The 59,039-nt window shown below is 42.2% G+C and overlaps 2 protein-coding genes across 3 annotated transcripts; one reads left to right on the top strand and one right to left on the bottom strand.

Annotated features, from left to right (window-relative positions):
* Positions 1 to 7,440: 7,440 nt before the first annotated feature.
* CUTC (cutC copper transporter) lies at positions 7,441 to 45,073 on the bottom strand. 2 transcript variants are annotated; one of them, XR_009246513.1, is made up of 11 exons: positions 44,770 to 45,073; positions 42,381 to 42,452; positions 37,234 to 37,293; positions 32,834 to 33,043; positions 31,877 to 31,912; positions 29,727 to 29,860; positions 22,624 to 22,651; positions 15,946 to 16,051; positions 14,846 to 15,213; positions 8,924 to 9,064; positions 7,441 to 8,501 (listed from the first exon to the last, which is right to left on the bottom strand). XR_009246513.1 is itself a non-coding variant. In XM_058671612.1 (9 exons), the coding sequence occupies exons 1-9, from the start codon at positions 45,071 to 45,073 to the stop codon at positions 15,099 to 15,101; spliced, it is 1,065 nt and encodes a 354-aa protein (XP_058527595.1). In that variant the 3' UTR covers positions 14,762 to 15,098. The 2 variants fall into 2 exon arrangements, 1 of the variants encoding a protein (XP_058527595.1); XM_058671612.1 differs by lacking the exons at positions 7,441 to 8,501; positions 8,924 to 9,064 and having other exon boundaries at positions 14,762 to 15,213.
* On the top strand, positions 45,031 to 57,285 carry LOC101532752 (cytochrome c oxidase assembly protein COX15 homolog). Its single transcript, XM_004579968.4, has 9 exons — positions 45,031 to 45,161; positions 46,701 to 46,891; positions 50,117 to 50,239; positions 51,103 to 51,289; positions 52,890 to 53,057; positions 53,909 to 53,990; positions 55,404 to 55,558; positions 56,031 to 56,144; positions 56,820 to 57,285. Exons 1-9 carry the CDS (start codon positions 45,072 to 45,074, stop codon positions 56,949 to 56,951), a joined length of 1,242 nt encoding a protein of 413 aa, XP_004580025.2. The 5' UTR covers positions 45,031 to 45,071; the 3' UTR covers positions 56,952 to 57,285.
* The last annotated feature ends 1,754 nt before the right edge of the window (positions 57,286 to 59,039 follow it).

Below are 59,039 nucleotides of genomic sequence, written 5' to 3'. Positions count from 1 at the left end.
GGAACCATAGCATAAACAGGGAGGGGAACCCTAAACATAAACAGAGAGGGGGAATCCTAAACATAAACAGGGAGTGGGCCATGCCATTAGGGGCGGAGGCTAGTTGCAGGTGCCCCTTATCTCTCAGGTCCCCAGGCTCTATCATGAAATGTTTCACTGCCCTTCACTGTCCTTTTACCGCAAGCAGAATACAGAAAGCAAGAAGCAAATTAAATTCTGCTGTCATTTCAATCCTAAATGTCCCTTTTCAAAACAAAAATAAATCTTTTTAAAAAAGACATAAAAATGGCCAACAGGTATGTAAAAAACAAATTATCACAAAGATGAAAAACAAAATAATAATGAGTTAGTATTTTAGTCCAATTAGAATTATCATTTTTAGTATATGTGCTGCCAAAGCGAGCACAGAATTATCATTTTTTTAAAAATGGAGAGATAAAAAGTGTTGCAAATGATGTGGGGGAGAGGGAATCCTGGCACACTATTGATAAGAGTGCAAACTGGTGCTGCAAATATGAAACACAGTATGGAAGTTCCTCAAAAAATAAAAATAGAACTATCAGATGACCCAACAATTCTATATCAGAAATCAGAATCTAAGAGATAGCTGTATTACATTCATAGCGTCATTTTTTAAACAATAGCTTATATATGGAAACAACTCAACACTCCTGAAAATGATTGGATATGGGCTGGTGCTGTGGTAAAGCAGACTTCTGCTTATGGCACCAGAATCCCATATCAGTGCTGGTTTGAGACCCGGTTGCCCACTCTCCAATTCAGCTTCCTGTTTATGGCCTGGAAAATCAGCAGAGGATGTCTCCTCAACTCTCTTGGCCCTTGCACCCATGTGCAAGAACCAGAGGAAGTCCTGGCTCCCGGCTTGGATTGGCCTAGATACAATCATTGTGGCCATTTGGGCAGTAAACCAGTGGATGGAAGATCTTTCTCTCCCTCTGTATCTCTCTATGTCTCTCCTTCTCTCTATGACTTTGCCTTTCAAATAAAAATAAAATAGAACTTTAAAAAAAAGAAAGATGGGGTGCCGGAGTCCAGCTCCAGCCTGGGTTTCGGAACTCGGGAAGGGTGCGTGGATGAGGCGCAGAAAGAAAGAGACTGACCACTAGGATTCCATGATGATAGTGCACACGGCAATAAAGCTGTCCGCTTTATTTATACAGAATCAGTTAAACTCTGGCTCAGACTTTCCATGTCATGGTCAAGTGGGTGTTTCTAAGGACAACCATGCCATCTGCTTTATCCAAAAACAATAGAAATTCCTGCTACAATTCTTATCCTACAACCTAATCTTGTATCACAAAGAAAAGGAGAACCTAAAGATTAAGGAAAAGGGGCCCGGCGGCGTGGCTTAGCGGCTAAAGTCCTCACCTTGAACGCCCCGGGATCCCATATGGGCGCCGGTTCTAATCCCGGCAGCTCCACTTCCCATCCAGCTCCAGGTTCCCGGCTTCGGATCGGCGCGCATCGGCCCGTTGCGGCTCACTTGGGGAGTGAAACATCGGACGGAAGATCTTCCTCTCTGTCTCTCCTCCTCTGTGTATATCTGGCTGTAATAAAAAAATGAATAAATCTTTAAAAAAAAAAAAAGATTAAGGAAAGGATGAAACCTTTAACACATGATTAGCCTTGATTAGCATAAGGTCAATGGGGACAGCCAGAACAGTAGGAATAATAGAAGGCCCTTTTGTAAGACATTATTATTGACATTAACCTCCAAGCTCACATTGTGTAAAAAGCCAGTCTCACAACAGCGAAAATGCCTGGACAGATTAGAATTCTTCCGCTGAGCTGGCATAGTAGGCGTGGCAAATGTCCAAGCGAAAAGCACCGACACATGGAGACCATGGTGGTGGTAGAAGTGCTGGGAGCTGTCTGCTCCTAAGCCTCCTTGTTACATATTATCTCTTCTTCCCTCCAAGTCCATTAACAGGACAATAGGACGCCAATGAGTCTGCAAAGGCCAGGTGCTACTGCCTTAGGCCTGATTCCTGAGTGCTCAGCTAAAGCAATGTAAATCAGCTCCTCAGCCCACAACAATGGGGCCCAGAGCAGGAGCCTCGTGGCTAAAGTACTTACCTTGCATCTGCTGGGATCCCATATGGGCACCAGTTTGTATTCCAGCTACTCCACTTCCCTTCCAGCTCCCTAACTGTGGCCTGGGAAAACAGCGGAAGACAGCCCAAAGCAGGAGACCCTGCATTCATGTGGGAGACCCAGAAGAAGCTCCTGACTTTGGATTGGTTCAGGTCTGACCATTGTGGCCCCTTGGGGAGTGAATCATCGGATCGCAGATCTTCCTTTCTGTCTCTCCATCTCTGTCAATCTGACCATCCATAATTTTTTTTAAAAAGAAAGAAAAACTATGAATAAATAATGTGGTATTTACATCCAGTGGAATGGTGTTCAGGTTTAATAAAGAAATAATTCTGCCGTTTGTGACAACACAGATAGACCTGATAAGTGAAATCAGCCGGGCACTGAAAGACAAATACTGGCACTCAGATGGGATACCAGTGTTTCAGGTGGTGGCTTAACCTGTTATGCCATAATGCTGGACCTCTATAAATTCTTCTATTTTTGTGTACATAGTTTACATAGTAAAAAAATTTTTTTTAATTTTATAAGATCCTGGGTACAAGTCACTTACTTTGGTTCTCCTCCAACAAATATAATTTAAAAAAAAGTGAAGTAAAATTTTTGTTCCTGGGATTAGGCATGTGAACAGGAACTTCTGCTCCATCGGTTGCTTTTGGCGGGGATGGGGGTGGTTGCGTAGCCTGGCCTGACTGCTTAAAAAGCAGCTGGTGCCAGCTTGGCACAGGCAGCCAGAGCACCTATTGGCACTGGGCTTCACCCACTGGCTGCCCACTGACAAGCTCTGAGGACCTGGGGATGACGAAATAGTGCCCAAGGATATACACCGATAATGCCACCATACTGTGTCGGTGAGAATGAATTCTCAGGGACTCCCAATAATAGGGCCACTGTACTTGCAGGTAAGCGAGGGAACTGAGACCTGGTGGCTTACAGGGGAGATTAGAAGATCTGTATGGGTCAGACTGATTCATCATCACATATATGAGTCCGGAGATAGGCTTGTTGGCACAGAACATCACTGACTATCACATGCCAGCTCATGTGAAAGCTAGGTCTAGATCCCAGTACCCAACTGAGTATCAGAACAGGGGATGGGTCACATCAGGCAGGGCCATGACAATAACCAGCACATGAGACAACCAGGTGGCGGGAATAGACTCTGTGGGGGAAAAGTGGGTCCAACCCTGTGGAAATACAAGTCCCGCTGGTTAGCTTAACAGTTGGGGTGGTGGATGGGCTGAACTAGGTGTGATCATGGAACCCACCAACACTCATGGGTACTGGGGCTGAGAATAGTCTGGGCAGATCCAGGCTGCAGCACCCACATATGCATCCTAAAACAGGTTGTGGGGCTGGCTGAGTCACAACATTCACCAGCTGCCATAATAGCCAAGATGGAGGGGCAGACTATATCAGGTAAGAGCGTTGCACCTACTGGCATATGTGAGATCTAGATCTGGGAGTGGCCTGAGTAGGGGGAAGTTGGAAAACCCTCCTACAGGGTCATAGCTCCCACTGGTGAGCATGTGGTCCAGGCCTGGGGGTTGGGCAAGCTGGGCAAGCTAGCTCCATCCATTGGAAAATGTGTGGGTTAGTTTTGGAAGGGGACAGACCGGACAGGGCAGAGCAAACCATAGCTAACTGGCAAGTGCAGAAACCAACTTGGAACACAGGTCATGCTGGGTTAGGCTGTCACAGCTGCTAGTCTGCATGAGCCAGGGATGGGAAAGACTGAATAGGGCCAGATTCCAGCACCCATCAGCGAGAGTTAGGACTTGGGGCAGGCTGGGGCAGGCCAGGCTACAGCATCCAAAGGCAAAGGCCAAGACAGGTGAGGGACTATGCCAAGCTGGGTCAGAGCAACCACTGGCACAGGCAAGATATGTGGCTGGGAACAAGCCTGGTTGGGGAAGTAAGGGGATTCCCTGGCTGGGTTGTGTTTTCCACTGGGTGAGTGAGAGGGCTGGGGTGGGGGCTACTGTCGGGTCTGGACAAGGCTGTAGTGTCCGTCCACATAAGTGTGGACTGGGTCTGGGATGTGCCAGACTGGGTTAGACACCAGCACCCTTTGGTGATCGTGGGAACCAGGGTGGGTGTAGGATGGGTTGGCAGGTCTCTGCCCCTGCTGAGTCACGTGTGAGCTGTGTCTGGGTTTGGACCAGGCTTGGCTGGGCTGTAACAGCCAATAGTAAGAACCGGAATGGGTGAGGGCTGGTCAGGAAAGGCCACTGTTCCTGCTAGGAGAGGTAGTGAACTAAGTAGGGCTGGCCCAAGGACCCACCAGTGTGCACGTGATCTGGCAGTAGGAGAGGTTCTGATGGAGGAGCTTGGGAAACTCCTCTGTAGGGACACAGCCCCTGCAAGTGAGTATAAGAACCAAGACAGGGAGCAGCCCAGACCAGGCTAGGTAACAGTACCCATCGGCATACACTTGGCTCAGGTCAGGGGTGAGCCAAGCTGGGCCAGTTCATATAACCCACTGGCAAATGTGAGAACCAGAACAGTGCATGGGTCATCCAGGTTGGGCTACAACACAAGCCAGTTCACATTAGGCTGGGATTGGGGGCTTGCTGGGCTGGGTTAGGTCGTAGCCCCCACTAATGTGAGCTGGAATTTGTGGTGGGCCAGGCCCAAACAGGCTACAGCACCCACTGGAAAATGCCAAGGTGAGGTGGGCCATGCTAGACTGGGTTGCAGCACCCAATCAGCACATGTGAGACCTGGGTGGGGGGGAGAGAGAACATGATAGGGGGGCTGTGTGGGGCTCCCCTGCTGGACCACCACTCCCACTGGTGAGCATGAGAGCTGGGATGGGGGCGGACAAGGCCAGGCAGGGCTACAACACCTGTTGGCCTGCATGCGAGCTGGATCAGGGGAAGCCTAGCTGTGCTGACTGTTCCTACTCTTGCATGCATAAGCTAGAGTGGGTACGGGTTGGCTGGACTTTGATGCAGCATCACCTGGCAGAAGCTGGCATGGGTTGTCACTCTGACTGGTGAGCAGGGGAACCAGAGTTGTGGCAGGCAGGGCTGAACTAGGCTTCAGTGCCCATTGACATGTATGAGAGCTGAATGGGATGTAGGACAGACCGAACCAGTCTGCTGTACATACTGGCAAGTACGGGAACCAGGGCAGGGGGCGGGCCTGGTGGGGTTATTGGGGTGTTGCTCCGACTAGGCTGCAGCTCTCACTGGTTTATGTCAAGGCTGAGTGTGCCGTGGGCAGGACTGGGCTGGGCTGCAGCACCCATTGGTTTACATAGAAGAAAGGGTTGGAGACAGAACTGACCTACAAATTGCAACAAGTGCATGCAATATACTGTGCCAAAATCAGTATTGGCAAGCATGCACAAGAACCAGGTCTAGGAATACTTCAGATGACGTTTTTGTGAGGATCCTCCTAACTGAATCACTGTACTCTGAACCCAACCATGGAGAGAATCGCAGGTTCCATGGTCTGACCGTGGAGTACAAGAGTCAGAGCTGGGCCTTCTCAGTGTCTTAGACGGAGCAGTGGACAGAATACCCAGTTGTACATGGAAGATATGACAATACATTAGAGCCTACAGAGAACACCTGGTACTACAACAAAGGACAGATGACAGAAGAAATCAATCAACTACCTCAGCCAAGTGCTGGCAGTGAATATCTGGGCTAACATATGCTAAGGTGAACTACGTCAACCAATGGATTCTGGAAAGATTTCATTGTGCTTGGAGTGGCAAGATCGGCAGTAATTTGGAACTGTTGAACTATCAATACCTCTTGACCAGGATCCTTGGAACTCGCCCCACATCGGGGACCTTGATATGGCATCAGGTGGCTGTCCTCCATCCTAGGATATGGAGGAGGTTGGGAGGCTGGGTGTGGCTTCTCCCCTTGTATCGCCCTTTCCCCCAGATGCAGGAAGTTAAAAAAAGAGAGAGAGAAGTTGAAAATGGTGGTCTCATCCACTTTCCTGTAGCCCTTAGCCCTTTGCACCCTAATCAATTATGTAAAAACATCAGAAATAAAAATTTTTTAAAAAGTGAAATCAAAAGAAAATTCTTTGTTCCCTTTGAGCTGTGAACTAACCACAAAATACTGATAAATTGGGCCAGGTGCAGTGGCCTAGCGGCTCAAGTCATCACATTAAACATGCCGGGATTCTGTATGGGTGCAGGTTTTAATCCTGGCAGCCCCCATTCCCATCCAGCTCCCTGTTTATGGCCTGGGAAAGCAGTCCAGGACGATCCAAAGCCTTAGGATCCTGTACCCGCACGGGAGACCTGGGGGAAGTGCCTGGCTCCTGGCTTTGGATCGGGGCAGCACTGGCTGTTGTAGTCACTTGGAGAGTGAATCACAGGACGGAGGATCTGCTCCTCTGTCTCTCCTCCTCTCTATGTATCTGAGTTTGCGATAAAAATAAAAATAAATCTTTAAAAAAAACCCCAAAATACTGATAAATTAGAGGCTGTGCTTCTTTGGTCATAGTCTCCCCTAGCCAAAAATGATAGTGATGTCCAACAGCTGCAGTTACCTTCACTAAACATTGTGATCTCCCACAACAGAGAAGTGAACTGGTCTCCAGACGGTTACTTCATGGAAGATAAAATAATGCCTTTATGCCTTCAAATGTACCAATACTTATTGGAAGAGTTAGTACCTGCTTGAAAACAATGAGAACTCTAAGAAATATCTGAAACAATGTGTGACAAATTCCTGCTCAACTTTTTTTGCACTCCCTCCCAGCAAGAGGAATTTCCTCACATTTTAAATCTAGACTGGCATAGTAATTTGCTTTTTCCTGAAAAAAATGTGGCAGAAGTGATATTGGAAAGTTATGGTCTAAAGAGGTATTGTAGCTTTCATTTCCATTGCCTTGGAAAGCTTCCAATGTGACATGAAGAAGCCTCACATACCTACCAAAAGATGATAACATGTGTAAAACAGATTACATGCAAAGAGAGTTTAGGTCAGTCATCCCAACTATCCCAGTTGTGGTTGAGGCCATCCAGGACTATCTGAACTTCAGCAGATCCACTGGCTGAATCTAGACACACAGGGTAAGTACAGGTAAGAACAGCAAAGGAAGCATCCGATCAACACACCGAATTATGTAATTGTCAGTTTAGCCACTAAATATTAAGTTAGTGTTTTAATGTAACAATAATAACTGAAACAGAAGAGAAGGGTATTTTAATGTACTAGGTTGAAGTATGAGCTGATGATAGAGGCAGTGGAAATTAGATTATCAGTTAGTGGAGATCCACACCTATGCATAGGCCAGTGAGGCTTAGAGAAACTGAGCTTATATGGGAAGGAGGAACCAGAGGTTCAGTATTTTTCTTGCTCCGTTTCAGTCACATGAAGGACAAGTTTTGTAAGACACATAGGCATTCTAAGAGAGTCCTTGGTTCGGGATTTCAAATATTAAATGCATAAGCCTGTAACAATTCCTTGGTATTACCTGTGAAATAGTCTTTCCCAGAAAAAAGATTGACTGCGATGATGAAAATTCAACTGGCACAGATAGGCATTTTCTTATTAATAGTTTACTTGAGACAGTTCATCTTCCATTTATTGCTAATGGCTGCTGTCAACAATTCCCTTTGTCCAATTCATCATATCCAGCTATCAAGAAAAGACCGCAGTGGTGAATATTGTGCCATAGTGGCTTATGCCACCACTTACAATGCAGTCCTGGCATCATATTCTGCCATCATTTCCAATTTAGCTTCTATGCATATCTGTAAGGCAACATGATGTTCAAATGCTCTGGGTCTCTGTCACTCATTAGATGAAGTTCCTGGTTCCTTGCTTCTAGCTGCCCGGGGTTATTCCAGGCACTGAGGAGTCAACAGGTTAAAAAAAATCTTGATTTTTCTCCCTCCTACCCTTCCTGCATCCTCCCCTCTTTCTCTATCTTCTCCCTCCCCGCTATAGTTTAACTTCTCAAATATATAAATAAACTTCAAAAAGAGAGACAAAAGGTTACAAAGGCACACAGTATACATACTCTCGGAAGATACAGAGTAAGCATTAGACTCACACAAGGCCAGGATGTTGCAATTATCAGAGCAAGAGTTTAAAAGAACTGTAAATAAGGCCCGGTGCAGTAGCCTAGTGGCTAAATTTCTTGCCTTGCACATGCTGGGATCCTTTATGGGTGCCAGTTTGTGTCCTGGCTGCTCCACTTTCCATCCAGCTCCCTGCTTGTGGTCTGGGAAAAGCACCAGAGGATGATCCAAAGCCTTGGGACCCTGCACCTCCATGGGAGACCTGGAAGAGGCTCCAGGCTCCTGGTATGGGATCAGCTCAGCTCCAGCTGTGGCAGCCACTTTGGGAGTGAAGCAGTGGACGGAAGTAAAAAATTTTGAAAAAACCCAGGAGATACTCCATCACCTATAGAGAAGCAAAGATAAGAATTATGGGACTGGCAACATACAATAGTGGGTAAAGTCATCGCCTGTGATGCCAGCATCCAGTTATGGGCATTGGTTCCAGACCTAGCTGCTACACTTACAATTCAGCTCCCTGCTAATGTACCTGGGAAGGCAGCAAAAGATGGCCTGTTTGCATCCCTGAAACCACGCGGTAAACCCAGCAGCAGCTATGGGCTCTGGCTTTGGCCTGGCCCAATCCCAGCTACTGTGGCTATTTGCGATGTGAAGGGGAATCTCTCATTCTCATTCTTTTTCTCTTCCCCTTCCCCCCCCAAATGTATTCTTTCAGGTAAATAATGCACGCTTTAAAAGAATTATACCCAACTTTCCCTCAGAAACCATACAAGAAGAAAATATTGACAGAAAAACACAATCACCAACCTTGACATCTGTACTTTGCAAACTTCAAAATTAAAGGAGAGCAGGTGTTTGGCCTATTGATTATGGCGTCAGTTAGGATGCCTGTGTCCACATCTGAGTACGTGGATTTAAGGGTCATTTCCAGCTGCTTGTTAACAGACACTGCAAAAAGCAGAAGGTAGAAACTTCAAGTAATTGGGACCTTGCTACCCAGTGAGAAACCTGGATTGACTCCTGGCTTTGATCTGGGGAGTAGACTAGAAGATAATTGCTTGTTTCTATTCCTCTGACTCTTACTTAATTTATTTAAGTAAAGGACCAATAAAGAATTTTGCAAACAAGAAATATTGAGGGAATTTGGTGCCATTAGGCCTGTCTTACTAAACATGTTAAAAGTAGTAGTTCGAGGAAAAGGAAAATGATACAGCTCAGGCCAACCTAAAGACACGACAAGTAGTAAAGACATTTTTGAAGGTAAAGATAAAAGTTTTTATTTTTATCCTTCATTGCTTAAAAAAATTATAACTGAAGATTGCTGCTATTTTGAACAGTTTACTTATTTTGAACAAAGTTTAATTATAACTAAATATATATGCTTATGTATGCTTATATAAAATGAATGGTAACAAAGATAAAAGGAATAGGAGGGAGAATCAGGATTTTTGTTATCATAAATATCAATATAGTATTATTTGTATGCAAGATTTGGATATGTTGTAAATATATATCTTAAAAAACTCTAGAACAATCACCAAAAGAAGCACAAAAAAAGCATGATGGATATACTAAAATAAAAAATGTAATCATATAAAATGCTTAATTAAAACCACAAAGAAAGAAATGGAATAGGAACATAGAACAAAGACAACAAATAGAAAATACATACAGAAAATTTTGTAGGAAGAAATGTTTCAGTAAGATGATTCAGAGAAAAAATAATGCTGTGTCATTTCTACTGAACAAGTAAATATCATTCAATGGGTTATTAATTAAGTTATTAGTTATTATTTAAGGTTATTGATTAAATAACTTTTAAAAATTTACAGGAGTTCAACGTTTGAGATAAAGAAAGAGCTGTATGCTTTTGGTTAATGATTAAGAGATAGACTTAAGTAAGGCTGTTTTTCTTGCACAATACTTTAAACTATTAGTTTCAGATTTAAGCAGAAACAGCAAAAAGACTGCTTTTGCCTTCATATTTTTCAATTGAGTCTACTAACTTAAGCTCTGCAGAAAATTTAAAACTATAACCATGAAATAATAGAATCATTCTTAAATACTTCCAACAAAAATAATCTGAACATTCTGGTACTTCTGAATCAAAAATATTTTTTAGGTTACCCAGAGACCAAATAGGATATATGTGGTTAACATTAATTTTAACTATCTTATTATTGAAATGTCATTCCTTTAATTATCAAGACTTAAAATACTGCAACGTTATTCTAGAATGAAAATAATACTCGCAGTAAATTCAAAGCATAAGTTTGGAGAGCAGAACATCAGCATAAAAACAATGTAGTTCTCTACATTATTCACAACATGCTAAATTCTTCATAAATTATAAAATACTGTAAGAAAATAGACTGGCATAAAAAGATATGAATTGTAGTGAAAAAGATATCTCTGAGTCCTGAGAGAAAAAAGGAGGGTAATCCAATAAACAAAGAAATGTTCATGAGAATTTTATAAGAGAAATGTTAAATGAGAATTTTATAAAACAAATGTTAATATAAAAGCAGTCATATAGAAAATACATCTCACATAAATAACATGGACTCAGTAACAGAGTATTTCAAAAAGTTCCTGGGAAGCAGATTTATAGTTGATCTTAGCCAAAAGCCTGGGAAGTGATGGGAAGTAGAATTAAAAGACTATTTTGGTGTGAAAAAATATCTGAAATCCATAGCTTTTTTCATAATCCACATCTTCCATGAACTTTTTAAAGATCTCTTATATAAGCAGTAAATGATCACATGGACAACACAAGTTTTAATAGCAACTAAGTAAAAGTAAATGATTTTAAAATTCTGAAATTTGTCAGAAATTTTGTATAATGATTGCTTTTCAGGAGAACTACAGGAATGAAGAAAATAAAATACATTTTGAATGGTAGAATATTAGCTCCCAAGTATCATCAAGACAATTTATTGATAAAAACAGATTTTTAATATGACAAAACTGAGTTTGTTTTCTTAAGGGAAAGTGCTACTTTTATATATATTATCCTCTTCACTATGAGATTGTTTGAACTCATAATATCTAAATATATTCTTATAGTTCATACTTACAATATTATCATAGACAGTTATATGAGTTGAGAACAAAAAAAATCACCAAATTAGTGGGTCCTAGAAATTTGCTGGGCAAATACCTTTAAGTCTACTGTCACTGTGGAAAATAGGTATTCTTCTGTTTGTTTATATATGTTCATGTATACATGCAAGAATTTTTGGAGGGTGCTTTTATTAACTCTTAGGTTTTTTATTTGTTATTGGGGACATACCTGAGGTATTATCAAGAGGTAATTTGCAAAAGGCATTGGAAGTAAGAGGCTCATGTTTTACTTACAGGGTATCTTAAAATCTTTAATTTCAATCTTTAACCCTTTTATTGCAGAGAATGCATCCATACAGTATCAAGTATAATGAAAGTTATAAGCATATGAGCTTCATAACATATGATATTTTCATATCTATAGCCATGACTGTTTATGCAAAGAGATAACTATGTGGTATCCTTTTTTCTAAGAGGAGATCCTGTTCCTCTTTGATACACAAAGGGAAGAGATATTGCTTGGAATCTTGTTAGTGTAATTCTTGTGAATGAACACAAAGATCTCCAGATAGGATAACTTATTTACAGATGCCTTATGGAGCAATCTCAAGGTATAAAGTGCATTCTCTAAGAAGCTAATTGTACTCTGAGGTTTAAGTAAGCTGTAGGATTCAGAGGTCTTTGAACTCAGCCAAGTCAAGACTTGTTGGGTAAGATCATTTTTCTAAAGACAGGATCTCTGTTGCAACTATCAAAACGTACAAAACTTTGGGATGTTCTTAGCCCTACTGAGGCAGGCTGCTATGAAACCATCACATGAACTGTTGAAAGGAAAGCACACTCACTCTTGAGTTAATTACATTAGGACTCTTAAAAAATTTATACCCAAATCAAAGTGACTTGACTGAAAGTATTAATTCCAATAGCCAAATCACAGGGATAGTGCAGTTGTTTTATTGAGTCTGTTCCACCTATATCTCTCATTCTTCTGGTTTTGTTCTCTTTTGGCATCCGTGTTGTTCTCAGATAGGTAGTTCAGATGGCCACAACAGTTCGAGGACTCACATTTACACACTGAGGGTCCTTTCAGCACATCTTCCAAGATACAGCACTCACCAGCAAAGTTGTGGTATCTCTGTGCCACACATTTCTGAATTAACTCCTTATAAGGACACACATGACACGCATGCCCAAAATGACACACGTAACAAGTGTCCAAAATGACACAAGTGGCGCATGTGTCCAAAGTGGCACATGTATCCAAAATGACGCACGTGACACGTGTGTCCAAAGTGGCACATGTGTCCAAAATGATGTATGTGACACAAGTGTCGAATGTGGCACAAGTGTCCAAAATGATGCACGTGACCCATGACACATGTGACACACATAACACACATGTCCAAAATGACTACACAACCACATAACAACTACTCAACACAACTACACAACTAAACACAACTACACAACTACGTAATTAACTAAACTACTACACAATGAAACTATAAACTACACAAATATACAAAAAAACTACACAATGAAATTATACAACTATAAAACTGAACAGCTATACAATGAAACTACACAACTACACAATGAATTTACAGAACTACACAACAAAACTACACAACTACATAATGAATTTACACTACTCAATCACACAACTACACAACTCACACAACCATACAACTCAACCACACAACTTCATAACAAAACTACACAACTCAATTACACAACTACACAACTCAATTACACAACTTCACAACTCAATCACACACAACTATACAACTCACACAACTACACAACTCAATCACACAACTACACAACTCAATTACACAACTACACAACTTCACAACACAACTATACAACAGAACCACACAACTACACAATGAAACTACACAACTATCCAACTCAATTATACAACAAAACTACACAGCTTCACAACACCACTACGCAACTACACAACAAAACTACACAAACACAACTATACAATTAAACTACACAACTACACAATGAAACTACACAACTATACAACTACACGACGAAACTACACAACTACTACACAACTACACTACACAACTATACGACAAAACTACACAACCACACAATTATACAATGAAACTACACAACTATACATCTTTACAACTACACAATGAAACTATACAACTGCACAATGAAACTACACTTCACAAAACTACACAAGTACACAACGAAACTACACAACTACACAATGAAACTACACAAGCGCACTACACTATACAACTTCACAAAACTACACAACTACACAACTTCACAATAAAACTACACGATTGCACAACAAAACTATACAACTATACAATGAAACTACACAACTACACAATGAAACTACACAACTACACAAGAGGCTCCTGGCTTGGATTGGCTCAGATCCAGCCGTTCACTCATGGGGAGTGGACCATCAGATGGAAGATCTTCCTCTCTGTCTTTTCTCCTCTCTGCATATCTGCCTCTCCAATAAACATAAATAAATCTTAAAAAAGAAAAAAACCTAGCAAAGACTTAATCCCGGAGACCTAATGTGGCTGGTGGCACAGTGGGTTAAGTTGTGCCAGCATCTCCTCTGTGTACTGGTTCGAGTCCTGGCTGCTCTACTTCTGATTCACCTCCCTGCTAATGTGCCTAGGAAAGCAGTGCTTAAGGGTTGGTTGTTTTTCCTGATTTACAAATGAAAAAATTAATTTTTTCATGGTTAGACTGGAAGCCAAAGTATGATCTAGCTATATCAGATTTGCCCACAGGTATTGCTTTTTCGAGTGACACATTTATATACCAGAAGCAACTTTAAACACTTGAAGTTAGGAGTCTAGTGTTCAAGTCTAATAAACATTATTTGCTGCAGCAATTCATACTACCCCTTGTATTCCTAAATAATTTATTTAAATAAAATGGAAATGATAACATGACCTGTTCTTTTCTCTGAGGATCAAATGGTGAAGTTCAAGGATGGAAGAAAGTCAAGGAAAGTCATGCCAAAACATTAAACATTATGACATTTTCAAGTGTATGATACTGAGTTCAGGAACCTATATATCCTGTTGCTTAAGTCTGGGAAATTTCTTTTAAAGTTTTATTTTTTATTGGAAAGTCAGATACACAGAGAGGAGAGACAGAGAGGAAGATCTTCTGTTCACTGATTCACTCCCCAAGTGGTCGCAATGGCCAGGACTGAGCTGATCTGAAGCCAAGAGCCAGCAGCCTTTTCCAGGTCTTCCATGTGGGTGCAGGGTCCCAAGGCATTGGGCCATCCTCGACTGCTTTCCCAAGCCACAAGCAGGGAGCTGGATGTAAGTGTGGCTGTCAGGATTAGAACTGGTGCCCATATGGGATCCCAACATATGCATGGTGAGGGCTTTAGCTACTAGGCTACTATATTGGGCCCAAGTCTGGGAATTTTTTATTCTGTACTACTTTGCCTTGTATCCTTAACATATTGTATAGCAGCAGTACACCATATAAAGAGAAACTGAGGCAAAAAAAAATTTTTCCTTCTTATAGTTGACTATCAAGTGCACTCAGCCAAAGAATAAGAGACTACACAATAAATTGAATGGAAAGCTTTATTTTACAAGTTAAAAAGAATAATATTGCTAATTTTATTGACCCTAAAGTCACATTCTAAATTCATACCTTGTAGATGAACTTTCCCTGTTCATCTCAGAGTAAGTGTCTGTGGAGGAAGCACAGACCAGTTTAACCACGATGACAGCAAAGGTCGGCAAGATTAGGGGAAGTCACTGCATCTCTGCTTCAAGGCATTTTTCTTCTTGGAACATTCTCCAGGGCCATGGGAAGAGGCGCAAGTGAAAGCTGTCTCATAAAGAACTGCAGATTACACTTGTACCTCTATGCAGTGATCTCCAGGTGTCTAAGAGAAATCCGGCTACACCAGGCTGTTCTTTGCAATAGCATTCAAAGTTCTTACTTTGGTCACATCTGTTACCTTTACAGAATATTCTGAGCTGGAAAGTGAAGCACCCATAGCAACAGAGGAATTTCTGCAATAGAAATAAAAAAGGAGAAGATAATTTTGTAAATTCTTATATGATCCCTCATTTAAGAGACTATTTAATGGCTCAAGAACAAGGGTAGGTCAAAGACCCTAGATTAGTATATTTCATAATTTTCTTTATTAATTACTTGAAACTAGTAGCTAAACTCATTAGATAATATATTTGATGTTATATTTGGAAAAATAAGTTCTTCAATTACTTCTTTTAAAGCTGCATTTCCCCCAACTTAGAAACGGAAGCATTCAACTATATTAAAACAGAAATTCTCACAAATACTAAAAGCAAAACAAAAGAACAATTTCAAATCCTTAGTGATATGATTTCAAATAGGTGAAAACGGAGACCAAAGGTGAAGGAAGACCAAGTATCAAAGGAGGAACGGACAAGAATACGATGACTCTTGCAGTCTTACACCAGCTATCTTGCTGAAGGAAGCAAAGGTGAACAGGCACCATGCGTATCTGAGTCACCTGAAGACCAGCTGCTTAGTTTCTTATCAACAGGTCTCAATGCAGCAATCCCTTAAGGCTATAAAGGCTCGCCTAAGTTCAGAAGACCCTGGTTTTCCAAAGCAGGACAACAGCCAATTTAGAAATGATTTCAATCACAAAATGATAACACTGATATAGTAATAACCATATTCCATGCACAAATCCTGACACCAATTAAGAGAAGATAAATCTCATTCCTTCCTCTATTAATCAAATACATTTTTACCGAAACTTCATCCCAGAGTCTCTAGCAGATCGAGCAGAACAGTGAAACTCTGTGGCACCTGACCCCTCGAGGATCCTTTGTAGGTTTCTTTCTGTTATGCCACCCCCTGTTGGGAAGAATAAGTGTCACATTAAATAGAAGATACTTTTTCATGAAATTTAATGAATAAAAATGACTGCTTTCTCTATTTAAAATTCCCATTCTGAAATTTTCCAGTGATTCAAGAATTACTCTCCCCCTACTGAGCTAGAGTAAGATCAGAGTGATCAAGGATGAAGCCTACGTACCCTAGAGAAGAACTGTAAAGGTCACAGAATCCATGACTATATAATTGAATCTTAAGTGGCCAGCAGTCCATATACAGTACTGACCAAATTTAAAAAGATGACTTGAGGACCAGCAAGCTCACTGAACTTCATCTCTACTCTGCCCTCAATGAAAAGAATATAAATGTAAAAGGAAAGATAGGATACATTTGAGAAAGAAGCTGCAGAAGCACAATTTCAAAGATGCATCTGAAAGAGAAAACAAAGGTTCCCTCTCTAGCTGAGAATTCAGACAACTGGAAATGGCAAAAACGCAGGGTGCTGTGCTTCTTTTTTTTTACAATATCAAAATTGGTTTCATTTTATGAAAGAATCTGACTCAATGTTACTTGAAAATATAAAACTACATACTTAATGAGTGATTTAATGGTTATTAAAGCAAAGGTGCATGAAGGGGTGGGCATTTGGCCTCGTTCTTAAGGTGCTGGTTGCGATGCTTGCATCCCACATTTGAGGGCCTGAGTTTGAGTTCCAGCCCTGCTCCTTTTTCTAGCTTCCTTTAAGGAGGACTCTAGGAGCTGGCCGGTGACGGCATGGAGGTTGTGTTCCTGTGGATACAAAGCAAGGGTCACGGCTCTGGCTTTGGCCTAGTCCAGCTGCTGAGCATTTGGACAGCAACCCAATGGATGGGCGCGCTCTTGTTTTGTTTGCCTTTTCCTCTAAATCCATTAGTCAATTAAATTTAGAGAAAAATTCACATCAATGCAGATTATAAAAAACCACAATTTCAAAAATGTTTCAAATCAAAACAAATATAGTTTAACTCCATTAACCATAAATTTTCTGAATTAACTTTGCATTTGGATAAATAAACTTTAAAATATTTGTTTCTAATAAAACATATTATGAATTGGCACTATTGGACTAGATAAGATAAAATTAGTATAACTAGATAAAATACAATTAGATAATATAATTAGATGAAATTATATTCTTATCTCTTAATAGGTAGGATGCATTCAATAAATAGTTTTTAAGGACATCAGACATGCACTTTGCATTCCATGGTCTTTAAGCTGCTGAAATAACTCGCCTTCTGGGATGGGTGGGAGTTGGATGGGGCTTTTCCCTTTGTTTTTTTTCCCTGACCCCAGATACAGGGTAAAATGATATTGATGTGGAAACAATGGTATTACCCACTTTCACCCTGTAGCCCTTGACACTTTGTTCCTTAATCAACAAAGTAAGATTATTAAAAAATAATTCAAAAAAAAAAAAGAGTCATGAAAAAAAAAAAGAAATAACTCACCTTTACAGATTTTGTCAGACTCGCTAAGTTGGCTTCTTTTTTTTCTGGATGGTACAATACCACCACTCTAAGACAAAAGTGAAAAACCCTGGTGCTCTGCTGAGCCACGTGTGAGCTTTGTCTGGGTTTGGACCAGGCTTGGCTGGGCCACAACAGAGTACTGAGGACAGAAGAAATCAATCAACTACCCAGCCAATGTTGGCAGTGAATATCTGGGCAAACGAGACTCTGGTGGACTATGTCAGCCAGTGGAGTCTGGAGAGATTTCATTGTGCTTGGAGTGGCAAGAACAACACCAACTGAGAACTGCTCACCTATCAAAAGCACTTGATCAGCACCCTTGGAGCATGCCCCATCGGGGACATGGGGGACCATGGGATGGTTGGGAGATTGGGTGGGGCTTCTCCCTTTATCTCCCCTCTTCCTCTAGACACAAGAAGGAAAAAGAGAATGTGGAAACAATAGTCTTAACCACTTTCCTGTAGCCCTTGACCCTATTCAATTATGTAGAAATTATATAAAATAAAATTAAAAACAAAAGCACTGGGAGTGACATGTCTCAACTGGTTAATCCTCCACTTTCAAGTGCCTGCACCAATATGGGTGCCAGGTCATGCCCTGGCAGCTCTGCTTCCCATCCAGCTCCCTGTCTGTGGCCTGGGAAAGCAGAGGAGGATGGCCCAAAAGCCTTGGGACCCTGCACTTGCTTGAGACACCCAGAAGAAGCTCCTGACTCCTGGCTTCAGATTGGCTCAGCTCAGGCCATTGTGGCCATTTGGGGAGTGAACCAGTGGATGAAGAGTTTTCTCTATGTAAATCTGCATTTCCAAGAAAATAAATCTTTTAAAAAAAGTGAAAAACTCTGGGACTGAAAAGTTAGGATTAGATTGGAATCCTGACTTAGCAGCTCTTCAAATCTGAGTGATCTTAGAAAAATTATTTAAATCTGTGGACTACCAACCTCCTTATTCATAAACAAGGGATAACTACTTATCTACAAGCTTGCAAAAAGGATTAAGAGACAAAAATGTTATTTCCTTGTAAAGAATAACAAAGTATTTGGCCTTTGAAACATATGTTGCTCACTGATTAGCAAGTTTATTGCTATTCTGCTAAACATAAACAGCTTAATAGGTTAAAAAAAAAGACCTCAGAAAACAACTAGATCAATATTCTCTTTATAGGTGGGAAACTGGAACTTGAACAAGAAGTCATAAGCTTCATTATGAAAGTTCCTCTAGAAGACAACTACTATGTTCTATTTTGTATTTCCCAACCATGAATATTCACAAGAATTCAAAATGACTTTAGAAATTTTAACTGTTATTTAGATGAAATTGTAGTAATTTGTTCATTATATGAACTTATAAGTAGATAGCTTTGGATTCCTTCCTAATTTTGCCATAATTAGTATATTACATATAATTATCTTTGGCATACAACTAGTATCCATGCCATAAAGGCCATCAAATACTTTAATTGCAATATTGCTACATATAACTTCCTCTGACTCAAAAGTATCAGTTTCTTAGGTAAGTAGCAAGTATAATTCTGTGTCCCAAGTAATCCTTGCACAGAGCAATTTAATTACACATTAGGCAAAAGCACTGTAAGCAATAACTACATAATTCTGAATATTAGTTATCAACAGTAAATATATTTGGTTTTAAATGAAAAATTATCAGACTTAGCAGTCTTGTTAACCTTCCTTGACTTAAAAAAAAAGAATGTCCAGAAGATAAGGAACAGAAAACTGAATAAAGAGATGTGTAATAATTAATAATATGTCTATCAAAATGGTTAAAAAATTATTTGACTAGCCTATAAAGGGATTAAATTGGGCAGATAATATGTGCTTTTATTATTATCTTTTAAAGATTTATTTTATTTTTATTACAAAGTCAGATATACCAAGAAGAGGAGAGACAGAGAGAAAGATCTTCCATCTGATGGTTCCCTCCCCGCAAGTGACCCGCAACGGCCGGTGCGCGCCAATCCGAAGCCAGGAGCCAGGAACTTCCTCCAGGTTTCCCACACGGGTGCAGGATCCCAAAGGCTTTGGGCCGTCCTTGACTGTTTTCCCAGGCCACAAGCAGGGAGCTGGATGGGAAGTGGAGCTGCCGGGATTAGAACCAGTGTGCATATGGGATCCCGGGGCGTTCAAGGCGAGGACTTTAGACACTAGGCCACGCTGCTGGGCCCAATAATATGTGCTTTTTATGGGTGCATATCTTAGAGATTTGTTATAGGTCAAAATACTCCTCATATCTGACAATATCCTCTACACAGCTGATGCTGGATGAGGCTAGAGCTAGGAGCAATTCAAGTTTCCCATGTGGCCGGCAAGAGGGAAATCACTGGAGCCACTGTCACTGCTTGCCACAGTGCACACCTGCAATCCAGAGCAGAGCTGGGACCAAAATCCACGGTGCACACCAGAATCCAGAGCAGAGCTGGGACCAAAATCCAGGTGCTTCAACATGGGAGAAAGGCACCTTAACCAGTAAGTCAAGCATTAGCACCAACACAGCTTCTTTTTCAAAACTTTTTATTTTTAAAATATTTAGTATGTATTAAAAAGAGCTACAGAAGGAGAGAAGAGAAAGAGATCTACCTGCTGATTCACTCCCAATGACCGGACCAAACCATGAGAAAGGAACTTCATCTGGGTCTCCTTAGGTGGGTGGCAGAGTCCCAAATACTTAAACTGCCTCCCCATGCTTTTCTAGGTGTGTTAGCAAGGAGTTGGATCAGAAGTCAAAGAACAGAGACACAAACCACATGGGATGCCAGGGCCTCTACACTTCATGTCACAATGCCAGCCTCCTGAAGTTTTTTTTAATGATTAATTTTTCTTCTTATCAGACAGGCAGAGAGAGAGAGAGAGAGAGAGAGAAAGAGAGAGAGAGAGAGAGAGAGAGAGAGAGAGAGAGAAAGGGTGAGACAGAGATCTACTTGCTGACTCTCCGCAAATGCCTATAAGAGCTAGAGTTGGGCTAGGCCAAAATCAAGAAGCAGAAACTCATTCTGAGTCTGCCACATGGTTGGCAGGGACCCAGGTACCTGAGCATTACCTGCTGTCTCTCAGAGTGAGCACCCGCAGTAAAGAGGAACTGGGATTGGAAACTGGCACTCTGATATGGGATGTGGGCATCCTGAGCAATGACTTAACTGCTGAGCCAAACACCTGTCCTAGTGGCCTCTTTCTAAAAGTTGCCTTTTATCTGTCATCATTTTGAATTCTGGTCAGTTTTGGTTTCACTGATAGTTAAGGTAATCAGAGATGGAATGCTTTCTGATGTGGTTTAATATGTGTTACAGAGAATCACCCATTAGTATTCCTACAAAAAATACTCCTCCAGAATCTCATTAAGCTTTATGACTGTCAGCTTACAGGAAGTATACTGACTAGAGTAACATGATAAACAAAATTAACAGAAAACATTTTGATAAAACAGAAAGCAGAACATTCCACACTGTAAGTGGTCCAAACTTCTTAATAAAGCAAGAAAAAGGAAAAACTTCTATATTAAAATATACTAAGAGAGATAACTAAATTGAATGCTTGTTCCTTGAATGGATCCCAGTTCAAACGTAACACTATAAAAGAACATTTTGGGGATAACTGGAGCAAGGTGAAGTACTGAGTGAGTTTTAAATGAAATTCAGGAATTAGGGTTTACTATGATAAAATTTTTAATGGTTTTGTTGTTCATAGTAAGATGTCTTTTTTTATAGAAGCATAAAGATAAAACATCAAGAAACTTGCAACTTTTAAATATCACAAGATTTAAAAAGAATGAGTGGGGCTGAGGTTGTGATGCAGTGAGTAAAGTTACAGCTTATGATGCCAGCATCCCATATGGACGCAGTTAATGTCCCAGTTACTCCACTTCTTACCCAGCTTCCTGCTAATGCCCCAGGAAAAGCAGCTCAAGCACTGAGCCCCTCCCACCCAGGTGGGAGACATTGGTGAAGGTCCTGGTTCCCAGCCTGGCCCAACACGGCTGCTGCAGCCATCTGGGGAAGGGACCAACAGATAGAATATGTCTCTCTTTGTTGTTCCCTCTAAATTTCAAATGAATAAATGTTAAAAAAAAAAAAAAGATTGTTGTAAAACATAGAGAATGGCATATGAGTATTTATGTTATGCTACCTTTAAAACAATGCTTGAGAAACTGTTAAAAAAATTTAGATTGCCTTTTTATTCTTTCAACTGATAATAGGTCACTTTATCTAACTCCCTTTTTTTTTTTTAAGATTTACTTATTTTTACTACAAAGTCAGATACACAGAGAGGAGGAGAGACAGAGAGGAAGATCTTCCATCCAATGATTCACTCCCCAAGTGAGCGCAACAGCCGGTGCTGTGCCAATCCGAAGCCAGGAACCAGGAACCTCTTCCGGGTCTCCCGCGCGAGTGCAGGGTCCCAAAGCTTTGGGCCGTCCTCGACTGCTTTCCCAGGCCACAAGCAGGGAGCTGGATGGGAAGTGGAGCTTCCGGGATTAGAACCAGCGCCCATATGGGATCTCAGGGCATGTTCAAGGCGAGGACTTTAGCCATCAGGCCACACTGCCGGGACCAATTTTATCTAACTCTTTAAAGAATATTCAGCTATTCATTTCTACTTAATTATATTCTGGTTATTATCAGGATTATAGAGTCAAATTATTCTGGGTACAAGAAATTTGGTGGTATTTTCAAGAGCACAGAACACTATGTTGCCCAAGCATTTATAAACACTTATACCTGTTAACAACTAGGATATTTGCCCCTAACACAGCAGCATCAAACTTGGTTCACCTCACCAGAGATGAACACCCAAAGTCATAAAACTTTATATTCTGTGACAGCAAATACGGAGAAACCCCAATCCCATCTACTTCCTTATCTGCTCCTCTCTCAGATAACTGCTGTTAGAATGCTATCCTTATCTAAAGTTTTAAATTCCAATACAGATCTCTGATATAAAATATTTTAATTAAGCTATACATTATTCTCATGGAACACCACGTACTAATACTTTCTCCCACATTTCTGCCTCCTTTTCCCTTCCTTCCCTAAAGAGTTCAGTGTTACACTAGCAAATGGGTAAATAAATACCTGGCATTACCACAATCCTGCCTTTTGCCTGAAAAAAGAAAAAAATAAACAATTTTAATCCTTCTCAAGTGGGACAACATGGCACAGAGAACAGAAACATGTCAAAGTACATTACATTTTAAAAATTATCACAAATTTTTTAATCAAAAAAGTTTTTAAATTTTCATCTTCTCTAGGGACTGTGTTGCATAGCAGACAGTTGCCACTTGCAATGCAGGCTTCCCATATCAGAGTAGAGTTAAGCCCTGGTTGCTCTGCCTCTGACCAGCTCCCTGGGCCAGCAGATCATGGCCAGACACTCAGGCCTCACCATCCATACTGGAGACTGGTATGGAGTTCCTAGCTTCAGTGCAACCCAGCCCCGGTGTTGGAGTCATTTGGAGGAATGCTCAGTGCCTGGAAAATTTTTATCTTAACCTTTCAAAAACAATCACATTTACCTACCTTAAGGAAATAACGGATCTCTTTCTTTGTGATCATGTGCAAGTAAATGTCTAGCAAATTGACTTTGTACTCAGAAACATATTTTATTGCATTGTTTTAAGACATTTATTATTGTGAACAGAAAGAAGAGGATATACATATTGATAATCACATTACCTTAAGAAAAGCCCTGCTGAAAAATAACTCAAAGATCTTAGCATGCAATGGAATGGAAGTGAATTGAATTTAAATAAGATTTCAGTAGAGACTCTGGCGTGGTAGCCTAGCAGCTAAAGTCCTCGCCTTGCATGCGCCGAGATCCCACATGGGCGCCAATTCTAATCCCAGCAGCCCTGCTTCCCATCCAGCTCCCTGCTTGTGGTCTGGGAAAGCAGTCAAGGACAGCCCAAAGCCTTGGGACCCTGCACCCATGTGGGAGACCCAGAAGAAGCTCCTGGCTCCTGGCTTCGTACCGGCTGAGCTCCAACTGTCACAGCCACCTGGGGAGTGAATCAGTGGACAGAAGATCTTCCTTTCTCTCTCTCCCCCTCCTCTCTGTACATCCAACTTCCCAACAAAAATAAATAAATCTTAAAAAAAAATTTCAGTAGAAAAGAAAGAGCACAGTCTAATGTAAATAATTGCAGGAAAAAATATTCAGATTTTGTATCTTTAACTAAATTTCCCATTTATAATGCCAATTAAAAGTCATAGGTTCATTTAACAAGGACCATGTGAATTGATTTAAATTGCAATAATTCTGGAAGTAGGTATTGTAATTGTCATAAAATTACCATATTGTCATATTACATCATTGTCCTAAATGCCCATTTGTCTTTCCAAGAAGACATTCTTTGCTCCATAAATGAAAGTTTCTCTCCCTTCTACTTATTAAAGTGGTATATGAGGAGGCATCACAGAGTTTATGGATGGGGTAGGCATCATGGCTCCAGCTAAATTTCCACCCTACAGCACCAGGATCCCATATATGTGCTGGTTTGTTTCCAGCTCCCTACCTATGACCTGGGAAAGCAGTATAGGATGGTCCAATTCTTTGGGACCCTGCACCTACATGAGAGACCTGGAAGGGGTTCCTGGCTCCTGGCTCCTGGCTCCTGGCTCCTGGCTCCTGGCTTCAAATCAACACACTCTAGCCATGTGGCCATCTGGGGAGTGAACCAGCAGCTGGAAGGCAGATCTTCTATATCTCTTCTCTCTGTAAATCTCCCTTTCAAATAAAAATAAATAAACCTTTAAAATATTAATGAAAAATGTAGACTCTGAAAAAACTACACATGTATTACAAAAATGTTTTTTCTTCAAGATTTAATTATTTTTATTGAAAAGGAAGATATACAGATAGGAGGAGAGATAGAGAGGATGATCTTCCGTCCATTGATTCACACCCCAAGCAGCCACAATGGCTGGAACTGAGCCGATCTGAAGTCAGGAGCTCAGAGACTCTTCTGGGTCTTTCAAACGAGTACAGGGTCCCAAGGTTTTGGATCAAAGCAATAGAGGACGATCCAGTGCCCATATGGGATCTCGGCGCATGCAACGCAAGGACTTTAGTCACTAGGTTACTGCACCGGGCCTGGAACTGAGGCCTTGTAACAGCAATTACATACAATGAAGAAAAACTGAAGCAAAGTTATGAAATACAGAGAGAACAAGAAAGGGAGCTATTTTATGTAACTTAACAAAAGTTAAAATCAAAGAGGACTGTTTCATATTCTCAAATGTATATCTATAAAGCAAAACATTATCTGGAAAGCTGAAATGACTGTAGAAAAGCACGAACAAACTGGCCCTAAAATGTCTGCAAAGCATTCAAGAGAAACATCTGCTGAGGATGATCAGAGGAGTGTCATATACAGAGCTACTCATCTTGCCAATCAGGTCAACTGGACTTAGGTAATGTGCAGCATGTGGTCTGTTTTGGTCTTAGCCATCTGAAATAAGCCTGTGCAACCCTTTGTTCATTACCTATCATAATTTTTTTTACATACATTCTCAGAAATACTCTTCTTAAGAATTAATCAGCAGCCTCACGCTTGGCATATCCTAAACCAATTATGCTCTCAAAATAGAAATCTCCAACCTTAGAGAAGACTGTCCTTGTCTGTCCAAAATTCACCTTTTCAAACCAAACCAAAGTATGTGCACTGTGTGACAAAGGAAAAATTGCTGTAGTGAAATACACGAATTCTGATGAAAATCTGACCATACTGGAACATTATGTAAAAATCTTTTTTAAAAGTTGCAGGGCTTGTTTCCCAGGCCTAGGTTTTTTATATTCTCTCCTAAATTAATCTTTTCTTAATAGTTTAATAAAGTTTGGTTATTTCCCTTGTTTATGCCAAACGAAGCCTTTCCAAAACAAGACAATTTATGTTTTAAAAGAGATTAATTCTATCACTTAAGATGATTTAGAACTGTGTTTTTACCTACGTCTATCAAAGTAGTTTAACAATATAAAGTCCTTACTGTCACACATTGGAGATAATGTTTAGCAAAATCTGTGAAGTGATCCCTCACAGCCATCCTAGGAGGTAGTTGCTATTATTATCCTAACTTTGCAGTTGAGGAAACAGAGATTTAAGACAGTTAGGTCATTTGTCCAAGGCCAAGGTAATAAGGTACAAAGAGGATTTAAATCAGAATTCTAGTCTCTAAGTCTATGCTTCAGCCAGTATGTTATATAGTATTCTGGAAATATCTACTCAGTTCTTCTGTCCATCAATGATTCACATACAAAATACAGATTATTCAACACACACATATCTGAAGTGTAATATATGATTATAACAATTATATTTTATTCTCTACAACTTTTTTTTTCTTTAATATTCATTTATTCATTAATTACATTGTATTACATGACACAATTTCATAGGTACTGGGATTCCCCCCCCTTCACCCCAAACCCTTCCCCCATCATGAATTCCTTCACCTTGATGCATAACCACAGCTCAAGTTCCGTTGAGATTCCCTAATTAAAAGTTTACACCATACAGAGTCCAGCATCCCACTTGTCCAGTTCAAGTTAATGAGTAAACTTTCTAAGATGGAAACCTGACTCATCACCTTTTCTATTTAAAAACGCAACAGGCTTTCTTAATGTACCAAGGATAAAATAAGGTTTTCAAGATTCTGGGTATCATTCTCATATGCAACGTTCTATTCTTTAAAAAAAAATTCTAAACGCTTATTTATTTGTTTATTTGAAAGCCAGAGTTAGAGAGAACACGGTTAGAGACACAGGGACAGAGAGCTCTTCCATCTGTTGGCTTACTCCTCGAATGACCACAATGGCTAGCGCTGGACCTCTTTGAAGCCAGCGGCTCATTCCAGGGCTCCCACATGGGTGCTAGGACCTAAGGACTTGAATCATCCTCCAATGCATTCCTAGGCACATTAGCAGGGAGCTGGACTGGAAGTGGAGCAGCCACTTCACCAGTACATATTTGGGATGCCAGCACTGAAAGTGGAAGCTTTACTCACTATGCCACAGCACGGGCCTCTTAATTATTGTTTAGTCCCTCAAGTTGTACTTGCCTTTTGTTTCTAGATTTTATTTAGATTTTAATTTCATTTTATTTAAAAGAGAGTCAGAAGGAGACAGATAGAAAAAGATCTTCAATCTGTTGGCTTTCTCTCCAAACATCTCAAACAGGCAGGGCAAAGCCAAGTATCCGAAACGCAGACAGGTCTCCCACATGGGTGGCAGGGGCCTGCAGACCTGAGTCATCACCTGATGCCTCCTAGGTGAGCATTAGCAAGAAGCTGGATCAGAAATGGAGTCAGGTCTTAAACTGGCACTCACATGGGATGCAAGCATTCTAAGCGGCACCTTAACCACTGTGGCAAATAAGACTCCAATTCTAGATTTTACACATATATCTGTTCTTTTATCTATTTTCAATTTATACAAAATGATGAGACCACTCCTTTTTCACAATACAGGTTTAGAAGCATAGGGTTCCTCCCTCCCACTCCTACTACTTTCTCCCTAACTCTCCTGTCTTAGGTTTTTTTCCCCCAAATTATTATAATAGCACTTCTCATTAACATGCTTAACTTTACAATATATAAAAGATATCATGACATAGTAAGCAGAGGAAAAAGAAAAAATAATAAACAATAAAACAAACCTATAATAAAATGGAAATCCTACTATTACTCAGGAATACTGATGCACGCTGTATATAGCAGTTAATCTAAGATTAGCAGTATGCTAACTCACAAAGATTATGTTTTGTTGTTGTTGTTCCGTGTATTAGCTGTTTCATTATTGAGGAGAAATTATGATATTTGTCCCTTCGGGAATGGCTTATGTCACAAAGCATAATGGTTTCCAGTTGGCACCACTTTATTACAGTCATATTTCATCAGGTATATGTACCACATTTTCTTTACCAAGTCACTAGTTAATAGGTATCTGGGTTGGTTCCATATCTTAGCTGTTGTGAACTGTGCTGCTAAAACATGGGGTTACAGGTAACTTGGGATGTATTTTCAGGAGTGGGATAGCTAGGTCATTTGGTGGATCAACCTTCAGATAGCAGAGGTATCTCCATACTGCCTCACACTTCGGTTGTACTAGTTTACTTTCCCACCAACAATGATCAGGGTACCTTTTTCTGCACATTCTTGCCAGCACTTACTGTGTTTTGATTTCTGATTCCTGTGTGACGGCCAGTCTCACAGGGATTAGGCGGAACATCACCGCAATTTTTACTTGTATTTCCCTGATAGTTAAACAGCCCAAGTCCCTTCTCCCCACTTTCCACTTGCACATGGATGACTTACATATATAATTTATTTGCAGTTTAACTGTTTTTTTTCTAGGAAGCTTTCTCTAAATGCTGTTAACCCCCATTTCCTAAATCTGGACTTCTTCTCCAATGTTCCCTCTAAGCAAGTCAGATACACAGAGAGGAGGAGAGATAGAAAAGATCCTCCATTTGCTGGTTCACTCCCCAAGCAGCCACATCAGCTGGAGCTGAGCCAATCTGAAGCCAGGAGTCAGGAGCTTCTTCCAGGTCTCCCACGCAGGTGCAGGATCCCAAGGCTTTGGGACGTCCTCAACTGCTGTCCCAGACCACAAGCAGGGAGCTGGATGGGAACTGTGGCTGCCAGGATTAGAACCAGTGCCCATATGGGATCCCAGCTCGTGCAAGGCGAGGACTTTAGCTAACAGGCTACCACGCCAGAGCCTAAGCAACTTTTAAAGAATATTCTGTTAAAATTATCTGCTGTATTAAGAGTACCTTTTGTACACAGATTGTATGAGCAGTGACTACCACTTAGTCACCACCACAGAATAAATATCCTGTTATCTATTACATAACTGCCTCATAAATTTTATAAGGGATTCCATGAGTAAACAAAGGTTAAACACACAAGGAAAAATGCGATTTAAATGACGTATTGCTGGGGTCAGTGTGTTGACTTAATGAGTTGATCCTTGGCCTGCAGTGCTGTCATCCCCTCTGGGCATGGGTTCAAATCCTCCATTTCTGATTCAGCTCCCTGCTTTACTTGGGAAGGCAATGGAGAATGGCCCAGGTCCTTCGGTCACTGCACTCATGGGGGAACCTATGTTTTTGATTCCTGGCTTTGTATTGGCTCAGCTCTGGCCTTTGTGGCAGCTGTTTGGGAAATGAACCAGCAGATGGAAGACTTCTCATACTGTAAAAATCTGCCTTTCAACTAAATATAAATGCATCATAAAAACAACAACAAAACTGAGGCGGTGCTGATGGTAGAGATAGGATAAAATTTGCTGTTGTCATCTAAGCAAGATCAGATTCTTAGGTTCTGTTTATAATTCTATTTTTTTTAAAGATTTATTATTATTGGAAAGTCGGATATACAGAGAGGAGGAGAGACAGAGAGGAAGATCTTCCATCCGATGTTTCACTCCCCAAGTGAGCCGCAACGGGCCAGTGCGCGCCGATCCAAAGCCGGGAACCAGGAACCTCTTCTAGGTCTCCCACAAGGGTGCAGGGCCCCAAAGCTTTGGGCTGTCTTCAACTGCTTTCCCAGACCACAAGCAGGGAGCTGGATGGGAAGCAGGGCTGCTGGGATTAGAACTGGTGACCATATGGGATCCCGGTGCGTTCAAGGCGAGGACATTAGCCGCTAGGCCATGCCGCCGGGCCTATAATTCTATCTTCTTTGGTTACTAAAACCTTCTCATGTGAACAATTACATCAATACATTACTGTTTGCTTGCTTTTTCTGTAAAATATCCACAAAAGCAGTAATAGTTTTTTTTTTTAGATTTATTTTTATTGGAAAGTCAGAATTACAGAGAGGAAAGACAGAAGGAGCTTCTGTCTGCTGGGTCACTGTGTAAGTGACTGCAACAGCCTGAGCTGAGCCAATCTGAAGCTGGCAGCTGGGAGCTTCCTCTGGGTTTCCCATGCAGGAGCAGGATCCCAAGGCTTTGGGCCATCCTCTACTCTTTCCCTAAGCTACAAGCAGAGAGCTGGATGAAAGTACTGCAGCTGGGACAAGAACCAGTGCCCAAATGGGATCCCGTTGGATGCAAGGTGAGGACTTTAGCCACTAGGTTACTATGCCAGGTCTAGTAATATTTATTTTCACAATCCAGCTGAACATAACAACATAATAATAGGGTTTTCAGAGGAAAGAAAAGAAATTGCATGCACCTCATCTGTGAGTCGCTTTATTAGGGGCAGCCCTTCTAATGCTGAACTGTCACATCCACTGGTCAATACTCGTTCAAATCCCAAGGTTAAGAGGGTCTGTAGAGCTTCCATTGGATCATGAACCATGTCAAAGGCTGAAAGAAATAAAACTGACTTGAATTTAGAGTAAATACTTGAAGATACAAGATAACATTTTGATAGACCTAGTTTGTACTGCTTTGCAAGAGCCAACTCGGCAATTTTGCAAGTCAGATTGCTAATCCATTGCAATTTGAAATGTGTCAAACAGAGTAATTAAACTAGAGAAACCATAAAATGCTATAAATCAGGGCTTTTTTTTGCCCCAAGAGCCAATATTCATAGTTTGCAGACAACTGATGTGCATTTTAACAGGCATATCTACTTTAAATGTAGTTTAGAAGTGAAAGCTTCCAATTTTCAGAGGTTAGAAATGTTTCTCCTTAAAATAAATATACTTAATATTTTATTTAAACAAAACTATTAAATTTGTGCAGGCAGCATTCAGGTTATAATGGTGACAATCAAGTGCTTCACATCTGGGTAGTGCTTGAAAGCTTCAGGTAAACTGGGCTGTGTGAATGAAACTGTGTACTCGATGATTCTACAAAGCACCTTGGCTCACATTCTATTCTTCTTATTATTTTATTATTATTCTATTCTATTCCCGGCACGTGGAAGAAGCATTACTACTCCATTTTTCCACAAAGCACAAGCAACACACTATCCAGATTTCCTATCCATCCTACTTCTGAGAGACTTCTCCCTCCTAAGAACCCTCAGAGAGCAAAGCAGCACTAAGAAGCTCGAAACAGAAACAGCCATTTTTGTCTTGGCCCTCAGCATCACTAAGCGATATGGGAATTCTGATTTATGGTGGATTACGTGCCAGCAATCTTCTATGACAGCCCCCTTCTCCATACCCTGCAGTAGCTGCAAGCAGCTAAATCTAACACAGGAATTCCTTTATTGGTGGTAGCATGTTCTTACTCATCATACTAACTCATTTAATTCAGAAGTGAAAAAAGTATGGAATCCAGCACAATGTTAAATTTCTACAAATACTGAAAACATGAAAATATTTGTTAACCTTTTAGAGAAAAAGAAACAAATGTAATTTTCTTAAAGAACAGAAAGAGTAAACACAGCTAGTTTACTTTTTAAATTATATAGCATGTCGAAATTGTTAGATACATGTTCACTAACAACTGCAATTCATGTTTAAATATGGTGTTTGTGGCTAACCTCAAGATGCTAAACAACTTACCACCTTTTAGTGCTAGTTTATAAGAAGCACTGCTAACAGCAAGACAAAGAAAAGTTTTCTGGTAACATCATACATTTCAGCAAGAAATAAGGATAATAATTATTTTATTCCTACAAACAGATGCAGAAGCTGATGTTCACTCTTATTTGAACATTTATTCTGAAGCACAGCAAATCAAAAAGAAAACTGGATCCAAGACATATTTCTTCTCACATGCAATAGTAGTGTCCTCTGAAGGCAAACCTGACCCGAGTTCCTCCATTTTCCAAGGCTTAGCTAAGGAAATTGTAAGCACTTGATTTGCAAATATGAAGAGTTTCTTTACATGAGACAGATAAGCAGCCAACACCACAGTGGACATCTCTGTATTGCCTACCGTCTACTTTCTTCTTTCTCCCTTCGTAACCTGGCCCTTCTGCTGATGTCACCCTCTCTCCGACAGGAAGCACATATGCTGAGAAAGCTATCTCACTCATAGCTCCAGGAATGATTTTGTCTGGCTTAAATCAGGCACTACAATTCATTTCACTAGCCACAATGATTTATTCTTTTTGGAGTTGCAAACACTGAACACAATCTAATTAAAATGATTCCCAGGTTTCTTACTTGGAAAGCTGTGACACATAGACCTGCAGGTATTGCTTATCTTCTGTTACATTCCACAACTCAATTTTAAGAACTTTTAAAACTTGAAATTTCCTAGAAACTATACATCTCTAAATTTACAGCTTCTAATTCCGAAATCTAAGAAACCAACTGGTAACATTATAACACTAGACAATTATGTTCTATATGCTTATGACATTTAAAAACATTTAAAAACATCAGAGGTACTAACAGTGCCTCTAAAATAGAAATGACTCACCTCGGTGGAAAGTGACTGGCAAAGGGCGGCAAAGAGCTATAAAAAGAAAGCCAAACATAACATGAACAAAGAAGCCATCACTGGTTACTATGGTTAGAATTCTCCATTTTTTAAGATTTATTTTTCACTTTTACTGGAAAGTCAGATATACAGAGAGGAAGATCTTCCATCCATTGATTCACTCCCCAAGCGGTTGCAATGGCCAGAGCTGCGTCAATCCAAAACCAGGAGCCCAGAGCCTCTTCTGTGTCCCCCATGCGGGTGCAGGGTCCCAAGGCTTTGGGCTGTCCTTGACTGCTTTCCCAGGCCACAAGCAGGGAGCTGGAATTAGAACCGGTGCCCATATGGGATTCCGGTGCCTGAAAGGCAAGGACTTTGGCCACTAGGCTACCATGCCAGGCCCTAGAATACTTCATGTTAAGGAAATATTTTTGCACTTTCTTCTTGTAAGAAATAAAGACATTAAACTAAAATACTAATAAAGTGATAGTATAACAAAATGCAAGTTCTTATACTAGTCTATGAATTTCATATTAAAAATGGTCATCTACTTCATCACACAAAAAATAAAAATTATATGATCTGGCAAATGTAAGTCAGTATTGCATCTATTATTTGCCCCTCTGAGAATCTTCAAGAAATATTTTGGCCAAATCATACAGGCTTCTGCCCCTCTACTTCTCCATATTCTCACTAATGGCTCTTTTGAATTTCTGGTGCACTGGTAAAGGAACCACGGTAAATTTTCCTTCAACTCCAGAAGAGCAGGAGTAGAATCCAACCTACAGAGACTGAGAGTAAGGAGGGCTTCTCACAGCAGCCCTCTACCACCCGTTAACCAAACCATTTAAAACAGGTTAATACAAGTGCCTGTAGGATGACTGAAAAGTCAGTTCTGTGAGATAATGCTTCTGTTTTAGGAGTGTAAGCACAATCATTAGAGATGTAAATTCTTACCGATAAGGCACATGCACAGCTCTTTGTTAATTTGTCCATCTTCAGTCAATGCCCCAAATACCAAGCCATCAGCACCATAAAGCTTGGCAAGCTGAATGTCAGCCTTCATCACTTCAATTTCACGATCTGAATATAAAAAATCACCTCCACGTGGACGAATCATCACAAACACTGGGATCTGGACACTCTGCTTCACTATCTGAAGGAGACCTGCAGGAACAGAAAGCAGACTAAAATTCAAATGTGAACCAAAAGTTCTATGCAGTCAATAACACGTGACTTAACATTTACATCTGTTCTCACATTATACCTAAAATAAATGCAAGCAAACTGAAGAAACCAGAGAAAAGATGGTCTAAAGAAAACACTGAGGAAATATGCATATTATAGAAGGTGACAGCAGGGTTAAGAGTTTTTTTAAAAAATGAGTTAGAAAGATACTGCATTTTTTTAGGGCTGGTAAAATATTTGTAGGGCTGGTAAAATATTTGCCATTGCTTAGCAGGTAAAGTCACCACTTGTGGTGCTGACAACCCATATGGGCATTGGTTCTGATGACAGCTCCAGTTAAAAACCAAGGTCGGCCCGGCGGCGTGGCCTAGCGGCTAAAGTCCTCGCCTTGAAAGCACCGGGATCCCATATGGGCGCCGGTTCTAATCCCAGCAGCTCCACTTCCCATCCAGCTCCCTGCTTGTGGCCTGGGAAAGCAGTTGAGGACGGCCCAAAGCTTTGGGACCCTGCACTCGCGTGGGAGACCTGGAAGAGGTTCCTGGTTCCCGGCTTTGGATCGGCGCGCACTGGCCCGTTGCGGCTCACTTGGGGAGTGAATCATCGGATGGAAGATCTTCCTCTCTGTCTCTCCTCCTCTCTGTATACCCGACTTTCCAATAATAATAAATCTTAAAAAAAAAAAAAAAACCAAGGTCAACACAGTACAGCCAACCAAACCACTAAGACATTCTATAAAAGCCACCACATAAAACTGGTAAAAGCTAAGTGAAACATCAGATGCACAAAAACTAATTTTGAGGCATAAGTACGATAAAGCAAAGTAACAATTTGTTTCCAAAAAACACATCAAAAAATTAGAAACAGATGAAGTACTTAACAAAGAATTCAAAACAATTATAAAGACAACTAAATGACATTAGAATAATAATTCACATGATATGAACAAGAAATTCAGCAAAGAAATAGAGATCATCAGGAATCAATCAGGGGGACAGCACAGTAGCTCAATAGGCTGACCTTCCCTTTGCAAGTGCTAGCATTCCATATGGGCGCTAGTTCGTGTCCCAGCTGCTCTACTTCAGATACAGCTCTCTGCTTATAGCCTGGAAAAGCAGTGGAGGAGGGCCCAAAGCCTTGGATCCTGTCCCGGCATGGAAGATCTGGAAGAGCTCTGGGCTCCTGGCTTGGGCTCTGCACAGCTCTGGTCGTTGTGGCCATTTGGGGAGTCAACCAGCAATGAAGATCTCTCTCTGTCTTTCCTTCTCTCTGAATATTTCCCTTTTCCAATAAAAACAAATAAATCTTTTTAAAAAAAGAAATGAAAGGATGATAATGACCAACAGGAAAACACAGAAAAGCAAAACCTAAACAGTAGAGCAGACATAGAGAAAAATATAGGATTTGCATTTTATTTTTACTTTCTGGACTTCACCCTTTGAGAATCTAGCTAAGGTATTTTCCCCCTGTATTATAATTCTGTTTTTTCTTGTATTAAGTTTTGATATCGGGGTTATGCAAGTCTTTTAAAATGAATTGGAAAGTGATCATTGTCTATTTTCTGAAACAGCATGTTGTGCTATTATTCTAACTTAAAGTGTTCAGTAAAATTTATAAGTGAAACTGTTTAGGTCTTTAGTTGTTTCTGGGTGGAAATTTTAAAACTGAATTTAATTTCTTAAACAGATATGCAGCTATTTAAAATTTTCTTTCCATATCAGTTTTCTGAATTTATGTATTTGAATATGTGCACTTTAAGTGAAATAAGTCAGACTCAGGAAGGCAAACACTGAATGATCTCATCTACGTGTAAAATTTTAAAATGTTGATTTCAAAGGAGTTCAGAGCAGAATAATGGTCACCAGAAGTTGGAGAGTAGAGAGGTAGAAGGCAGGGAGAATGGCAAAAATTAGTCAATGTTTCATTTAAATGGAAGGATCAAGTTATGAGCTGTTACTACAAAACAGGGTAATTATAATGAACACTGTATCACATATTTCAAATTAACAAGAAGGATGTTTAGTGTTCCTACCACACTTGAGGCAATGAACACGTCCACCATCACTCGAAGTTAATCACTGCATGATGTGCGTGGTTTGAGACATGACATTACATGTATATAATTACGCCAATGAAAACACAAAACAAAAAATGTCACCCTAACTTTATTTCATGTGTTCAAAAAGTTAAGACTTGTAGGAGATAAAAACAGATTTAAAACTTGAGAGATTAAAATGTCAACATAAATCAATAACAAAATTGATGCAAAATGAAATGTCAGGTTCTTGGCCAGGACAGCCGGTGCTGAGCCGATTCAAAGCCAGGAACTTCTTCCATGTCTCCCATTGGGATGCAGGGTCCCAGGGTTTTGGACTGTCCTCGACTGCTTTCCCAGGCCACAAGCAGGGAGCTGGATGGGAAGTGGAGCAGCTGGGACACGAACCGGCACCCATATGGGATACCAGCACATGTAAGGCAAGGACTTTGGCTGCTAGGCTACTGTGCTGGGCCTGATATTTAAATCTCTTTTAAGATAAATGGGACAGAAACAAAGAAAAAAAAAAAAGATAAATGGGGCAAACACTCAATGCATCAGGTAAGATGTCACTTGGGACAGCCAATTCCCACATCACGGTCCTAGGTTAAAGTTCCAGCGCCACTCCTGAGCTCAGCTTCCCAGCAATACACACTCTGTGTGGCAGCAGGTGCTGGGTCAAGCTGCTGGATCCCCACAACTCATGAGGGAAACTTGGGTCCAGTCTCCGGCTCCTGACTTCAGCATGACCCAGTCTTGGCTGTGCACACATCTGGAAAGTGAACCGGTGATGGGATATTTCTGCCTCTCTCTCTCTCTGCCCTTCAAACAAACAAAACAAAAATAAATGGCATCTCAAACAAAGGACACATATGAAAGATATAACAGCAGGAAGACGGGGAGAGGAGAAATAAATCAAAGCCAATAATATACCATGTCAGTACAGAAAGGAAGAAAAAAAATCAAAAGACTGATCTTTGGGACCAGTGCCTTGGCTTCACTGACTAATCCTCTTGGCTGCTCCACTTCTTGTGGCCTGGGAAAGCACTGAGGACAGTCCAAAGCCTAGGGACCCTGCAACCGTGTGGGTCCTGGCAGAAGCTCCTGGCTCCTGATCAGTACAGCTCTACTTGTTGCAACCATTTGGAGAGTTAACCAGCAGACTGAAGATCTTTCTGTCTCCTCATATCTATAAAGTTGCCTTTTCAAAATAAATAAATCTAAAAAAAGCCTGATCATTGGTGCTATTGCACAGCAGCTGAACTGATATTAACAGCAACTTCTTACCTTTCAACAATATATATTATGATCTATGTATTTATTTGAAAGGCAGATTCACAAAAAAAAGAGGAGAGCTTTTCAATTACTGGTTCATTCTCCAAATGCCCACAACAGCCAGGGCTGAGTCAGGCCAGAACCAGCAGCCAGAATTCCAGTGGGGTCTCCCACATGGGTGGCAGTGTGGCAGCAATCACTAGGGACCCCTGCCCTGGAAGGAGAAAAAGCTTGCTAGAGACAAACACTGTAGAGGATTTCCAGCAACAGACACTGGAGGAGGCATTTCTGAGAAACACAAACCCAACTAGCTCAACTGAAGTGACGTTATTAGGTCTACTGCAGCAGTTCAGGTACACATGGGTATGCACTTGTATGGGCAATGTGACTGCACTAGAATAAACAATCAAAAGCTGTATAACTAAGTACGCATTAAGACATTTTTAAGTTGTTCGAGCTAAAAAACGCCCTGCTTTGTTCAGGACCCAGAATTTGAAGAAGGAACTCTCCTCTGGATCTGCCAGCATAAAAGAATAAAGCTGTTCTTCCTGTTAAAAGCCTTAGTGTGTCCCCACCTCTCTGAAGCAAAACCCAAGTAACGAGCCTGCCTTTTTCATCGGCAGTCTCCCACACATTCTGATGCTGTGGTCTCAAGCAGCAGCTTAACCAACTGTACTACAACACCAGCTCCTTTCAACTTTCTGATGTGTGAGGGAAAAACATGTCTTGTCAAATACATGGTTTTGCTGATTTACAGTCATATTCTAGCAGACACAATGTCTATAACATAATTAATACATCATTAGTAAAGGACTCAAATAATAAATTCCTTTGAGAAAATCTGTGAAAAAGAAACACTTACCCATGCTGGGTGTGATCCCTCCTTCTAATAAACCAGAACACAATTCAATCCGACCAGCACCTGTAATGAGAAAGTATTGCTAAACAGAATTTTAAAAAACAAGCTCTTAGGCAACAAAATTGTTTTATTTATTTTTATTGGGAAGTCAGATACACAGAGAGGAGGAAGGACAGAAAGATCTTCCACTCAGTGGTTCACTCCCTAAGTGGCCACAAAGCCCAGAGCTGAGCTGATCCAAAGCCAGGAGCCAGGAGTTTCTCCCGGGTCTCCCATTGGGATGCAGGGTCTCAAGGCTTTGGGCCGTCCTCAATTACTTTCCCAGGGCTCAAGCAGGGAGCTGGAAAGGAAGTGGAGCAGCTGGGATATGAACTGGCATCCATATGGCATCCTGGTGCATATAAAGTGAGGATTTTAACTACTAGACTACTGTGCTGAGCCCTAAGCAATAAACTTTTACATTTTTTGTAAATACTGGAAAGTCTCAGAAATTGTCTAAGAGAAATATACTGTAGAACAAAAGCAAGACACTATTTTTAATGTCAATTATATTCTGTACCCCATATTGTATTGTTGAGCTACTTCTCTAAAAACTTTATATTAAAGAGAAATAACCTCAAATAAAGCATTTCTGGATTGGCCAGAGAGAATATTGAAAAGAAGGAACAATTTTTTTTCCATGAGAATCTTTCTCATGCCATTTTTAAAAAATGAGGGACTGCATTGTGGCACAGTGGGTTAAGTTGTCCTTTAAGAGCAATGGTTTGTATTCTGGCTGCTCCATTTCTGACCCAGCTCTTCGCCAATGGCCTAGCAAAAGCAGTGGAAGGTGGACCAAGTACTTAGGTCCCTACCATCCGTGCAGGAGACCGAGAGGCAGCTCCTCACGCTTTGTCTCAGGCTAGCTCAGCCCTGGCCACTGCCGTTATCTGTGGGAAACAGACAGAAGATCTCTGTCTGCCCCTGTTTCTGTAATCCACTCAATTCAATAAATAAATCATAATACAAAACCCCCCAAAAAGCAGACACTTGAGTAACTAAGTCAAAATAATCCCAAGCACAACAGAATCCTCAAAGTGACAGGATTATCACACCGCTGGGATCCTGTCCAGAGGCCTCCCAGGTCAGCCTGACCTGAAGAGGCACTCATCAGGCAGAGCCAGGACATCTTCATTAACTCAGGCAGCTCCAATGGACTAAGATAAGCGCAAGATTTCTAAATCTAGGGTTACTATGATGAAAGAATTCACTGGAGCACAGAGAGCAAATCCATTACTCTAAAAACTGGAATGAGAGAGATAAGCAAGTATTTACCCTGCCTTTCTCACAAACTAAATAAACCTCAGCAACACTAATCGATCAGGGCAAATTCTCCTTCATATAAGTATTCTAGTTAATAAGGGAAAAATAAAGTTTATACTTACTATACCATCATTTTGTAATCTCTACTAAAATGTAGACTGCTAAAATTATTATGTGAAAAGCTGACAGAAAATCTTATAAATGATGGACCAGGCTGGCAATATCAGAATTTAGTGATCAATGTATCATAAAAACAGAAAAAAACAAGGTGTTAAAGTCTGCTTATGTGAAGTAACAGAAAAAAAAAACATTACCTACAAAATAGGTAATGATGATGGGCCATAGGGAATTGCCAAAACTCCAATCTGAAACAGATTAAGCCCTAGATGAACTTTACAAAGAATGCAGCGATTGAGAAATATATCAAATAAATGAAATCAGAAATTCTGAGATTATAACCTATTCTAAGGAGCAAATATCACAGGTTAACAAGTAAACTACACATAAAGAAAGCAAAAAAGAAAAAAGAACAGGACACTAAGGGATTCAAAGAGGTTTAAGAGACAGACCAAACAAAAGGTTTGGCTCCAGATTAACAGAACAGTTACCAAAAAACCCAACTGGAGGAATCTAAAATCTGACTATACATCTGATGCTGTTTATGTTAGTGATATATGGCTATTTCTTTTAAAGGCTCCTTGAGGATGGTGTAGATTGCTGTGGCACATTGGGTTAAGCTCTGCCAGCTCCTCATGTGGGCACCAGTTCCAGCCTTCTGATGCAGCTCCTTGCTCATCTGACTGGGACAGTAATAAAAGACAGCTCTAGGCCCTGGGCCCTGACCCTTGCAGGAGACCGGGAAGAATCCCTGGTTTGTCCCGGATCAGCCCTGGCCACCGAGACCATTTAGCGTGTAAACTATTGCTGGAAATCTTACTCGCTCTCTCTAGTCTAACTCTGACTTTCAGATAAATAAATATTTAAGAAAAAGGATCCTTACAATTTATTTTATTTCTAAATTATTTATGGATTTTTTGTAAGTCCTTTTGAAAACTACAATAAAGAAACAATAAATAGGATATCTATCTTTTGCAGATAAATACTGAAATTTTTTAAAAGATGTATTTTATTTTTATTGGAAAGTCAGATTTTACAGAGAGCAGGAGAGACAGAGGAAGATCTTCTGTCCATTGATTCATTCCCCAAGCAGCCACAACAGCCAGAGCTGAGCCCATCCAAAGCCAGGAGCCAGTAACTTCCTCCAGGTCTCCCACATGGGTGCAGGGTCCCAAGGCTTTGGGCTGTCCTCGACTGCTTCCCCAGGCCACAAACAGGGAGCTGGATGGGAAGTAGCCACTGGAATTAGAACTGGCATCCATATGGGATCCCAGAGCATGTTCAAGGTTAGGTCTTTTTTTTTTTTTTTTTTTTTTAAAGATTTATTCATTTTATTACAGCCAGATATACACAGAGGAGGAGAGACAGAGAGGAAGATCTTCCATCCGATGATTCACTCCCCAAGTGAGCCGCAACGGGCCAGTGCGCGCCGATCCAAAGAAGGGAACCAGGAACCTCTTCCGGGTCTCCCACGCGGGTGCAGTGTCCCAAAGCATTGGGCCGTCCCCAACTGCTTTCCCAGGCCACAAGCAGGGAGCTGGATGGGAAGTGGAGCTGCCGGGATTAGAACCGGCGCCCATATGGGATCCCGGGGCTTTCAAGGCGAGGACTTTAGCCGCTAGACCACGCCGCCGGGCCCCAAGGTTAGGTCTTTAGGCACTAGGCTACTGCACCGGGCCCACATACTTAAATTTTAACAGTGAAATTACATGATGTCCCAGAATTTCCTTCATAATCTGGCATTTGAAGCAAAGTAGGAATACAGATCAGGGATTAGCAAGCTACATCCTGAAGGCTAGATGCCCATATCTTTTTTTGTTCCGGTTATTGCATGTGAACTAAGACTTAGGATTTATAGGGCTTGGCGCCGTGGCCTAGCAGCTAAACCCATCACCTTGAATGTGCTGGGATCCCATATGGGTGCCGGTTCTAATCCTGACAACCCCGCTTCCCATCCAGCTCCCTGCCTGTGGTCTGGGAAAGCAGTCGAGGACAACCCAAAGCCTTGGGCTCCTGCACCCCCATGAAAGAAGCTCCTGGCTCCTGCACCCATGTGGGAGACCTGGAACAGGCTCCTGGATCTTGGCTTCTGATGGGCTCAGCTTCTGCCACTTTGGTCACTTGATGAGTGAATCATCGGATGGAAAATCTTCCTGTCTCTCCTCCTCTCTGTATATCTAACTTTTAATAAAAATAAATAAATCTTAAAAAAAATTCAAGATTTATTTATTTTATCTGAAAGAATTACTGAGAAAGATAAGGAGAGACACAGAGATTTTCCCTACTCTGGAAATGCCCGCTACGGCCAGAGCTGGTCTGAAGCCAAGGGCCAGGAGCTTCTCCGGGTTTCCCACATGGGTTCAAGGGCCCCAAGACTTGTGCCAACTTCCGCTGCTTTCCCAGGCCATTAGCAAAGAGCTAGATTGGAAATGAAGCAGCCAAGTATGTTACCACACTGACTCCCAACTAAGAATAATTTTCACAAATAATGGCAGGCACTGTGGCATAGTAAGCTAATCCTCCACCTGCTAGTGCCAACAGCCCATTCGGGAACAAGTTCTATTCCCAGCTGCTCTATTTTTAAATCATCTCTTTCCTTATGGTCTGGAAAAGCAGCACAGAATGGCACAAGTCCTTGGGCCCCTGCACTCACATGGGAGGCTAGGAAGAAGTTCCTGGCTTCTGTCTTTAGAACAGCTCAGCTCTGGGTTTTGCAGCCATTTGGGAGGTGAACCAGCGAATGGAAGAGTTTTTTCTCTCCCTCTGTAAAAATCTGCCTTTCAAATAAAAATAAATCCTAAATAAATCCTAAAATAATGACAGCTAACAATAACAGCTTCCAGCCACACACCACACAATTCATCCACTTAAAGTATGCAATCTAGTTCTCTTTAGTACACACAGAGTTGTGTAACCATCCGTGATTACTTTTCCTCACAACCCAAAGCAAGCCCACAGACTTCAGCAGTCACCTGCCCTGCTCCTCATGCCTCGGAGCCCAAGGGAGCATCAATCTTTCTGTTTCCATAAATTTGTCTTCTGCCTGTTTCATATAAATGGAATCACACAGCAGATGGTTATGACTGGTTTCTCTCATCTAGAATGTTTCAAGATTGGTCACCTACTGTATATGACTACTTCATGCCTTTTCACTGCTGAACTATAAAAGGCTTTCACATTCTCAAAAGACTAAAAGCAAAAAAGTGACACAGATCAAAAGCAACAAAGCTAAAAGTCTATTCTATGTGGTTTGCTACAGAAGTGGTCTGCTGCCCTGAGACAGATGGAGGAGGCACTCCATGACTGCCTCTAGGCGCTCATTACTATTCTTTCTACTTTTATATTGTCTGAACTTATCCGTAATAAGAAACATAAATTATTTCTGATCCTGAGATAATGGGAATATCCATGCTTCCCAACAAAACAGGTGTAGAGTACAAAATATACCTTAAATTACAAATACCAGTAGAGTCAGAAATTTAAAAACAAGGTACTGACCAAAGTCGTAATGGTGAAAGTGAAATCATCTGATAACTCTAAATAAATTCTCACTGACTGCAATAAAAAAGATAAACAAATAAACTTTCTGAGTAAGCACTACTGTGGACACTGGGAAATGGAGATCATTTTCCAGCAGGGTTTCCAGCTGCTTGTTTTTCAAAGGCTACCCGGGCTTCCGAGGTCACTTCTCAGGATTCATTTTCAGACTGTCATTCTCCAGTTTCTCTTACCTCCTCTTTCTGCATTCACAGCTGACTCCACTGAGTCAACACACACTTCCATGAGAAATCCATTTGCTGCTCCTAAAATACAAAGAAAATAATGCAAATTCACTAGGGTACTAGGGTACTAACTACCCGAGCTAATCTGCCACAGATATTTTACATTTTTGCAAAATTCTAATAGTGGTGACTCAGAGGGGGATATAGTAGGACCCATGAGTGCACTAAAATACTACATTAATTATGAAACTGATGTCTCTGGGCTTTGCAATAGGTGCAGACATATGAATAAGATGTTATGCGAAGAAAAATACACACTAAATGTCAAATGAATTTTCCTAAAAGTCAGACTTCAATACTACAATTTTTTAAGTTTCTCAATGCCTATGAAATATAAACTTCTTTGTAAGAAACATATTTACAAAAGCAGTGACAAAATGACATCCTGGTCCTTCAACTTTTTTTTTAAGATTTGTTATTTTTATTACAAAGTCAGATATACAGAGAGGAGGAGAGATAGAGAGGAAGATCTTCCAACCGATGATTTACTCCCCAAGTGAGCGCAACGGCTGGTGCTGTGCCGATTTGGAGCCAGGAGCCAGCAGCCAGGAACTTCTTCCAGGTCTCTTACATGGGTGCAGGATCCCAAAGTATTGGGCTGTCCTCGACTGCCTTCCCAGGCCACAAGCAGGGAGCTGGATGGGAAATGGAGCTGCCGGGATTAGAACTGGCGCCCATATGGGATCCCAGCGCATTCAAGGTGAGGACTTTAGCCATTAGGCCACGGCGCCAGGCCCCCAAAACTCATATCTTTAAAAAGTATATTAGAGAACTTTTGAACTATCAAAACTCTTGAGCAGGACCCTTGGAGCGTGCCTCACATTGGGGACCTGGGATGGGAGGGAGGCTGGGTAGGGCTTTTCCCTTTATTTCTCCCCTGACCCCAGATACAGGGGGAAAAAATGATGATATAAGTGTGAAAAAGAAAAAGGGTATGTTAGAGTCTCTTCTGTAATGCAATAATACCTGAATGAATGCTCACCACACACTGAGACTGGGTGGTGGGATCTGGAATTTCTATTTTTTTCTTTTCTATATTGATTTTCCCACCTAATATTGCTTTTTATAATTGTAGAAAAGGCAAGTTTTACTTAGAAAACCAAGCAAAACAAAACTCTACCACCAACATGAAACTGTAACTGCCTCTTCAGATGCTTCTAAGGGTCACAAACTCAGCGTGATGCTCTGCTCTCAAACCAGCCCACCACTCCAGCCCCACGCATTTCCTGACAGCCACCAGTGGCAAACACAGCGGCGTGGACGATGCTGCAGGTCACCATCTGCCTCACACCGCACAGGACCCTGGGCAGGAGATGGTGCAGAAGTCTACACCAGGCGGAGCAAGGCCACTGCCCCACCCAACAAAACCAGGGGCAGGAAACCAAGAATCCCTAGGAGGCGGCAGGGCAGTGTTCAAAGCGCGGTAGCTGGGGTAGCTTTGGAGATCTCTACGGCTCTGACAGGGTGTGTGCGGTCCAAAAGACCCTCGTAGTAGCAGAAAAGCCTTGTCTGTTTTTACCACCACAGTGGGGTGGAGTTTTCAGGAAGCTACCAGACGTGCTAGATCAAAGGCATTTAGTAGCTGTCGTCCATTCAAGGTGTGATTTAAAAGGCTGGCAAAAATACAAAAAAATGTTACCTCTCTATTTTTTTTTGTTCAGTAATAACGATTTTTTTTTGCAAAACTATTTGGTAACATGCCTTAAGTTCATCGTGTTTATTTTCTAATTCCAAAAAAAATAAAAAATACGCATGCACTTTCCTTTTATTCCTGATAAGATCAAAATTGGTAGCGATAGCTCCATATAAACAAATCCTTTGTTTTTTGTTGTTCTGTTTTAAATTTTTTTTCAAGAGGATAACGGATGTCCAGCGATCAAATATGCGAGGCGCTGGTTTGAAGGACCCTAGAGTTCGCAGGGGAGGCGGAATCTGAGGACCGCGGCCAGTCCCCTGCGGCCAGCCCCCTGCCTGCCACCTGCGGCTCTGGCCACAGCCCCTCGGGGGCCCTCGGAGAGCGAGCACCCCGGTTCTCCGGCTCCCGGGGCTGGCATGGGCCGCGCGCTCCACACGCCAGCAGCCCGGCGAGGGCGAGGGACGCGACACACCACGGCAGGCGGGAGGTTCGAACCCACACACCTGACTCCGCTTGCGCAACAGCTCGTTACCAGGTGCCCTGCGTCGCCACATGTTTACAGTCGCGAGGCCAGAGGGCGAGCCGCGCCCCCTCCTCCCGGCAAGAACCTGTGGTAACCGCTCTGGGGTGGGGAGCACTCGTGACAGGACACGACCCGCGCCCGCCAGCGCCGAGGAGCCGAGTCGCCGACCGCCTTCTCACCGGCCTTCCCCGACGAGAGGGGCGCCGATTTCCGCTCGCCCGAGAGCCCCTGCCTCTTCATGTTTCCCGCGTTCTCGGCTTTCCACTCGCAGCCCCGCTCCGCCGCGCGCGACCCGAGGGGCGCGTTCTGAATTTCAGCGCGCCCCCGACGCTCGGGACCCAGCATCCCCCGCGCCAGCCTAGTGGCTCGCACGCAGGCGCAGTCCCTGCTCGCTGCATTGCCGGAAGTGTTGGTCCTCCGCCGTGGGCCGGGGAGACGTGCCGGCTGCTGACCCGTACCGCGGCGCGCCCCGTGGGTCGTCATGCAGCGGCTGCTCGGTCCTCCCTTGAAGGCCCTGATGGGCAACCGTGGTCTCCGGCTGCTGTCTCCCAGGGCCGCGCCTGGAGCGCAGGTAACCGTGCCGCGGGCTTGGACCCCGGGGGCGGGCCCGGGAGGTCGAAGGGCCAACGTAAACCGCACGTTTCTGGGACTGTCCTCGGTCCAGAGCCTGGGTGCTAGTGTGAACCCACGGTTTGCTGGAGGCATCTTTCTGTGCCTCGGTGTCCTCATCTGTAAAATGGGGATAGCACTACCTCCTAAGGTTTGTACAAAAAGCCTTTAGCACAAGGTAAAAAGCTTGGCAATTTCTGGTTTTATTTTTTGCTAAGGTGCCCTCCGAGGAGTCAAGAGCTACTTTATAACCCCATTCTATAGAGAAGGGCATTGAGGCCTCATTATCTAAAAATGATTAATTAGAAATACAAACAGGGATGTTTAAAGAATAGAGGCAGAACGGTATTAGCTTAAATAACTGCTGAGTGATTAAAAAAAAAAAAAAAACACTTATTTGAGAGGCAGTCAGCTGTCCCTAAGGGCTGGAGCTGAGCCTGGGCCAGGCCTGGACGGAGGAATGCCATCCAGCTGTCCCACGTGGGTGGCAGAGACCGACTGGCGTTGGGGCTGTGCATTTGCAGAAAGTTGAAGTTGGAGCTGAGAGTCTAACCTGAGTGCTCCAACCTGGGAGATGTGGGAGGTGGGCATTTCCACCACTGTGCCTAACACCCACTGCATGCACATTGGGTGTTTGAGTCCGCTACCTTGGAGGAAGCGATAGTTAATCCATTTGTCAAATATGAAAGGCGCTGTAGTTAAGGGAACAGTGGGAGTCTGACAGGAGCAGCAAGATGAACCAGACCCTTTTGTCTGAAGCTCATATTTTACTGTGAGATAGAGATGGATGAGTGAGGGTGACCTGTTGCAGACCTTGGAAAGTCTGGAAATGCTTCCCAGAAGTTGAGATTTGCAGTGGCTGTTGTCAGTGAAGGAATAGAGTCAGTGAGAAACCATGTTTCAAGACCTGTAGAAGACAGAAAATAATTCAGGCCTGGTGTGGTAGGCTAGCGACTAAAATCCTCACCTTACACGCACGAGGATCCCATATAGGCACTGGCTCATGTCCTGGCTGCTGCACTTCCCATCCAGCTCCCTGTATGCGGCCTGGGAAGGAAGTGGAGGAGGAGGACCCAAGGCCTTGGGACCCTGCCAACCACGAGGGAGACCCGGAAGAGGCTCCAGGCTCCTGGCTTCAGATCAGCACAGCTCCGGTTGTTGCTGCTGTGTCAGGAGTGAATCAGCGGATGGAAGATCTTCCTTTCTGTCCCTCTTCTTCTCTGTGTATCTGACTTTCCAATAAAAATAAAATAAATCTTAGAAAAAACAAAAAAAGAACAATCCATATTTGGGTGTCTGAGGGAAAGACAACAGAGACCAGGACATGTGGTATGGAGATGGGCTGGTGGGAAGCATGACTTGAGGTGGGAAAATCAGCTGGAGGGTGGATGCCGTGAGAGATGACCGCTTAGTGGGCAGAAAGCAGATGTCCACACACACAGGGGTTGATTGTGGGGGGCAGACCTTTCTGCAGGTGACATGTGTTTGTCTCGATCCTTAGTGTGGCTGCAGCTGTGGCATGAGACTCCCTTGGAAGCCAGGGCGATACAGTACCATCTCCGAAGTAGCCTTGCCATCTGGAAGGGGTGGAATGTCCCTCGCCTCGAAGGCCGCTGAGCGAGTGGTGGGCCGCTGGCTCCTGGTCTGCAGTGGGACGGTGGCTGGAGCAGTCATCCTCGGTGGTGTGACCAGGTGAGGAACTGGGGTCATCAGTGGAGGCAGGAGGCAAGGGAGAGGAAAAGCCCCTGAGGGTTGTCTGAATAGGCTCTCATTTTACAAAGCAGGACAGTTCCTTAAAGAGGAAACATGTCTGATCATTTGTACTGCTGTAGCATAGTGAGCTTATTTTTTTTAAACAGAAGAATTTATTTATTTATATCTTTGAAAGCCAAGGAGAGACAGAAGATTTTCCATCTTCCGGTTTAGTCCCCAGTTGGCTGGAAGAGCTCTCAAGAGGCCAGACTGAAGCCAGGAGCCAGGGAGCCCATCCATGTCGCCCACATGAGTAGCAGGAACCACATGCTTCCAGTGTCTTCCACTGCCTTCCAGGCCCATTAGCAGGAATCTGGATCAGAGGCAGAGTACTTGGGTCTCCAACCAGCACTCTGATCAGGGCTGCTGGAAAGTGCAGCAGCTGCAGCACCACAGCCCAAGCTGTGGGCTTAGTGTTTTAGCAATCTTCTGTAAAGACTGCGGCAGGAAGCTGGGGTCAGAAGTAGAGCCAGGACTCGGATACGGGCTGCCAGATCCAGGCCACAGGTGCTCCAATGCTGTCTTCACTGCCCCAAACACAAACCCTAAAGCTTTGAACTATTTGAAGTAAAAACAAATACATTCCATGTATCCCATTTGTTCATATGTCTCTCAATCTATAGAGACTGGATAAATTCAGACTCTTCCTTTCTCTCCTTTGTAGTTTTTAAAAATAAGACTTATTTTTATTGGAAAAGCACAGTTACAGAGAAAGATCTTCCGTCTGTTGGTTCACTCCCCAAGTGGCCGCAATGGCTGGAGCTGAGCCGGAGCCAGGAGTCTTTTCCAGGTCTCCCACGCAGGTGCAGGATCTCAAGGCTTTGGGCCATCTTCCACTGCTTATCACAGGCCACAAGCAGGGAGCTGGATGGAAGTATAGCAACCAGGACACAAATTGGTACTCAAATGGGATCTTGATGCTTGCAGGGAGAGGATTAGCCAATTGTGTCAATTATTCTTGATGAACAAAGTGATTCATCCGTAATTACTCTGGATTTTGCTGATTGCATTATTTTTTTTTAAAAGATTTATTTATTATTTTTATTACAAAGTCAGATATACAGAGAGGAGGAGAGACAGAGAGGAAGATCTTCCATCCGATGATTCACTCCCCAAGTGAGCCGCAACGGGCCAGTGCGCGCCAGTCCGAAGCCGGGAACCAGGAACCTCTTCCAGGTCTCCCACGTGGGTGCAGGGTCCCAATGCATTGGGCCGTCCTCAGCTGCTTTCCCAGGCTACAAGCAGGGAGCTGGATGGGAAGTGGAGCTGCTGGGATTAGAACCGGCGCCCATATGGGACCCCGGGGCGTTCAAGGCGAGGACACTTTAGCCGCTAGGCCACGCCGCCGGGCCCTGATTGCATTGTTATAGTGAAATTTAACATGTCTCTTTCTTTGTATTTCCTATAGTAGCTGTTTGCTTCATGAGATTCAGATTGGGAGTAAGAGGGCAAAAGACTTTATGGGAGAGTAGCACATTTGTGAATATCTGGTGTCTGTTATAGAGGTCAACACATTGATAACCATGGTCTTGTCCGCTATTTAATTAAAGTCACAAAATGTTAATATTTTAGTAAAGAGAAACTTTCCCCAGTCAGCATTTTGGTTATCCAAAGGCATTAGTAACATGAAAAACAGGATAAATACTTGGTGTATTCTCTTTATCAATTTCCAAAATAATAAACTGGTTCTTAGGAGCTTACAGAGGCAACAGATAAAGCATTTGAATTTTATGTCATTATGAGTTCATAAGTTTAAATGTACTTGATAGGTTTCAGTCCATTGTGATGATTGATGGTACTGATGATTTGATTAAATAAATGAAATCTTTCAAAAAAAAATAATAAAAAAGATTCTTATTTGAAAGTCAGATATACAGAGAGGAGATACAAAGATCTTCCATCCATTGGTTCACTCCCCAGGTGGCCACAATGGCGGGAACTGAGCCAATCTAAAGCCAGGAGCCAGGAGCTTCTTTCATGCAGGTGCACGGTCCCAAGGCATTGGGCCTTCCTCTACTTTCCCAAGCCACAAGCAGGGAGTGGGATGGGAAGTGTAGCAGCCAGGACATAAACCAGCACCCTTATGGGATCCTGCCACATGCAAGGGGGAGGATTTAGCCACTAGGCTGTTGTGCTGGGCCTCAACTGTCTCATCTTTTGTCAATGGGAATCTCTCTTTAAATTGGCTATATTGCTTGCTTCAGGCCTAAAATCAGCCTTTTATTTTAGGAACCCTCGCTCCTTTTTGTGAAAATACTTTTTGATCCTAATAGAAAATGTGTCCCTCAACTTCTGTCCACATTCTGTGGGCCTTTATGTGAAAATTTCTATTGTTTCATATAGGCAGGTACAGAAAACTGCAACAAAATTGGGCTTTATTGTCTTTAAATTAACTCAAGAAGTTTAAGTACATGTGTTGGCAACGCCCGCGTTGCCACGTACCCCGAGCCGAGCAGAGGGACTAGGGTTACAAAAAAGACAACACACAAGACAACACGCAGTACACAGAATGCCGAATGCGAAAAAATAATCGATCGATCTTTATTGAAACTCCAGGCTTTCTTTTATACTCTGTCTAGCTCCTCCCAGTGTTTATACAGTCCTCAAGTGGCCACCCTAAATCCCTTGAGTTCCTCCCAGTGTCTATCCAATCCTCAAGTGGCCACCCTAAATCCCTTGAGTTCCTCCCACTATTTATCCAATCCCTTGGCAGATAACTTGACAAATAGGAAGCAGGAACTTGCGGTTAAGCCAGTGGCTAGATGTATCAGGCCAAAATTGCCCATCCTGTTACCCTCTGAGAAACAAACTAAGCTGTAGAGTTAATCCTTGGGAGACCGGGGCCTGCAACCTGTAGTAAATCACTTTTCCCCTTGTAAATAATGTTGGCTATGCATTTAGCATACATCTGTTTGATCTAAGGGGTAATTTTGACTATGACGAAATGCTATTGAAAGGAAAAACTGGGGAAAAGTGAAGAAAATTGTACCTGATAGTAGTTACTTCTGAAAAAAAAATTCTTAGCAGTAGAGAGAACGGTATTGAAAGAAGAAATAATGGAAGGATGTGTTTACCTTTAGTGGGGTGCATTTCCAGTCTACTGCCATGAACCATCTGAGTAATTGAGCATCACATACATAACTCACAATTGTTTCTTATCCTAAGGCTAACAGAGTCTGGCCTCTCTATGGTAGACTGGCATTTAATAAAGGAAATGAAGCCACCTACAAGCCAAGAAGAGTGGGAAGAAGAATTCCAAAAATACCAGCAATTTCCAGAATTTAAAATGTAAGTGTTAGAGAAAATCAGGTGAACATCCCAGTAGACCAATTCAGTGTATTGTTTATTTAATACCCTTCAGAATGGTTACATCCCTTTATACAAAAATGTGTGTGTGTGTGTGTGTGTGTTTAAAAGGCCAAAAACAGAGATGTCTGATCTGCTGGGTCCCCAAATGCCCACAACTGCCGGAGTGGGCTAGGAGCCAGAAACTTGGTCCAGGCCTCCTCCGTGGATGGCAGGAACTTATCTACTTAAGCCATCACCCACTGCTTCCCAGAGCACACAGTAACAGGAAGCTGGAACCAAGAGTGGGGCTTGACCTGAGTCCGGGCACTCTGACATGGTATGTGAGCAGCCTCGGTGGTGTCTCTCAGATTGCTTTACTTCTTGATCTTTGGTTAAGTTACATTTAGTCAGCTGCTTATTCTTTTCTTCCAATTCCAAAGTCATCCTTTAAAAAAATAATAATAATTTATTTGAAGTTAAAAGGAAACAGAGTTTGTCTTTCTGCTGGTTCACTCTGCAAATGGCTAAACCAGGCTGAAGCCAGGGGCCTGGAACCCCATCCAGGTCTCCCAAGTGAGTCGTAGGGGCCCAGGCACTAGGGTGTATCTTCTACTGCCTTTCCAGGTGCATTAACAGGGAGCTGATCAGAAGCAGAAATATCTGGAACTTGAACCAGTGTTAATACGGGATGCCGCCATCTCAAGTGGCAGCCTAACAGGATATACCACAACACCAGCCCCAGCAAAGTCGGAGAAAAGGGGAAGAATCAGGGTATAAGTCTCAGAAGTTCTGCATTCCACAGGGGAGTATTAATAAGATGGATGTTTCTTCTTTTTTCCTTTTTTATTTCCCATTTTACTCAGCCTGAATCATAACATGACGTTAGCAGAATTCAAGTTCATCTGGTACATGGAGTACTCGCATCGAATGTGGGGTCGCATGGTAGGCCTTGCATACATTCTGCCCGCTGCCTACTTTTGGAAAAAGGGCTGGCTCAGCCGTGGCATGAAGGGACGTGTTCTTGCCCTCTGTGGCTTAGTCTGCTTCCAGGTAAGAGTGACTGAAGTATAGGGACCCAGAGATGCTCCTGGAGTGTCCTATTTGGCATCATTTTTAAAAAGTAACGTTTGAGGGATTGTAACAAAGTGGTTAAGAATATAAATTTTAGTGTTACATGCTTGACCTCAAGCCTCAGCTCTACCACTTCAGGTCAATTAGTTAACCTCTATAAACTCTGATTCCCTTAGTTGTAAATGGGAATAATAGTAGTACCTATGGTTTATTTGTGTGTGAATATTAAATGAGATAATGCATATAATACACTTAGTCAAGTATCAAATTAGTAAGCACTCAGTAAACATAAGCGTTTTCATGCATCATCACAGGCAATTTCTTAATTTTAACTTGTCTGTTGCATGAAAAAGTGGATCTCTATACTGTAATAGGGCAGGCGTTTGATGTAGCAGGTAAGCTGCTGCTTGGGACCCCTGCATCCCATATTAGGGAGCTTGGGTCAAGTCTCAGCTCTGCTCTGTGTTCTTGCTTCCTGCTGATGTGCACCCTTGACAGGCACCAGATGATAACACAAGTACTTGGTCCCTACAACCTGTATGGGAGACCCAGAGTTTCTAGCTCTTCGCTTCGACCTAGCCCAACCCCAGCTGTTGCACATGAGGACTGGACAAGTGGATGGGAGATGTTTCTCTATATTTCTGTCTTTCAAGTAAATCAATACCTTTTAAAAAAAAAAGGAAAATGGTTATAGCTGAAAGATAGTTAAGTACAAACACGGATTAAACTCTTGTAAGTTGAACTTCCTTAAGGAAAAGAGCTTTGAAAGACATAGTTAAGAGCTGAGAGCCAAGAATGGGAATCATGAGTGAAGACAGAAGTCTGTTTCAGGTCCTAAGGGAGAGTAGCAGAGCATCAGAGAAATCAAAATTTGATCAGGAGGAAGATAGGTTAATTTTACTCAGCTGTGCTAAGAAGCCACCAGCTAGACAGGATTAAAGAAGGCAAAGAAAAAAATAGAGGCCATAAACAGATTATAAAGAATTAGACACTAATAAAGCTCACTGAAACTAGGGAAGGATAGATGGAACAAAACAGAAGTTATATCTTAGAACAAGCTTCCAGGAAGGAAGAAATGGAAGGTGTTGAACAGGATTATGGGAAGAAGAAGGCAAGACATGGCATTCACCTTCACCATCTAGTGTGTCATGCAGATGAAATCAAGAGTAACTAGAAAATCCAGGGTAATCTTGGCAGAGAAATTGCAGGGAGCTGGAATCAAAGCAGTCACACTAGAAGCCTAGGACTCCAGGAAGGATGCAGGGGTCCCAAGCAGCTGCCATACCAAACTCTGGTGTCTCAACTCCTTCTGCTCTGCTGTTTTACTGGATTACATGATGTTAAAACACACCAGGCTACCAGCTATTGGTACAGCTTTACACACAGATGCTCTTCTGTGCCCTTTTCTCTATTTGGATTCTACTTCAGTCATTGGTGCCATCTGCCTTGATTCTTGGGACACAGCGCACATAGCAGAGTTGGGCAAGGAGAGGTCAGATGGGCAGTGTTCTTGATGCACTTACTCAGGGAATCTGGACAGTTTCCAACTTATTTAATGGCCTCCTGTTTTGAATTCTAGGGTCTGTTGGGATGGTATATGGTGAAAAGTGGATTAGAAGAAAAACCTGACTCCTATGACATCCCTCGGGTTAGCCAATACCGCCTTGCTGCCCACCTGGGGTCAGCCCTTGTTTTGTATTGTGCCAGCCTGTGGACCTCACTGTCACTGCTGCTTCCTCAACACAAGGTGAAAATCCATCCGGATATTGTTAACCATCTCCACATAGATGGTTGAGGGTATCAGGGAAATGGACATTCTGGTTCCAGGTCCAAATTTACAAATTCCCTTAGAGGAGCATCTGTGATTGCCAGCATTAGATTGTTCCCCAAAGTTTAAAGAAACATTGAGCTTTTAGGACACTGAACAGTTTTGGAATGCACAGTAAAATGTGCTTTTGATGAGCTAAAGCAAACATCCAAAAGTAAAAACATGGCTGCAATATTTTTAAACATTGTGACTGCGAACACACATACTGGAATTTATTAACCATTTTTTAGTGTGTAGTTCAGTAGTGTTAACTAAAGCATTGAATCATCAAGTGATTTGGCTGTTGGGCAGACGTCAGAGTATTCCGAGATAAACTCAACAGCTACAAGGTCTGAGTGCATTATAATCTTATGAGGCCACTGTCATACACCATCCATCTTTTGACCCAAACATCATTATGTACCATGTGATTGTCTTCATGTTTCTGTGCAGCCAATCTCCAAAGATTTTTCATACCCATTAAATATTAACTTCCCAGCTACTTCTTTGCCTAGTCCCTGGAAACCTCCATTCTACTTTTTTGTCTCAATCAATTTGACTTCTCTGGTTACCTCATATAAGCAGAATTAGCATTTGTCTTTGTGATGGGCATTTTCATTCAGCATAATGTTCTCCAGGTTCTTCCATGTTATAACACGTGCCTTCCTCTTAAAGGTTCACTAATAGCCCACTGTATGGATGTACCACAAGTTTTGTTTGGCTTTCAGGATCTTTGCTGCCTTTCCTAGTTCCTGCAATAGTTTATCTGGAGGATTTCCTTTCTTATTTAGTTGCCTGAAACCCGTCAACTCCTGCAGTTGAGACGATTCGCTCATGGAACAGCAGGTTTAGTGTTCCTCACGGCTCTCTCAGGTAGGTATGACTATTATCAAAGATGGCCTTTTCTGTTCCACTCTGGTGGGATGGCTCCCCTAGTGCTTTGCCCCTTCCTCCTGCATCTTCCTAGTTCTCTTTCACACCTGTCTCTCATTGCTACCATCTTCACCCTGTTTTCTAGTCCTTTCTCCCTTCCAAAAAAATAATCCCACTTTCTTGGCACTTGAACAGAACTATCATGTATCTGCCTACATCCAAGCTGCCTGTGTTCCAATCCTGGCTTCATCACCTGTGAACTGTGTGTCCTCTGTGGGATGATAGCAGAATGAGTAACACACATGATGTGTTCACAACAGCACCTGGAACACAGACAGCAAGGGCTACAAAAGCATTAGCTGTTATTATTACATAGACATTGTTAATATATTACACCAAGTCAGAAAAAATTGTACCTCCAAAGATGGTCAAAGGAGGGCATTCCAGCAGAGAACAGCACAGATTCTCCTGCAATCTGTAAATCACATCCACTCCTGTGCACTGTCCTGTAGCAGAATCAGGAGCCTCATGGGTTAGTTAAATCAACATGAACTAGAATTTTAGTTCTTCAGTCACACTGGTTCATTTTGAGAGCTCCTTTCTATTATCATAGGAAGTTCTGTTGGACAGTACTGCTCTGCTCTGAAGTAAAAATAGTACTGATTCAAATCAATGGCTTTTCCAGCCTTTTTCCCCCTTAATACAAGAGCATGGATTTTGACTTTATAAGCAGCATTCACAAAGATAAGCAATAGGATCCACACTCCTCCACATCTTCTTTGATCATAAATAAAAGATCAGTTGTCCATTAATTCTTGGATACCCCCTTTATGTGTTTACCCAGGACTTAGTTCCTAAGTCTGGGCCTTTTCTCATTTCTGTGTTTATTCAACAAACATGTTTTGAGCACTTAGGGAAGTCAGATAATTTCAGATTGTATTCAGTGCTATGAAGAAAAATAAAATAGGATGAGGGAGCAGAGGGATATGGGATAAGGGAGAATAGTTTTATAAGATTATTGGGTGAGATCTCTATAAGGTTACATTGAGTAGAGACCCATAGAAGCGAGGGCGTAAATCATGCAGTCATCTGGGGAAAGAGCATATCTAAATCAAGTCAGTGGTACTCAGTGGGGAGGGTGTCAGTCACTGAGAGGATTTTGCCAAACAGCTGTGCTTCTTCCAGAACTAGGGGAGTTGTCAGAGTCTTAGAATAGGTGTTGATGTCTAAAAGCTCTCATAGTGGTTATGATGTATATTATCTGAGAAATTTTATTGTATATGTTTTTATTATGCTGTGACTGTTGTCTACCTCTGGGATAATGTCTTTTGGTTTTTATTTTTTTTCCATGTCAGAACTAAGATTTGGTCTCTTCTGTCATTGTGATAAGTGTCTCTGTACATTGGAACACAGGAGCTTTTGTGGCAGGGCTAGATGCTGGACTTGTTTACAACTCCTTCCCCAAAATGGGAGACTCCTGGATCCCAGAGGACCTCTTCACCTTTTCCCCCATCCTGAGGAATGTCTTTGAGAATCCCACCATGGTGCAGTTTAACCACCGGGTTCTGGTAAGCATGACTGGTGGCTTCCTGCTGCTGAGTACAAGCAACCCAAGTGCGTGTGCCCCTGCACCCATGTGGGAGACCCAGAAGAAGCTCCCAGCACCCGGCTTTGTCCTGGCCCAGCTCTGGCCATTGCAGCCATCTGAGGCGTGAAAAGGTGCGCAAAGATCTGTCTGCCTGTGCCTTTCCCTGTCAGTATCTCTGGCTTTCAAATCAATCAGTAAATCTTAAAAAAAAAAAAAAAAAAAAAATCACTGTGACAGGGAATGCCTGTCAGGTGAAAAAAGCCTTTTGAGTGGCAAGCTCAAGACGACCAGGGAATCATCTGGGATGGAAGTGCTGGGAACACCCAGTGGCTGGTACAGGAACGGCCCTGCTGGTTGCTGTGTGTTTCCAGAGAAGCATTAAAAGGTGAACAGAAACTAGGCAGGCAGGTGAGTCGAAGGCAGGCATTGCGAGGGGTCTTTCTTCCCCACAGGGGATCACTTCAGTCACTGCCATTACGCTGCTCTACTTCCTGTCGCGGAGAATGCCCCTGCCCCGAAGGACCCGGATGGCAGCAGTAACCCTGCTGGCTTTGGCATACACACAGGTATAAACCACTTCCCTTTGGTCTGATGATGTCTCCAAAACAAAAAGGAGAGGCGGCATAACACAAGAAAATATATTCAGCATTTATAATAAGACTAGAAGATTAATAACCTGAATATAAGGTATAACAATATATAAGAAGTGCTGAATGGCAAGTAAAACTGAAAAATTGTTTGGCTTCACTCACAATCAGAGAGGAGCAAACAGTGACTACCATTTTGTGCCAAAGAGAAAACAAATGAAAAAAAGGAAAGATAATCAGGTATCAGAAGAGGTACAGGGAAGTAGTGGTTATCGTAAAATGTTTCTCATGAGAGCATGAATTGGTACAGCATTTTTCAGGGGACTAGCAGTATCTTCAAATGCCAAAGCATACAGTCCTTTGGTCCAGCTTGTTGTTAAGTGTCTGTTCCAGGAACATTGTGCTGCAGAATTTTACATAAGGAAATTCATTGTGGAATACTGGAAATGCTGTATTTGAATAAACAATGATACCTGACTACTAATGCTATTAAAGTAACCTTGCAAGACATTTTATTAAATGAAAAGCAAAAGCAAGTAGCATGAACTTTTTTTTTAATGTATTGGTGGGATAATGTGGAGGCCCACATCTGAACATTTTCCATTTGGACATGTGGTTACTACTTTTCCATTTGCTTTCTCCCCTTTGCAACAGGTGGGTTTGGGCATTAGCACTCTGCTGATGTATGTCCCAACTGCATTGGCTGCCACTCACCAGTCGGGCTCCTTGGCTCTTCTCAGTGGTGCCCTTTGGCTCATGAATGAACTCCGAAGAGTCCCCAAGTAATCCACAGAGGATCAGCTTCTCAAGATGGAGACAGACATTTTCCATCTATTGTGGCTCACGCCCCAAGTACCTGTAACAGGCAGAACTGGACAGGCTACAGTCAGAACCCAGAACTCAAGCCCCGTGGGTGGCACAGACCGGAGCACTTGGCCATCACCTGCTGCCTCTAAGGCTGCACCTCAGCAGGAAGCTGGACTCAAAGTGGAGTTGCAGCACTTGAACTTGAACCAAGCGGTAATCTAACTGCTACATCATATGTTGTTTTAATTCAGTGATTTGGATTAAAACATTGAATGTAAAGACGAAGGAATCCAGCATTACTAACAACAGATGACAGAGGCAGCCCAAAACAGCTGTAAGTGCTGTTTGGCTCATGAAAGTTAATAATTTCCTCGGATTGAAATTGCTCTGAGAGTTCACCAGAGAGCACAAGGATGGGTTGTGAAATTAAGCAAATTATATAGAGTTAACATCCTCATTTGAATAAAGTAACTTACAGAAGCTTGGATAAAGAGGCTTGGCTTTATATTTCATGTAAAAAAAGACTTAAGGGATTTCAGCTGGCTTTGGATTTAAATGATGTATCAGTGGTGTTTCTGGTGCTGTCAGAATACCACTACGGTGCGGCATTCTCACTCAGTAACCGATAGAGGCAGGACATCTCCCGTTACATAAGTGTCCAGAGGAAGAGGCCAGAACCACTGTCACACAGGAATGGCCCAAGGAGTTAGTGGATTTTTTACTGATGAGAACAGCTCCAGAGAGCAAAAGTCCCACCCTTGAAAAGCAGCAGGGGAGTGAGTTTCCTTTGTGCTGTAAAGTGATAGGTCAAGGTCGCCAAAAAGTAGCTTTCCTATTTGTAGAAGGGTGGGGTGGGGGGTGTGCAGGGCAAGTGTCCCAGTGAAGGAGCTAAGCTGTGGATGAGCTTGTCCTGTTGCTGCTTTGCAAGTCTAGGTCTGAGTTTTTATGTGAATGCTCAGGTAAGCATAAGCAACTAAGGTCAAGCTTTTACCAATGTTAGGTAGTCTTCACAGGTCTGGGAACTGTGTATGATCTAAAAATTCTCAATTTAGCAATTCAGAACTGCTGAACTATTGAAACCAGGTGAGCAGTGCCCTTGGAGGATGTCCCATGTCGGGGATCCTAGGATGGAGTGAGAGGTTAGTGGGGCTTCTCCCTATTTCTCCCTCCTTACCCCAGATACACACACAAACATAAAATGTGGAAACAATGGTCTTACCCACTTTTCTGTAACCCTTGATCCTTTGTGACCTAATTAACTATATAAAGATTATCAAAATAAAAGAGAAAAAATTGCCAATTTACAATCTGCATTAATCATCTCCGTTCCCTTTCCATTTCAGGGCCACCATTTTCAAGCGGTTCTTTGCAAAACGAAAGGTTGTTTTTGATTTTTCTGAAATCCTGGAGCCTGGTAGATTTATGCTTTGGCATAGAAGTGGTTCCCAACCACTCATATTAAAATTTTTTTTTAAGATTTATTTATTTTTATTACAAAGTCAGATATACAGAGAGGAGGAGAAACAGAGAGGAAGATCTTCCGTCCAATTATTCACTCCCCAAGTGAGTGCAACGGCCAGTTCTGTGCCGATCCAAAGCCCGGAACCAAGAACTTCCTCCAGGTCTCCCACATGGGTGCAGGGTCCCAAAGCCTTGGGCTGTCCTCAACTGCTTTCCCAGGCCACAAGCAGGGAGCTGGATGGGAAGTGGAGCTGCCGGGACCAGAACTGGCAGCCATATGGGATCCCAGCGCATGCAAGGCGAGGACTTTAGCCACTAGGCTACGCCGCCGGGCCCCTAAAATCTTTTTAAAACTTCAAAACCTATACCTCCTCAAGGCCAGTTAAAGGATACTTTTTGAGTGCAGTAACAGCCTTTTTTTCTTTTTTTAAGTTCCCCAGGTAACTCCAGTGTGCAGACATTTTGGGAGCAACCCCTGGCCTAGTTTCCTAATAGCCTAGTGAGTGACCTTAGAGTTCCAGCTACCTTATTCTCATTCCTAGCCCACTCATCCTATCATCTATCATGTTGCTCCTGTTGATAATGTTAACGGTAGCACATTATCTC

This window comes from Ochotona princeps, chromosome 13 (assembly GCF_030435755.1).
Source record: "Ochotona princeps isolate mOchPri1 chromosome 13, mOchPri1.hap1, whole genome shotgun sequence".
Taxonomy (NCBI): Eukaryota; Metazoa; Chordata; class Mammalia; order Lagomorpha; family Ochotonidae; genus Ochotona; species Ochotona princeps.
The sequence above is the reverse complement of the archived record's forward strand: the minus strand, read 5'-3'. Positions and strand labels throughout refer to the sequence as shown.

Coding starts and splice junctions, on each gene's coding strand:
- LOC101532752 (XM_004579968.4), top strand. CDS start 45,072: ATGCAGCGGCTGCTCGGTCCTCCCTTGAAGGCCCTGATGGGCAACCGT. Junction 51,290..52,889: donor GTGGCTTAGTCTGCTTCCAG/GTAAGAGTGACT, acceptor TTTGAATTCTAG/GGTCTGTTGGGATGGTATAT. Junction 56,145..56,819: donor TGGCTTTGGCATACACACAG/GTATAAACCACT, acceptor CCTTTGCAACAG/GTGGGTTTGGGCATTAGCAC.
- CUTC (XM_058671612.1), bottom strand. CDS start 45,073: ATGACGACCCACGGGGCGCGCCGCGGTACGGGTCAGCAGCCGGCACGT. Junction 22,652..29,726: donor TAAAGCGACTCACAGATGAG/GTGCATGCAATT, acceptor TTCTTTTTTCAG/GCAAAAGGCAGGATTGTGGT. Junction 15,214..15,945: donor GACTCTGGGATGAAGTTTCG/GTAAAAATGTAT, acceptor TTTCTATTGCAG/AAATTCCTCTGTTGCTATGG.